Consider the following 72,089-nt stretch of genomic DNA (forward strand, 5'->3'; position numbering starts at 1 on the left):
TCGTCCCATCAGTCTTACCTCGGTCTTCAGCAAGGTCCTGGAATCTATCCTCACCCGACGCATCCACCAGCATCTCCGCCAGCACCGCCTCCTTCCCGCTAACCAGTGTGGCTTTCGGCCGTCCTTCTCTTTCGACGACTTTCTCCTTCACCTCACTCATCTTCTTTCCGACCAGCTTAATTCCCGTCGCTCCGCAATCTTCCTCTCCCTGGACCTCGAACAAGCTTATGACCGCGTATGGCATTCCGGTCTGCTCTTCAAGCTGCAAACCTTCGCCCTTCCCATTAACTACGTCCGTCTGATTTGCTCCTTTCTCTCCCACCGTCCTTCCTACGTCACCATCCATAACACCGACTCCTACACTTTCTCCCTTCCTCCGGTGTGCCCCAAGGCTCCGTCCTCTCCCCCCTTCTGTACCTTTCGTATACGGCGGACATGCGGCCGGCGTCACCCCCCGTCCACCTTCTCCAGTTTGCCGATGACACCGCCTCCCTTGCCCTTGCCCCCACCCTGCAGCGCTCCCAACACCTTCTCCAATCCCATCTTGACAGGTTCACCGCTTGGTGCAACCAGTGGTTGCTCAAGGTCAATCCCTCCAAAACCCAGGCGATCATTGTAGACAAAACCACCCCTTCCTTCCGCCTCCTTGATTTCTATCTCACCATCTATGGCCGTCCTATCGCCCTCACTCCCACCCTTAAGTACCTTGGCGTCACCCTCGACCGTCGCCTCTCCTGGACTCCCCATCTCCAGACAATCCAAGCCAAGGCACGCTCCCAACTCTGTCTCCTCAAGCTCCTTTCCGGCCGTACGTGGGGTCTGGACCCCTCCACCATCCTCCACACCTATAAATCCCTCATCTGCCCTATCCTTTGTTATGCCCATCCGGCCTGGATCTCGGCCCCCCCTATCTTTTATAAATCCCTACAAATCCTTGAACGCCATGCTCTCCGCCTCGCCTGTCGCATCCGTCTCCCCTCCCCCACGCGGATCCTGTATGCTCTCATCCCCTTCCCCCACCTCCTCCTTTTCCTTGAAAGGATACGGATCCTGTACACCTCCTGCAAACTTGATCCTCCTCATCCGCTTGTCTCACCCGTCCTCTCCCACCCCCGCCCACTGCCGCGCCTGTATTCCCATGTCCCACCCGGTCTCCATCTCTCCACCCTCCTTACCCTTTCCCAAGGTGGCTTCCGCCAGCTCCCCCTCCCTGATGATGTCCTCCCCTCCATCTACCCCTCCTATCAACTTTGATCCTCCCCCCCCCCACTTCCTGTGTCCTTTCCTTTAGGCACCCTCCCTCCCTTCTCTTTCCTTTTCCCCCGTCCCCTCTCTCCACCCCTCTTCCCTCAGGCTTCCCCTCCCCCTTCCTCCCTTCCCCCTATCTCCCCTGTCCATGGCATCTGCTCTCCCCTCTCCCTCTCCCTCTCCCTCTCCCACCCCACCCCTCCTCCTCTCTTGGCAGGTCCCCGAACTCGCACACGCTACGTGGACTTTCGCGCGCCGGAGATCATCGCCATCAGTGTCTCGTGTGTGTCGTCGTGTTTAGTGTTCAGTGTTCACCGTCGCACTCCATCGTTCACCTGTGCCATCGCCATCTTCAGTGTTTGTGCACCGTATCAACAGTTTGCAGTGTGGATTATCGTCGACTGTGAACGGCTCCGTGTTTGTCTTTATGTGTCTACTGTTTTATTGCCCACCGTTCTGTAACTTCTGTGTATGCTTCCTGTTTTTTTCTCATTGTGTATTCTCTGGCTGAAGAGCAGCGTAGAATGCTGCTGACAGCCTGCCTGTTGTACAGGTTTTAAAATAACAATAAAGTAAAAAAAAACAGTCAGAATGGTCTGTAACGCCTATATATAAGTGTCTGCCTCAGTTGCTGGATCAGTTACTGCTGCTTCTGTGGCAGGTTATCGAGATTTAAGTGTGTCTGAATGTAATGTTATAGTCGGCGCACGGGCGATAGGACACTTCATCTTCGAGGTAGCGATGAAGTGGGTATTTTTCCCGTACGACCATTTCACCAGTGTACCGTTAATGTCAGAAAATACGAAATCTCCGACATCGCTGCGACCGGAAAAAGATCCTACAAGAATGGGAGCAACGACAACTGAAGAGAATCGTTCAACGTTACAGAAGTGCAACCTTATGCAAATTGCTGCAAAACAATGCTGGACCATCAACAATTGTCATCGTGCGAACCACTTGCGGCGTGGCGGGATTTTAAATTTGTTCGCTAGCACTGAGTGAAGCAAGCTGCAAATTAAAATTCACCTACCTCAGAACGGCGTCTCCTCAGTGTCCCTTCACTCGGCAACGTAGATACTCACAAGATGATGTGAAAGCAGCGTCGATGAAAAATACCACCTAATATCTACATTTACTGAGGCCGCGCAACTCTAGTGATGAAAGAAATTTCTGTAGTAATACAGTATTAAAAATTTTATCGCGCGGTAAGAAAATGGATTGACTTCTGGAAAATAATGTCCGAAATTTCCACACAAAAATGTTTATTTTGTCCCTGATAGCCAAAGGAAAGGTACTATTCAGTCCACATTTAAACTACTGGCTATTTACTTCCAGTTCACAACTCATACACACACTTCACATGAACAGCAGCCAGAAATCTGTCCAAACCCGACCCGAATTAAACATTTTCACAGTCATTAATCTCACCACTAATATGAGTTATTACATTCGATCCTTCTTGTGGATTTCTAAAAAAGAAACTGCTCGCCAAAAAATGCTCAGTGGTTGAATACTGAAACATGCCACACAGATACTATGAAGGGCAGTATTTCACACGCGAATATCTGTCCAACAGATTCAGTCAAAATCTCTGAAATTTTGCCAAGCAGTCCTCAACAACAACTGCTATCGACTTAGCTCACCAAAAAGTCAAACACTAAGTAATTCTTCATCTTACACATTATTTATACTGGCACTAGTAACATGACCGTCCGCGTTCAAAGTTAACTAGCGACTCCCTTCTTCCCGCCTCACTCTCAGTATATCTATCCGGTAACGAGTGGGAACCGTCACAATTCTGATTGGCTGACCATACTGACTGCCAATCAGAATACTCTCTCGTGATCATATTCGCGCCAAAACTGGTCTGCACCAATCCTTATACGCAGAGGTATCTGCGTCAATGTGACACACAAATATTACAGTAATGTTTAATAAACGAAAACGAAAAGACAATAATTCTGGAAATATTCTTTAGATGCAGATTTTATTCCAGCGGACTTTCTGGTTGCTTTGTTACAATAGCAATCGCACCTAGACATACCTCATCAGCAAAATGGGTAAATCCCCTACCATCATTTTCCCACGACGGGCTTGTGTAACTCTTGCACGTTACTTAAGACGGTATATAATGCAATATTGAAATCTGACAAATGTCCCACATACACACTCTAATTTACGCACAGGCTCACACAACACATAATAAACTAAATATTGATTTTAATAGTTCTTTCTAAAGTTATTTTAGATTTCATACTACGAAAATTGTAAGGTATTTGAAAATTTTAAATTAAGTTTCAGTTAAATAATCCTTGCCCTGATACTTCAGATGAGTATTTCAATTGACAACCAAAAACAAGTCATAAATGTTCCCAAGTGAATTTCCTTTCTTAAATGCAATTTTTCTAACTTTAAAGTACATTTTTCTATGTCCGGAAATATGCCCGCTAGAAAGCTGAAATTTTCACACCACCTTTCTATTAATAACAAAGTGCAGTATACAAATTTTAAAGCGATTATACAAAAACTACTACCCTTCATTTAGATTATTACAGGTGGTTAATGTACGAGGTTCAGTAAGAGACGTTGAATAGCATTCCCACGGCAGGCAGTGACAGACGCAAGTGTGTATCTCGGGTAGGCCGCTAGATGTCAGCCCCCGAATTTACATACAGCAAGCTATCCTAAAACAAACGTTCGCTCGGAACAACTAGCGACGCTACACATTCAACGAAACATCATTGATATGAGCTTTCGGAGCCGAAGGTCTACTTGTGTACCCTTAATGACTTCACGACACAAAAGACGTACGCCTTGCTTGGGCATGTCAACACCAACATTGGACTGTTGATGACTGGAAACAAGCTGCCTGGTCGGACGAGTCTTGTTTCAAATTCTTTCGAGCGGATGGACGTGTACAGATATGGAGACAACCTCATGAATGTATGGGCCCTGCATGTCAGCAGGAGACTGTTCAAGCTGGTAGAGGTTCTGTAATGATATGGGGCGTGTGCGATTGTGGTGATATGGGATCTCCGATAAGTCTAGATACCACTCTGACAGATGACACGTACGTAAGCATCCTATCCGGTCACCTGCATCCATTTATATCCATTGTGCACCCCGACGGACTTGGTCAATTCCAGCAGGACGATGCGACACCCAACAAGTCCAGAATTCTTATAAGTGGATCCAGGAACACACTTCTGCGTTTAGACACTTCTGCTGGTCACCAGAGACATGAACATAATTGAGCATATCTAGGAAGCCTTGTAACGCACTATTCAGAAGAGATTTCCCCCACCGTCACCCCCCCGACCCAACCCCCCGTCGTACTACTTAACTTTGAGTATTATCACTGAAGAGCCAAAGAAACTGGTACACCTGCCTAATGTCGGTAGGGCCCCCGCACTAATGAGCCCTGCGGGATTCATGGCGTCATTTCCCTCCAGCACTACTTCAGACATTAGTCAAGTCCATGCCACGTCGTGTTGCGGCACTTCTGCGTGCTCGCGGGGGCCCTATGCGACATTAGGCAGGTATGCCAGTTTCTTTGGCTCTTCAGTGTTAATACTCAAAGTTAATCAGATTTACTTTTTGGAGGGATGGTTTGATATCTGCAATAATCTGTATCACTCATTGGGATATAAATGCCTGAATTAATCGAAAATAAGGAAACAAAATCTACCGCATTTCGGCCTGCGATGAAATGACAGTCTGGTAGAGCGTGACGCGTTTCGCTTTATCACTCCTTATGGACAGTTAGAGAACTAGCTGTTACTGCTGCTGGCACCTTCGGATCGCACGTGTAATTTCTCCGCTGATTTCAAGCAGTTTCTCGCAACATTCCTTCGCAGTGCTCGGTGGTCCCTGTCCGCCAGTACACGAAGTCTGTCTGGTCTTGCTTTATCTGCGTTGTTTCTTCGCGTTTCCACTTCACAACCACATCACCAGCAGCCGACTTGGCCAGGTTTAGAAGGGCTTAAATGTCCCTGATGAATCTGTTACTGATGTGACATCCAACGACTAGTCCACATTCGGAGCTCTGCTGGGCGACTCATTCTGCTGTTCTGATAACACAACATTCTCCGCCTCCTTCTATACTGGGAGGTTCACCTCTCATGATACATAGTGGTCAGTTCCGCAAGAGAAGTTGTAACACCCCCGGGAGTACAAATGGGTGGGGGTACCTTAAAGTGGACGTCGTTCCTTGATCGTGCGCCCTGTCCACACCACGTACCTGACAATCCAATGGCGGTCGTACTGTTCTGCTCCACACTGTTGCTGGCTTGCCTGAAATTATCTATCGAAATATGCAAGCGGGTTTAGGGGAGCCACTCAACGTTAAGCACAACACTGTCCTACGTCTCGTATAAAGAAATGGTTCAAATGGCTCTGAGCACTATGGCACATAACATCTATGGTCATCAGTCCCCTAAAACTTAGAACTACTTAAACCTAACTAACCTAAGGACATCACACAACACCCAGTCATCACGAGGCAGAGAAAATCCCTGACCCCGCCGGGAACCGAACCCGGGAACCCGGGCGTGGGAAGCGAGAACGCTACCGCACGACCACGAGCTGCGGACTCTCGTATAAACATCTATATTCTGAGATGATTAAAGGAAAATCGCAGGTTGCACTGTTTACATTCTAATTCAGAAGTGTTATCCCAATTAATGGATGATAACAGACCACAATATCATTCGGACGAGCTTACGCACGACGCGGGTGATTGTTGATGATGCGAAAGCCGAATGATCGCACGAAAGTTCTTACACTCATCACGCATATACAGATATTTGGTACCAGTCCTCCTTGACTCTAGTAATGTTATTTTCACACTGTTCGTAAAGTTAGTTTTTCAGTTCTGAGTTCTCACTTGTACGAGAATGCTGATTGTTGATAATGCGGAAACGCGATTATCGAACGCACGTCCTCACGCTCGCTGTACTCATTTGTGGTAACTAATTTTTGCTGATTCACATTAGTTCTTTCTGAGAGACGGATCAAGGCGCGGATGATCGATACTGTACGGTACGACACGCAACGAGAGGATACACAAATACGTTATCAGCACCACTGCTCATTTTTTAATTACTTCTTGACGCACTTTCCTCTGAATAATTTACTTATTTTATCACTTTACTGTAATAACACTTGTAGCAACACTTCAACTTCCATGTTGCCTCTCACATGCAGAACCACACACTACACAACATAACAGTTCCGTGTCCCGCGCTCGACTCTACAGACGTGGCTGCCAGCAAAAATACTCCACAACTAAGCCAGTGATATGACAATACGCTTACAAGGTGTGTCCGGATAGTTTTGATCAAATAGTCTCAATTATCTGTACTTGAAGCCTACACAACTGCTAACAGAAGTGGTAAGCTATTCTTGACAATTTTGTTATTTCACTTGTATTTTTTTCATCGTCATTTATTTGTGTAATAGGACCTTCAGGCATCTGCCATGTAAAAATGACAACATTTTATTTTAAGCTGCTGAAGATGGGCCATCCGGGATCGAAATTCTTTTTCTTTAAATAAAAATCTTGTTTGTGATGCAGGTCTGATGTTACTTCCTTCTTGATTATTGTAGGTTATCATCATTCTTCCTGACAGTAAAAGAAATATAAATACCAGCCGAAAATCATCTTTTGGCTCAGTAACTGCGTATCTTTGTTGAAACAAAAAGTTTCGGTCAAATAAAAGACTGTCTCCGTTGATCTATTGTGGACATGGGGCAGCGGCTGGTGAAGAATTTAACAATGAAATTCACCAACAGCAATCAAGTCTTCGAAGGAAACACTAGGGATCCGGTATATAATTCACGACATCCGGGAACATATGGCCCAAATATGCCAATATTGTTTGTTTTTGAAAGATGCGTTTGGGGCCTGAAGATAGCATATGGGATGCCGGAAATGATAGTCAAAATAAAATAAAATAACGTCTTAATCACACGGCTGTTGGCAAATTTCATTGTTAAAGAAAAAGCAAAAGACAGTCCTCAGGCATAAAAAGAACTGCTAACTTTAATACTGTAACATACAGCTATTGTCTCAAATAACTAATTTTTAAATACTTATTTGCTGTAAATCGTTGGCAGCTTCATAAATGTGATTTAATTTAAACAAACAATTGTGTTTCAGAATGTAAGACGACTAATAAAAACGAAGTCGTAAATGTGTGACAATGGAGTCTATACAGAAACAAAACTTAGTTGAACACTTTCTGATGGGTCTGTAAAGTGGCGAATAAATAGGTGGTATTGCAATGGTATGAATTCAACAGCAGCCTTCAGCTAGGCACATTTCCGCTGTTTTTAATCGAATATAAAGTGTATTTCAGTATGAGTTTCAGGGTGAGTTTGCTAGAGGAGAGAAAGCGCCACTTGTTAAGCGTGTTTGGAGGCTGAGCGACTTTTTGACTACTGCTAGCATGACCGTTTAATCCCAAAGCGGCTTACTTTCCCCTTCCACCCGTCGCTGGGAACTGTGAAACTGGGTCAGGGAGGGTTTTTACAGCTTCGTGATTAATAATAACGGCGCCGTCTTAAGACTCTGGCGTCAAACTTTCACTGAATAGCCGCCCCATCATAATCCTGGACCTAGCTACGGCCCTCGCGGTAAACTGACAGCGTATTGGAGGAATTAGCGACTCACCAGCATAGTGAGACCGTTATATACAGGGTGTTTCAAAAATGACAGGTATATTTGAAACGGCAATAAAAACTAAACGAGCAGCGATAGAAATACTCCGTTTGTTGCAATATGCTTGGGACAACAGTACATTTTCAGGCAGACAAACTTTCTAAATGACAGTAGTTACAATTTTCAACAACAGATGGCGCTGCGGTCTGGGAAACTCTATAGTACGATATTTTCCACATATCCACCATGCGTAGCAATAATATGGTGTGGTCTCTGAATGAAATTACCCGAAACCTTTGACAACGTGTCTGGCGGAATGGCTTCACATGCAGATGAGATGTACTGCTTCAGCTGTTCAATTGTTTCTGGATTCTGGCGGTACACCTGGTCTTTCAAGTGTCCCCACAGAAAGAAGTCACAGGGGTTCATGTCTGGCGAATAGGGAGGCCAATCCACGCCACCTCCTGTATGTTTCGGATAGCCCAAAGCAATCACACGATCATCGAAATATTCATTCAGGAAATTAAAGACGTCGGCCGTGCGATGTGGCCGGGCACCATCTTGCATAAACCACGAGGTGTTCGTAGTGTCGTCTAAGGCGGTTTGTACCGCCACAAATTCACGAAGAATGTCCAGATAGCGTGATGCAGTAATCGTTTCGGATCTGAAAAATGGGCCAATGATTCCTTTGGAAGAAATGGCGGCCCAGACTAGTACTTTTTGAGGATGCAGGGACGATGGGACTGCAACATAGGGCTTTTCGGTTCCCCATATGCACCAGTTCTGTTTATTGACGAAGCCGTCCAGGTAAAAATAAGCTTCGTCAGTAAACCAAATGCTGCCCACATGCATATCGCCGTCATCAATCCTGTGCACTATATCGTTAGCGAATATCTCTCGTGCAGCAATGGTAGTGGCGCTGAGGGGTTGCCGCGCTTGAATTTTGTATGGATAGAGGTGTAAACTCTGGCGCATGAGACGATACGTGGACGTTGGCGTCATTTGGACCGCAGCTGCAACATGGCGAACGGAAACCCGAGGCCGCTGTTAGATCACCTGCTGCACTAGCTGCGCGTTGCCCTCTGTGGTTGCCGTACGCGGTCGCCCTACCTTTCCAGCACGTTCATCCGTCACATTCCCAGTCCGTTGAAAATTTTCAAACAGATCCTTTATTGTATCGCTTTTTGGTCCTTTGGTTACATTAAACCTCCGTTGAAAACTTCGTCTTGTTGCAACAACACTGTGTTCTAGGCGGTGGAATTCCAACACCAGAAAAATCCTCTGTTCTAAGGAATAATCCATGTTGTCTACAGCACACTTGCACTTTGTGAACAGCACACGCTTACAGCAGAAAGACGACGTACAGAATGGCGCACCCACAAACTGCGTTGTCTTCTATATCTTTCACATCACTTGCAGCGCCATCTGTTGTTGAAAATTGTAACTACTGTAATTTCGAAAGTTTGTCTGCCTGAAAATGTACTGTTGTCCCAAGCATATTGCAACAAACGGTGTATTTCTATCGCTGCTCGTTTAGTTTTTATTACCGTTTCAAATATACCGGTCATTTTTGAAACACCCTGTACAATGCACGTGTTAGAGCACGATGTTTGACGCAGGTGCACACAGCAACGACAACACACAGTCGTTTATGCGCTGAGACGGTGAGCGTATAATTCTGAAGCAAATCGGACAGCGTTGTTGTAATATGATATTCTTGTGGACATGTATGTACATGAACGGTATAATTGCATAGTGTAATTAAAGCCTTAACTGAAAAAAAAATCTGCAGCCGCATTTCGTAACCTGCACAGTTTGCAGCGAACTGTTTCACTTGGCGCTGTACTACCAATTTCAATTTAGTAAGCACGGAAGCGCCAGAGAAATGATCAACAAAGTCCAGCTGCAAGGGAGGCGTTCTGCATCACGGTCTGGTTTATTGTTAAAGTTACGAGAGCGTACGTTGCCAGAAGAGTCAACAAATTTCTTAGAAGAGTCAACAAGTGTATTGCTTCCTCCTGAGGCGCCTTTCCACGGTTCACACGGCTCCCCACCCCACTCCCCCTCGGAGGTTCGAGTCCTCCCTCGGTCACAGGTGTGTGTCTGTGTGTTGTCCTTAGCATAAGTTAGTGTAGTTAGATTAAGTAGTGTGTAAGCCTAAGGACAGAAAACCTCAGCTTTTTGGTCCCGTAGGAACTTACCAAATATTTCCACTTTCCTCCTACGTATAACGAAAAGATCATGAAGATAAAATCAGAGAGATACGAGCCCACACGGAGGCTAAACGGCAACCATTCTTCCCGCGACCTGTTCTCGACTGTAACAGGAAAGAGGGAAAGTGACAGCCACACACTGCAAGTGGTCTTGCGGATTACAGATATAGATGCAGACCTGGTATGTACAAAACAGTATTACACGTGATTGTTGGTCTCAACGGAAGAGGCTGGTTGTTGAGTTAGGCATCAGACACATAGTTCTGACTATTCGGATTACATGTTCCACGTAGCATAAGGTTTTTCGTGGCTGTGCGAACACATTTTAGTTAAAACACGAAAACTGAACTACGTGATCCAAAATTAACAAATTTTCCGTGCGTGAAAGACTGATTTAAGCCTGGCTACAAGCGTCCCATACCAAACAGAAGCTAAATGTCGTATTCCTCATAAGTTTCCTAATGACATGTACCAACATGTACCACATTCTACTGCCCGTTTTACAAAGCTGGTCAAAATAGTGTGTTTTTTTACGCTATGGCTAGCATCAACAACCCGGTCAAGCTCAAAGTGAATTACTGATACAAATATAGGTCAGAATATAAAGCAACTCCATATTCACACTAGACAATCTCCGTCTATTCATCACCCATTTCATCCAGATTTATGGTGTACGCAGGGCTTGTGTCAAATTAAAGTGACTGAAGTGGGAGCTCTAGATGGCCAATCGTTCCGAAAAAAGGGCGTGTTTGCAGTGGGTCGGGCGACTGACGAACCATTTGTGTTGACGTAAGTTGAGAGCAGCGGTTGGCGCAGTGGAAGACTGCAAAACGGTAATCACAGTATCGTGGGGCCGAGTTAGATTACTTATATTGCAAATAAACCTGTATAATCCTCAATACATTGTGTTCATTAATATTTTTAAAAAAGGCAAGAAGAGGAACGACAAAGGAAAACTTGGGATTGCAAATAAATTTCTAAATAGTGGCTGTACTTACAGCGTCTACGAGGACCCGCCAAATAATTTTCCAAGAAGGGACTGTATTTAATTCATATATGACTACGGATTAGTTTCATTTTGAGCCTCCAGCAGCCCTCGGAACCTGCCACGTGAAAAGCAGGTACCCAGTGCAGGTAACATCGGGCCACTAGCCGGTGGGGACAACAATAGCTACGGCTATGGGGCTCACTCGCTTGATAGCGAATACTGTTGGAACACCGTGAGCATATTGTTTTTCTATGGAATGGAAATGAAGTGCCATGCTACTTGACAGAGCGTAGGGAAACTATGCGGGAGACCCGCACCGCGCCGGCCGTGGTGGCCGAGCGGTTCTAGGCGCTACAGTCTGGAACCGCGCGACCGCTACGGTGGCAGGTTCGAAACCTGCCTCGGGCATGAATGTGTGTGATGTCCTTAGTTAGGTTTAAGTAGTTCTAAGTTCTAGGGGACTGATGACCTCAGATGTTAAGTCCCTTAGTGCTCAGACCCATTTGAACCCGCACCGCCGTACTAGGCAAGGTCCTAATGGTGATGGTTTGCCGTTGCCTTCCTTCGACCGTAATGGGGATGAATGATGATGATGATGATGATGATGAAGGCGACACAACAACATCCAATCATCTCGGAGCAGGTGAAAATACTTGACCCCGCCAGGAATCGAACCCGGGACCCAGTTCTCGGGAAGCGAAAACGCTACCGCAAGACCACCAGTGGCGGACTTCGTTTTTCTATACAAACTTTAAAACAACTATGTAATTGTGGAAGATGACGAGAAATCATTGTTTCCCTTGTTTTCACATATGAATATCATCCCAGCACGTGTAAATCATTAGCTGTAAAATAATAAAAGGATCTAATTTTATATACCAAATTCTCGTTTACACCTCACAATCCCTTACTCGAAATTTTTTTGCAGCCCCAAATATTCCTTTGCCTTTCCTTTTCAAGTCTTTTATGAAAATATTAATAAATAAAACGTATTGTGCTTTATTCCTGTTTATTTTCTGTGGAAGTAACATAAAAATTGAAAATAAAAAAGAAGTTTACGTCTAGAGAACCGACCTACGACCCTCACATTGCTATTCTACACAGTGTGTCCCAGTTCCTTCAAGACTGCTTGTGTGAAATCCCAAAGTGCAATGCTATCTCGTGGCGAGTTACGATCTTCTAAGTTTCAAAAACAGTTGTGTAGAAAGTCAAAGCGCTAGCATTGCTGCCACAGGCATCGTGGCCTTAAATGTAACAGTACGTGTCTGACACTCGTCGTAAAATGGCAGTGGAGCAGTGACGCAACTTCAGTCCTCCAGCACTTGTGGACGAGAATTCGTTGAACTGACTAGACTACTAAACGACAGGTTCCTGGCTGCTCCCCCATGAAGACACCCCAGCCCACAAAGATAACATTGTGCAGGAGTGTTTGACAGGCAAATGAATCAAATTCCTGGGTCACTCACCGGATTTGGCCCAAGCCGACTTCTGGTTGTTCCCCAATTGAAGCTGGCAATAACGAACACTGTTATGGCGCAATTAGCAATGCATTGCTAAATGCGACTCCAAAAAAGGACCACAGTGCCAATTTCAGAACACTTTTAAAACGATTTCAGCCGTATTTTGATTCAGAGGGAGACTATTTCATACAAATACAGTGATTTTGTGGACATAATCCATGCCTTTCAATTTTGCCGGCCATTGTGGCCGAGTGGTTCTAGGCCCTTCAGTCTGGAACCGCGCGATCGCTACGATCGCAAGTTCGAATCCTACCTCGGGCATGGATGTGTATGATGTCCTTAGGTTAGATTGGTTTAAGTAGTTCTAGGTTCTAGAGGACTGATGACCTGAGATGTTACGTCCAATTGCGCTCGGAGCCATTTCTGAACCTTTCAATTTTCATAGCCACAGTCCTGACGGAACTGGTATACTCCGTTCATACACTTTCCGCTGCTCGACCCGCTAGGCGCTCTGGATTTCCCTCTTCTGTCACTTTCATTTCTGGCCGAGCTCTGCGTACATCATAAATCTGAACGAAATCGGTACTGACGAGTAGGCGCGGTCCCTTTGTGCAGCAACAATCACGCAGCTGGTTGGCAGATAATTAAATGAAAATTTAATAAAGTGTCTCACTCAAAATTTGCGTGACAATTTGTTATGAGAATGAAATCCTAAACTGGAAAAGTTGCTCACACAGTTCAACGAACTCGCTCAAACCTATTCCTCTCTGATTCATACCTGACTAGGAAAACTACAGTATTTAATCGTCCTGACAACAATCAGTGCAATTTTGAAAGAGTTTTTAACCTAGTAAGAACTTTCAAAACAGCCCACACTCCACTACAGAATGAAACATCCATTCTGGAGACCATCCCCTACACTGGTTGAGGCATTTATCCGCAGTATCCTTTTTTCCAGGAGTTCCTGCAGGGTCTGCAGGAAACCTACGGCTACGTTTGGAAAGTAAAAGGCGCACTGGTGGAAGTGGAGCTGTGGTGGTGGGTCGTCTGTCGTGTTTAGTGCTGAATCATCTCAGTCATTGCGGTATCAATTTCGTTATGAAGTAGCGATCGCAGCTGGTCCGTCATCTACAATGAGTATCATCTTACTGCCCTCTAAAGAAAAGAAGTGCCATTTGTCTTATTGGCGCATCATCATCTCAATCCGTAACACCCATCTGCAAGAAGGGTACCAGAACTGACCCACAAAACTGCTGTCAAATACCCTTGAGAGCGATTTGTTGTAGAATCTCAGAACATATTTTGAGCTCGAACATAATGAGATATCTCGATTAGAATGACCTCCTCCTTTCCATACAGCATAGATTCCGAAACCATCTATGATGTAAAACCCCTGGATCAAGGAAGTCAGATATATTCAGTATTTATCAATTTTCGAAAAGCATTTGACTGAGTGTGACACTACGCCCATAATCAAAACAGCTGTCGAATGCGCTATCAATCGAAACCTGTGAGTGGACTGAGGATAAAAAAAAAATGGTTCAAATGGCTCTGAGCACTATAGAACTTAACATCTGAGGTCATCAGTCCCCTACAACTTAGAACTACTTAAACCTTACTAACCTAAGGACATCACACACATCCATGCCCGAGGCAGGATTCGAACCTGCGACCGTAGCAGCAGCGCGGTTCCGGACTGAAGCGCCTTGAACCGCTCGGCCACAGCGGCCGGCGACTGAGGATATTTTGCTAGGGAGGACGCAACAAGTTATCAAGAATGGAGAGTCATCATCGGATCTGGAAGTAACTTCAGGTAGGCCCCAAAAAAGTGTGTTGAGACCATATGCTGTTCATGATACTTGTTAATGACCTTGTAGACAATAATAAGAGTACCCCCAGACTTTACGCAGATAATGAAGTACTATCTGAAACTAGTTGCATAAATATTGGTAAGGTTTCAAATGGAGCTAAGACTGGCAACTTGCTTTAAATGATCATGTATGTAAAAATTTACACTTCACAAAACGAAAAAATAGTAGTAGCCTATGACTGAAATATCAGTGAGTCACGGTAGGAATAGTTAAACTGATACAAATACCTGGACGGAACACTTTTTTGGGATATGAAATGGAATAGAGGTTCAGTAGTGGGTGAAGTAGGTGACAGACTTTGGTTTGTTGGTAGAACACTGGGGAAATGCAATCGCTCTATGAAGAAGATTGATAACAAATCAGTCCTCAAGTGTGTAGAACCCATACCAGGTAGGACCATCAGGGGATGTTGAACGTACAGAGAGAAGAGCGGAACGAATGGTCACTTGCAAAGTCTGAAGGGCCAAATTTAAATTATGACATTACTAATGTACACTGAGTGGACAAAAGTCGTGGAATAGCGATACGCACATAAACATGGACGGAACTAACGCATATAAAAGGTATAAAAGGGCAGTGCACTAGTGGAGCTGTCGTTTGTACTCAGGTGATTCATGTGAAAACGTTTCCGACATGAATATGGTCGCACGATGGGGATTGACAAACTTTGAATACGGAATGGTAGTTGGACCTACATGCATGGGAAATTACATTTTTGAAATCGTTAGTGAACTCAATATTCCGAGATCCACAGTGTCAAGAGCGAGACGAGAATACCAAATTTCAGGCATTACCTGTCACCACGGATAATATACTGGCCGACGGCTTCACTTAACAACCGAGAGCAGCGGCGGCTGTGTAGAGTTGTCAGTGCTAACAGACAAGCAACACTGAGTGAAATAACCACAGAAACCAATGTGGAAGGTACGACGAACGTATCCGTTACGGCAGTGCGGCGAAATTTGGCGTTAATGGGTTATGGCAGCAGACGATCGAAGCGAGTGCTCTTGCAAACGGAACACCGCCTGCCACGCCTGAGCTCCTGACCACATCGGTTGGACCCTAGATGAGTGGAAAACCGTGGCCTGGTCCGATGAGTCCCGATAATAGTTGGTAAGAGCTGATGATACAGATCGTATGTGGCACAGTCCCCACGAAGCAATGGGTCCATACTGCCTACAAGACACTGTGCAAGCTGCTGGTCATTTCATAATGGTGGGGGCTGTGTTTACATGGAATGGGCTGGGTCCTCAGGTCCTACTGAAATGATCAATGACAGGAAATGGTTGTTTCCGGCCACTTGGAGACCATTTGCACCCATTCATGGACTTCATGTTCCAAAACAACCATGGAATTTTTATGGATGACAGTGCACCATGTCACCAGGCCGCAATTGTTCACGACTGGTTTGAAGAACTTTCTGGACAGTTCGAGCGACTGGTTCGGGGATCCAGAGCCTCCAATATGAATCCCATCGAACACTTATGGGACATAATCGAGAGGTCAGTTCGTGTACAAAATCCTACACCGCTAACATTATCGCAGCTATGGACGGCTATAGAGGCAGCATGGTTCAGTATTTCCACAGGGAAAGTCCATTGACTTTTTGTTTCCATGCCATATCCAGTTGCTGGACTGCGCTGGTAAATGGACGCCTCCACACGATATTAGGAGGACTCCCATGACTTTTGTCACTTTAGTATACTGCAACCCCACGTATCGCTCCCGTACGGGTTTTGAGGAAATAATTAGATTAATTACAGCACGCACAGAGGCATTTAAACAATAATTCTTCTCGCACTACGTATGTGAATGGTACTGGAAAAAATCCCAATATCTGGTACAACAAGACGTATCCTCGGCCATGCATTTCACAGTCGTTTGCAGAGTATAGATGTAAATGCAAATGTAGATTCTTCCAAGAACTTTCACAAAACCTATAGGCAATAATGACAGCTGCCTAATCTTTCACGTCGTTTTTTTTTCCTCCATTAGGCTCAACAACAGATAAGGATACAATAATTTGAGAGTGTCGCCAAAATAGCCGCTTATAAAAATTAATCTGTATCAACGACGGACAGTTTTGGCATTTATCGCCATTGTCAAGTACTTTTAGAGTGATGTGACATGCATATTACGTCGTTACTGAAACTGCCTTTTAACTGTCAGCGTTTTGATTACGTGGTAAATGACGTAAATATATACATTACTCAACTGCGATGAACCAAAACAGAGATTACAGTTTACAAAACCAGTACGTAACCAGAACTCCGAACCCCCAACACGTGAAGAAATAGTGAAAATAATAAAATCATTGAAAAATGACGGAGCACCAGGAGAAGATGGACTGATTACAGAAATATGAAAATTAAACCATGAAAACATTACACCCAAAATACACAGAATAATCAAAAACTTCTTGGAAACAGAAAAGGTGCCAGAACAATGGAAGTCAGCCCTAATACAGCCCCTCCACAAGAAAGAAGACTAAACAGACTCTAATAACTATAGAGGAATTTCGTTACTGTCTGTGACATACAAAATTCTATCAAAAGCTCTGTTAAATGGCCTAGAACCTCAGATTGATACACATATCGGAGAGTACCCATCAGGGTTCAGGAAGGGAAGATAGTGCAATGAACAGATCTATTTCCTGAGAACAATATTAACAACGATAAAGTTCAGGAACACCACAATAACACTTGTTGATTTAAAGAAGGCCTACGATTCCATAGACAGAGAGACGCTTTTCATTACACTGGAAGAAATGAAGGAGACAAGAAGCCAGGAAACTAATCCAGGAAACATTAACAAATTCAAAATCCAAAGTGAAGTTCATGGGACAGATCTCGGAACCGTTCGAACTGAAGACAAGAATGAGACAGGGAGATGGCCTGTCACCCATTTTATTTAACGCAGTTTTAGAGAAAATAATCAGGACATGGAACAAAGGAGTCAATGGGATAATGATGGGGATACACAAAAATAGAACCATCAACATAAAATGTCTGGCCTTTGCCGATGATATAGCCATCACAACAAATAACAGAAAAGAAGCCCTAGAGTCACTACATCGAATCGCAGCCAGAACAGGACTACAAATTTCGTATGAAAAAACCCAGTACATGGACACAAAATCCACAGACAGAAAGCCATTGGTAACAAAGTATGGAAAGATAGCACAAGTAGAAAGTTTCAAATACCTGCGAGAGATTATACAGAAAACAGGACCAAATTCAACAGCTAATGAAGAAAGAGTTGCAAGGTTACAAAAAAGCTTACAGACTTACATGGAACCATTACAACAAAAGAAGTATTTCCGTTAATGCCAAATTAAGACATTACAAAACGGTAGTCTTACCAGAAACCTTGTATGCCTCAGAAACGACAATAATCAGGGGAAGAACGAAAATCAACGAAATGGAAACGCAAGAGAGGAAAATTCTGAGAAAGATCTATGAGCCAGTTCAGGGGATCTGGATAAAAAGGCCGACAAAATAACTGTACAAACAGACAGAGACAATTACGAACAACATCAGAAAAAGAAGGGCTAAATTCTATGGGCACATTTATAGGATGAACGAAAATAGGCTGATCAAGAAGATTTTTAACATAGTGATGAGTAATACGGTGAAAACTAACTGGGCAAAGGAAAGAAGACCTCAAGAAGCTAAATATCTTCACAGAAGAAATAACGAACAGAGAAAAATACAGAGAAAAAATCAGGAAACAGAAATAGGAAGAAACACCAAAAGAGAAGAAACCAGGAAAGAAATGGACAGAAGAGAGGAAGAAGAAACACAGTGAATATATGAGAGGCTTTTGGGAAGAGTAAAGAAAGAGGCAAAAAAAGTGTCATGAAAATTGATTGTGTTTTAATGCTCTCCTAAATGGGAAATTAATGATAATAATAATTGAAAATAATACGTTAATTATGGTTTGATAGTAGTTGGGCAGTCCTAATCTTACGACGTTACACAGTGTGTTCGGAAATTCCCGTTTTTGAATAGGAACCCAAGTCCGGAAGCGCACCATTTCCGTGCTACAGCCGTTTGAAAACATATTTGCTAAGTAGGTACCCAACAGCGTAGTCATTTGGGGGGGGGGGGGGGAGAGGAAGCGTAGTGAAGTAACGTCGAATCGGCTGATGTCATTTGACATTCATCCTACCTCTCTGACTTGACTCGAGCCGCATTTGCTCGTCTGTAGGAGTTAGAGCAACATGCTTGAGCACACGTTTGCAGAATACACTAAATGATTCTTCTGAATGGTGAAGCTAACGGTAATGAAAGAGCTGCTTTTGACATTTATCAAAATAGTTCTCCACAACTTCTGACTCAATCGCGTACCATCTTCGCCACAACTACACAATGGCTTCCAGGAAGGGTATCTTTACTGTCACCAGGTGGGAGTGTGGTGCTCTAGGAAGACACACGACACAAGCGAACTGGAAGAGGTCGTACTGCATCACATTGAAGAGAAACCGTCAACGAGTACACGAACAACTGATTTGGCTATTACGAGTGGAATTGTGAAACAAGTTACGTACAGGGTCACGCCTGATCAGTTTCTTGCAAAAGTGGTCGCGTTTCCAACATGTTCTCAAATGGTTGTAGCACGTAAGATATACGTACGTTTCCCGACATGGGTTATAATTCAAAATATTATCTACTCGCTCCCCTCTACATCTCCTAGAACTTTGTAACGGCAATTTCCGAGTACCCTGTGTAACGTCGTAAGGGTATAACTGTCAACCCACAATTAAAGTACAGGGTATATCGAAAAGAATAATCCGATTTAAAAAAATCATACTTATTATGTTATTTGTCATATGTTGCGTGAACAACGAACTGTTGGAAAGAGCAAACTCTCGGCCGGCCGGTGTGGCCATGCGGTTCTAGGCACTTCAGTCTGGATCCGCGTGACCGCTACGGTCGCAGGTTCGAATCCTGCCTCGGGCATGGATGTGTGTAATGTCCTCAGGTTAGTTAGGTTCAAGTAGTTCTAAGTTCTAGGGGACTGATGACCACAGATGTTAAGTCCCATAGTGCCCAGAGCCTTTTTTTTTTAACCAGAGCAAACTCTCGGGTTTTACATAGAAGCAGTGTGCACCCACATCAGTTCTTATAAAAATGGTGTCGGGACAAAGAAAGCGTTTTGTTCAAATTGTTCAAAAATGGCTCTGAGCACTATGCGACTTAACTTCTGAGGTCATCAGTCGCCTAGAACTTAGAACTACTTAAACCTAAGTAACCTAAGCACATCACACACATCCATGCCCGAGGCAGGATTCGAACCTGCGACCGTAGCGGTCGCTCGGTTCCAGACTGTAGCGCCTAGTACCGCTCGGCCACCTCGGCCGGCAATTATTATAAGCAGCTATTCTGGTGCGTTTTAAGTAGTGAGGGTCAGGAATAACTTTCGTACTAGGTACGGTGTGGATCCTCCTACAACACAGAGCATTAGACGATGGCATGAACAATTCCGAGGAACAGGTTGTCTGCGTAAAGGCAAATCGTGGGCCGTCCCTGAGTGTCTGACACAGACGTCGAACGCATCCGCCATAGTTACACCAGGAGTCCGCAGAAATCAGCTCGCCGTGCCACTCGACAGTTCAACATGCCACCGATGTCCGTCTGGCATGTTTACACATGAAACCATACAAAATTCAGCTGCTGCAATCTCTTCGTGAAGGTGACGAACTACAACATGTGGAGTTCTGTAATTTTGTTCTTAGCAAGATGGAGGATGACGGTTTTCTTCCACGCTTAGTGCTTACTGACGACACAACATTCCATTTAAATTTAAATGGAAAGGTGAACCGTCATAATATGAGAATATGGGATAGGGAACAACCACATGAAGCTGTACAACATGAGAGGGACTCTCCAAAATTTAATGTGTACTGTGCAGCTTCGCGGGGAAAGGTGTATGGTCCATTTTTCTTTGCGGAGAACACTGTTACAGGAAGCACATATCTCGATACGCTTGAGAACTACCTTTTCCCACAGTTGGAGACCGATTCGAACGACTTCGTGTACCAACAGGATGGGGCATCACCACACTGGCATCTGGAAGTGCGGGAATTTTTAAATCAAAGGATTACTGCACGATGGATGCGTCCAACTGCACCAAATGATTCAGCCCTTCATTACTGGCGTCCAAGGTCATCGGACCTGACTGTATAAGATTATTGTGGGGATATATAAAAGAATCTGTTTATGTGGCTCCAATGCCAACAACAATGAATGAACTGAAACAATGCGTAACAGCAGCTGTGAAAGCTGTAACTCAAGAAATGCTCGCTGCAGTGTGCGAACAATTTGAATATCATGTTGACATATGCCATGTATCTCAAAGGGGCATACTGAACACCAATGAAAATGTATGAAAAAAACCTTTTTGAGTTTCCCGATCATCAAAAAAGAAAATTCAATGTACTGTATACGAGGTGCGGCTAGAAAAAAACCGGACTGATGCTGGAAAAAACATTTATTTACAATTATTTACAATTTCATGTTATCTCCTTCAATGTACACTCCTCCTCGGTCTCTACACCGCTCCATACGAATTTTCCACTGTTCATAGCAATGCTGCAGATCATTTTCGGTAAGTCCATACATTACTTCCGTCGCTTTTTCTTTTACTGCTTCAACAGTCTCAAATCTAGTTCCTTTCAAAGCTGACTTGACTTTAGGGAAAAGAAAAAAGTCACAGGGGGCCAAATCAGGTGAGTAGGGTGGATGATCTAAGATGGGAATGTTGTGTTTTGCCAAAAACGTCTTCACTGACAACGCACTGTGAGCTGGGGCATTGTCTTGGTGAAGGATCCATGACTTTTTTCTCCACAAATCGTTCCGTTTTCTCCGTACTCGCTCACGTAGGGTAGCCAGGACGCTACTGTAGTAATGCTGATTCACTGTTGGTCCCTCTGGTACCCAATCAATGTGCACAATCCCTTTGATGTCAAGAAAAAACAATCATCATTGCCTTGAATTTCGATTTTGACATTCGTGCTTTTTTTTGTCGTGGAGAACCAGGACTTTTCCAATGCATCGATTGGCGTTTAGTTTCGGGATCGTAAGTAAAAAACCACGATTCATCGCAAGTAATAACATTTTGTAAGAAGGTGGGATCACTTTCAATGTTTTCCAGGATGTCAGAACAAATCATTCTTCGGCGTTCCTTCTGTTCAATTGTGAGACACTTTGGAACCATTTTTGAACACACTTTGTTCATGTTGAAACTTTCATGAAGAATCTGCCTAACACTTTCCTTGTCAACTCCTGTTAACTCAGACACTGCTCTGATTGTCAAACGGCGATCTTGTCGAACAAGTTTACCGATTTTTCAATGTTTGCATCAGTTTTTGCTGACAATGGTCTGCCAGTGCGAGTGTCATCACTGGTGTCTTCGCGGCCATCTTTAAATCGTTTAAACCACTCAAACACTTGTGTTCGCGATAAACAATCATCGCCGTACACTTCTTGTAACATTACAAACGTTTCACTTGCAGATTTTCCTAGTTTGAAACAAAATTTGATGTTAACGTGCTGTTCTTTCTGTACACTCAACATTTTCCGACGCACAGACAAAACGTCAACTACTTAAAACAGACGCCACGGGCAGACTGAGTGCAGGAGGCAGATGAAACTCGAGCAGTAGGCGGAGCGAGAGTCACGTGACAGGCCACGCGACTTTCAGCCTTATTGCATTCGTTTTATTGTTTCACCAGTACTAGTCCGGTTTTTTTCTAGCCACACCTTGTATGTTTATTAGTTTCAGAAAAACTAACACGTGCCAAACTGGATGGTTGTTTTGATACACCCTGTGAGCTGACGAGCATTGCGCTATCATTTAAAAATATGGCCGAAAGAGTCAGCCTACAGGAATTGTGAAACGAACCCTGTCGTTCAGCACCGCGAGCCACAAAGGGCGCAAATTCACCACGATAAGGGGAAACTCACAGGCGTCTATTGTGTATTGAGGCCTAAGTCATAGGGAAACCCAGTAGAAACCGTTTGTGGCCAAGGAGATGTAGCAGTGTTAAGTCTGGCGGACCTGAGATCGGGCATAAAGAGAAACATTTATGAAAAATATTTAATTCTGTAGTAATGCAGGGAATCAAAGCCTTAGTAATTTTAATCTGCCATCCTCCATAATTTTTCATGGTGAGATCTTCAAATGGCTCTGAGCACTATGTGACTTAACAGCTATGGTCATCAGTCCCCTAGAACTTAGAACTACTTAAACCTAACTAACCTAAGGACATCACACAACACCCAGTCATCACGAGGCAGAGAAAATCCCTGACCCCGCCGGGAATCGAACCCGGGAACCCGGGCGTGGGAAGCGAGAACGCTACCGCACGACCACGAGGTGCGGACGTTTCATGGTGATCCCATTAAAACTTGAATATTGATCATATCTACAATAGTTTAGGATTTACTGTTAAAGTGAAATTAACAAGTTTTGTCACAAAGACCCGAATGCTAAAATCTGAACGCTTTGGTCGATCTTAACGATAGACATTTCATAGAGAAGCGCATCATTAAAATGACAAACGTTGTAAATATCAACTCTGTAACTTTACTTGTTTAAAAGATGTAGTAAATTTAAATTATCAGTATTTTCAATTAAGAATCAGATCATCATTTCCTCCACACAACACACATTGAACGATGACAGCATGACTCCTTATTGAATCATTAGGTAATAGAATATTTGTTGTAAGGTTTAGTGCATAATAGTTACTTTTGTTCTTTGTTTATTTGTCAGAAAGCACATTGGTGCAAGGGTACTGGCCGTGGCATTCAAAGCTAAGAAGGAAACCGTATTGGTTTTATGTAAAATAATTTAACGTTCATTATGTAATGGATATTATTGTTACTATATTTAGAACGTGAAAGTGGTCAAGCTTTGATTATTTAAATATGTTAAAATGTAAAGTAATGTAGAATAAGCTGTAGCCAATCAGATGGACGGCTTCGGGAAAGGGAACTGCGCTAGTCAGTTGAGCGAAGATGTTCGGCGCGCGGGAAACGCGGTCGGAGACGGGCAGAGGGACAATTCTGGTCTAGACACCAAAGAGTACAGTTCGGATGCAGACGCGAAAACGGACGGTCGGTCTTTAGGTAGCTAGGAATTGAAACGATTTAGAAAATTTCGCGTTGTAAGGTGTCGAGGGACTTAGTCTCTGAGCGATGAGTAGTCATGAGCCTGGTGTGAACTCTTCGCGTAGTTAACGTGGTGGAGTATCGAACTTGTACTTCGCGATGAGATTGTGAATGATCGAAGTGTATCAAATGGATATGCGCTCGAGTGTAACAGTAACTCTAAATACGACCACTTTCGCCATTAGTTTGCTTTCTGAATAAACATTACTCTAACCAAATCGCAACTGTATGGCCTACCTCATTTATGGGTCGTTAATTTAAATCCCAATATTATTATTATTGTTATTATATGTTATGGTAACTTCGTATTTCGCATACTTGGCATCAGCCAGACATTTTAACCAAGGGTCACAAGTGTCTAATTTAGGGCGTGTAATGCCACAAGTGCGGTTCAACGGCTAGACGAGTTTGAGTAAAGACATTTCGACGAAGAGGAACCCCATGTGAACCCTAACATCTATGGGATGTTAGCTCGTAACCCTGTATTATTTTTAATATACTTACGTCATTTACCATATAGTCAAAACATTGACAGCTGCATGACGGTTGTGTGACAGTTTCACTAACGACACAGTGTGCACGTCACATCATTATACACGTACTTGACAATGGCGATAAATGCCGAAACAGTGTGTCGTGAATTATTATAAATGGTTCAAATGGCTCTAAGCACTATGGGACTTGACATCTGAGGTCAACAGTCCCCTAGACTTAGAACTACTTAAACCTAGGTAACCTAGGGACATCACACACATCCATGCCTGAGGCAGGATTCGAACCTGCGACCGTAGCAGCCGCGTGGTTCCGAACTGAAGCGCCTGGAACCGCTCGGCCACAACGGCCGGCAATTATTATAAGCAGCTATTCTGGTGCGTCTCTCTAATAATCTTCAGCGGGTAGTTGCCTGCTCTAGCCCAGATACAGAGGCTAACAGTCAAACTTACCATCCGCCTCGTCGGCCGCAGAGACGAGGTGTGCTGCGGTCGTGGGAGGGGGAGCAGAACCAGATGCAGAGCCGGACAACACTCGTCAAGTGGCCGGCCATGCGTGGGCGTGAGCGCGTGCTCGCCGCTATAACGGGCGCCGCTGCTCTGCTGCTGTACCACCACTGTGTTTGTAAACACGATATCCGCTCCCCAGCGGCACCGAGCTGAGCTGTGCTGTGCTGAGCTGAGCTGAGCTGTCCACCAGTTCCGGTCTCGAATATAGCACTTCCGCCGGCCGCGGTGGCCGAGCGGTTCGAGGTGCTACAGTTTGGAACCACGCGATCGCTACGGTCACAGGTTCGAATCCTGCCTCGGGCATGGATGTGTGTGATGTTCTTAGGTTGGTTAGGTTTAAGTGGTTCTAAGCCATTTGAACCATTTTTTAAATTTCATTGTTGGTATAGGGGATAGTCAAATGTAAACGAGACAGATGCAAAAAAAAAGTACAGGAGGTAGGCAAAATAATATGAACAGGTAGCAATGGGATGGTTGTGTTTGATGATCAACAACGCAGGTAGGGCACGTGTCGCGCTGGACTGTGCGTGTTCAGTACGACTAGGCATCGGTGCAAGTTGTTTACGTGTAGTGCACACTTCGTATCTGCATTCAGAGGCCGGGGTCGACGTGCAATGAAAGGCCTAACAGATCCAAAGAGGGCTGATTGGGGGGGACCCGATTAGGTGGAGCATTAGTAACCAAGACAGCCTACTTACTGAATGTTTCAAGACAAAGTGTTTCAACAGTTATGACAGCTTACACAAAACGTGGAAAGACATCATCGTGTAAACGTAATATTGGGCGCGAAACAAAACTAAATGACAGAGGTCGTCATACGCTAGCACGAATTGTGTCAAAACAACACAAAACTACGGCGGCTAAGGTGACTGCAGAGCTCAACAGCCACATTCGAGACCCCGTATCTGTTGACACTGTCCGCCGAGAACTCCACAAAGCGAGTATATATGGTCGAGCTGCTATGCCAAAACATCAATGGAAACATGTCATATGGTCCGACGAGTCAACGTTTTCGTTATTTCCAACATCGGGCCTGGTTTACGTCTGGAGAACGCCAAAAGAAGCCTACAGTCCTGATTGCTTGATTCGAACGTTTCAGCATGGAGGTGGAAGTGTGATGGTATGGGCAGGCATATCATGTTATCATGTTTGGTGATCAGGTGCACCCCATCATTCAAATGTTGTTCCCACCAATGGTGCCATACTTCAGGACGATAATGCACCTATTCACACAGTCAGGACAGTACCACCGTAGTATGAGGGGCATGCAATTGAACTGCAGCGCCTTCCCTGGACGGCACAGGAATCCTTGTTGGCAACATTGGAGTGGAGACACCGGAGCAGATTTCCGCCTCCCTCGTCACTACAGGAATTACAAGAGGTTCTGATCGAAGAGTGGCATAACATTCCACTGGAGACTATACAATCATTATATGCCAGTATTGCAAGAATCATCACAGTTGTATTACGTGCAAATGGGGGTCCAACCCCTTATTAATAAACCATTCCCAACTAAGTACAGGTTCTTTCGGACATGCCCAAAAGAACAGAAATCATCTTCATATAGATAAGCCTTACGGGCCAATGACCTTCACTGCGGATGCACTCACATTGCCCGAACTGTTACGGGAATCGGTAGATTGACTGCCGCGAGTAATGAGTACAGTGGGCAGGGACAGTAAGTTTAGTATGTGGGTCTCACGGGGAACGTGACAGAGATAAGTCCCTGCAGTCATACTATCCCTTGTGTCCTCGGTGGCTCAGACCTATAGAGCGTCTGCCATGTAAGCAGGAGATCCCAGGTTAGAGTCCCGGTCGGGGCACACATATTCAACTGTCCCCGTTGATATTTATCAACGCCTTTAAGCACCTAAAGGTCTGGATTTCATTGTAATTTCATTCTTCGAAAGCTGCAAGATCACGCTGAAGATACCGTCTACATATTCATGGAGTAAGGTTTGGTACTGCCAACTAAACCATGATTGTATCCAGGCGTACCACATCTTCGTCCGAAGCAAATCGATGGCCATGAAAGTTTTTCTTCATAGTTCCAAAAATATAGAAATCGCGTGGAGAGACATCGGACGTGTAAAAGCTTCACAGAAAAAAGGCCTTGGCATCACGTTGTCGGGAATTATCGTCCAACAGAATGATGCCGTCCGTGAACATGTATGGGCGTTTGGAACTGACGGCGCACTTCAATTTTTGCAAAGCGTCCACGTACCGCTTTGCGTTAATTGTCCCGCCGTATTCCAGAAAGTCAATGAGCAGAGGGCTCTTCTAGTCAAAGAAGAAGGTCATCATGACTTTTCGGAAACTAGCAGAAGTTTCGCTGGAAGGCTTTACACGTTCTCCATACAGTACCTACGTCTCCCCATGCGTTTTCCATATTTTTGAACCAGGGAGGAAAACGTTCGTGGCCAAAATGCTGCAGGAAAAAAAAGTGAAGATGCGGGAAAAGAAATGGTCGTTGACTCAGCGTACAGAAAACAAAACCACCTTCGCTAAAATTAAAAGCAAGGATTGTAACTTTAAGAGTTCTGTGCGAATTCCACTCTTAAGCGCAGTGCAAAGAGCAGATGGCTAGGAAGAGTACACTGAAGGCTTCCATGAAGCCCTGAACGGAAGAAGAAACTGGGGTCGATAAGGAAGATACAGAGGATTCAGTATTAGAGTTAAAATTTAAAAGAGCTCTGAGCGATTTGAGATTAAATAAGGCAGACGAGATAGACAACATTTCGTCCAATTCCTAAAATCACTGGGGGAAATAGCAAGCAAACGACTACACAAGTTGGTATGGAGAACCTAAGAGACTGGCGACATGTCACTACAGTTTCGGAAAAGTACCATCCACACAATCCAGAAAATAGTAAGTCATATAGGTGCGAAAATTATCGCACAATCAGCTTAACATCTCATTGATCCAATCTGATGGCAAGAATAATATACAGAAGAATGATAAAGAAGATCTATTAGATGACGGTCAGTTTGGATTTAGGAAATGTGAAGCACTAGAGAGGCAGTTCGACTTTGCCCTTGATAATGGAAGCAGTACGGAAGAAAAATCGAGATACGCTTATGTGATTTACAGACTTAGAGAAAGCGTTCGACGGTGTGAAATGGTGCAAATAATTCGAAAGTCTGAGGAAAACAGGCGTAAACTACAGGGAAAGAAGAATAATATACAATATGTATTAGAGAGGGAATAATAAGAGCGAACGACTAAGAGCGGATTACTCAGATTAAAAGGGGTGTAAGACAGGGATGTAGTCTTTCGCCCCTACTGTTTAGTTAATACATCGAAGAAGAAATGAAAGAAAGGTTCAAGAGTGGCATTAAAATTCAGTGATGATATTGCTATCCTTAGTGAAATTGAAGAAAAGTTGCAGGATCGGTTGGATGAAATGGATATTCTAATGAGTGCAGAATATGGATTGAGAGGAAATCGTAGATGAAAATAATGAGAGGTAGCAGAAATGAGAACAGCGAAAAACGTAACATGAGAACTGAGGATGAGGAAGTAGACGACGTTACTGAGTTCTGCCACCTAGGCAGCGAAATAACCCATGAAGGATGGAACAAAAAGGACATAAAAATCATGCTAGAACTGGTAAAGAGGGTATTCCTGGCCAAGAGAGGTCCACTGGTGTGAAACATACGCCTTACTTTTAGGAATAAATTTCTGAGGATGTATGTTCAGAGCACAGAGAAATCAAGGACAGTGGGAAAATCGGAACAGAAAAGAATCGGACCGTGCGAGATATGACGCTATAGAAGAATCTTGAAAATCAGGTGGACAGGTAAGATAAGGAATGATGAGTTTCTCCACAGAATCGGAGAAGAAAGGAAGATACGGAAAACAGAGAAGGAAAAGGGATGGGATGACAGGACATGTGTTATGGAATCAGGGGATAACCTCAAAAGTGATAGAGGGAACTGTAGAGGGTAAAAGCTTCAGGGAAGGACAGAGCTGGAAATACATCCAACAAATAGTTGTGGACGTAGGGCGCGAGTATTACTCTGAAATGAAGAGATTGGCACAGGAGGGAAATTCGTGACGGGCTCCATCTAACCAATGATTGCTGACTCAAACATAAAAAAAATGTGAAGCAGCAGTAGTTTAGAAGAAAGTGTGACTGAGTTGCAGCTCATCTACATCTAAATCTACATGTATACTCTACAAATGACATTTAAGTCCCTGGCAGAGGATTCATCGAACCACCTCCACAGTCAATCTCTATTATTCCAATCTCGTATAGCGCGTCGAAAAAAAACGAACACCTATATCTTTCCGTGCGAGCTCTGATTTCCTTTATTTTTATGAGGGTCATCGCTCCTCCCTATGTAGGTCGGCGTCAACAAAATATTTTGGCATTCGGAAGAGAAAGTTAGAAATTTCGTGAGAAGATTCCACCGCAACGAAAAACGCCTTTGTTTTGATCATGTCCACCCCAAATCTGCATCATTTCAGTGACACTCTCTCCCATATTTCGGGATAATACAAAATGCGCTGCCCTCCTTTCAACTTTTTCGATGCACTCCGTCCTATTTGGTAAGGATCCCACACCGCGCAGCAGTATTCTAAAAGAAGACGGAAAAGTGTAATGTACGCAGTCTCCTTAGTAGATCTTTTACATTTTCTAAGTGTCCTGCTAATAAAACGCAGTCTCTGGTTAGCTTTCCCCACAACGTTCTATATGTGTTCCTTCCAACTTAAATTGTTAGTAATTGTAATTTCTATGTATTTAGTTGAATTTACGACCTTTGGATTTGACCGATTTATCGTGTAACCGAGGTTTAACGGATTCCTTTTAGCAACAATGTCTATGACCTCAGCATTTTCGTCATTTAGATTCAACTGGTAATTTTCGCACCATACAGACATCTTTTCTAAATCGTTTTGCAATTTGTTTTGATATTCTGATGACTTTACTAGTCGATAAAAGACAGTGTCATCTGCAAACAACCTGAGACGGCTGCTCAGATTGTCCAGATAAGGAACAGCAAAAGACCTATAACACTACCATGGGGAACGACAGAAATCACTTCTGTGTTACTCGATGACTATCCGTCAATTACGAACTGTGACTTCTCTGACAGAAAATCACGAATCCAGTCACATAACTGAGACGATATTCCATAAGCACGCAATTTCACTACAAGCCGCTTGTGTGGTACAGTGTCAAAAGCCTTCTGGAAATCCAGTAATACGGAATCAATTTGAAATTCCTTGTCAATAGCACTCAACACTTCGTGCTGGTAAAGAGCTAGTTGTGTTTCACAAGAAAGATGCTTTCCTAATCCGTGTTGACTGTGTGTCAATAGACGGTTTTCTTCGAGGTAATTCATAACGTTCGAACACAATATATGTTCCAAAATCCTGCTGCATGTCTACGTAAATGATATGGGCCTGTATTTTAGTGGATTACTCCTACGACCTTTCTTGAATATTGGTGTGGCCTGTGCAACTTTCCAGTATTTAGGTACGGAACTTTCGTCGAGCGAACGGTTGTATATGATAGTTAAGTACGGAGCTATTGAATCAGCATACTCTGAAAGGAAACTAACGGGTATACAATCTGGACCGGAAGACTTGCTTTTGTTAAGTGATTTAAGTTTCTTCACTAATCCGAGGATATCTACTTCTGCGTTAATCATGTTGGCAGCTGTTCTTGATTCGAATTCTGGAATATTACTTCGTCTTCTTTTATGAAGGAGTTTCGGAAGGCTGTGTTAAGTAATTCTTTTTTGGCAGGACAGTCGTCTATAGTATCTCCATTGCTACCGCATTGCTTGTGTCTTACCACCAGAATACTTCACATACGACCAGAATCTCTTTGGATTTTCTACCAGGTTTGCAGATAAAGTTTCGTTGTGGAAACCATTATAATAATCACGCATTGAAGTCCACACTAAATTTAGAGCATGGGTAAAAGATCTCCAATCTTGGAGATTTTGCGTTCGTTTCAATTTGACATGTTCTTCGTTGCTTCTGCAACAGTGCTCTGACCCGTTTTTTGTACCAAGGAGCATCAATTCCGTCGTTTAATTTATTTGGTATAAATCTCTCAATTGCTGCCGGTACTATTTCTTTCAACTCAAGCCACATCTGGTCTACACTTACATTGTTAATTTGGAAGGAGTGGAGATTGTCTCTCAGGAAGGCTTCAAGTGAATTTTTAGCTGCTTTTTTGAATAGGTATATTTCTCGTTTATTTTTGTAGGATTTCGGAGTTACAATATTCAGTCTCGCTACAACAACCCTGCGGTCACTAATACCTATATCCGTTTTGACGCTCGTTATTAGCTCAGGATTATTTGTTGCTAATAGGTCAAGTGTTTCTTTACAGCCGTTTACTATTCACGTGGGCTCATGAACTAACTGCTGTAAATAATTTTCAGAGAATGCATTTAGCACAATTTCGGAATGATGTGTTATGCGTACCTCCGGATTTAAACATGTATTTTGGCCAACGTATTGGGGGTAAATTAAAGCCACCACCAACTATAATGGTGCGAATCGGGTATGTGTTTGAAATCAAACTCAAGTTTCCTTTGAAGCTTTCAGCAATTGTATCATCTCCATTGAGAGGTCGGTAAAAGGAACCAATTATTATTTAATTCCGGTTGCCAACAAGGACTCCTGCCCATACTAACTCACAGGAAGTATCTACTTCAATTTCGCGACAAGGTAACTTCTAACAGCAACAAACACGCCACCGCCAACTCTGTCTAGCCTATCCTTTCGGTACACCGTTAGGTTCTTCGCAAAAAATTCGGCTGAACTTATCTCCGGCTTTAGCTTTCAGTGCCTATAACGATTTGAGCATCAGTGCTTTCTATTAGCCCTTGGAGCTCTGGTACTTTCCCAACACAGCTACGACAATTTCCAGTTGTTATACCGATGGTTCCTGTATCCACGTTCTTCCTGTGTTCGGTCTCCACACTTTGTGAGCCCTTTTTGTGTTTTCCCGAGACCCTCTAACCTAAACAACCACCCAGTCCACGCCAAACAGCCGTTGCCAAAGGTGTAGCCGCCTCCTGCGTGTAGTGCACTTCTGACCCCTTTAGCGGAACCTTAAACCCAATCACCTTATGGTGCAAGTCGTGGAATCTGCAGCCTACACGGTCGCAGAACCGCCTGATTCAGACCCTCCACTTGGCTCTGCAACTGGTCAATTCTGCTTTCGTCTCGCAAGCAAGACTGGCAGCCTTTACTACTTCTGTTAGTCGCTTGAAACCAGAGATAATCTCTTCTGATCTAAAGTGACACACATCATTGGTACCGACGTGAGCCACCATCTGCAGTTAGCTGCACCATGTGCTCTTCATGGCATCCGGAAGTACCAGTTCCACGTCTGGAATGACTCCACCTGGTATGCACACGGAGAGCACATTGGTATTCTTCCCCTTCTTGACGGCCATGTCCCAAAGGGGTCCCATAACGCGCCTAACGTTGCTGCTGCCAACTATCAATAATCCCAGCCTCTGTGATTGCCCAGATCTCGCTGGTTTCATCTGAAACAGGAGGCGACTGCATTTGGCTGAACGACAGTGTCAGCCACAGAAAGCATCTGGAGCCTGCTTGTTAGACTAATAGGGCAGGGCTTATTTGCGGCCCTCTGGGAAGTCTTTCACCGCCAATCATGCCCCGAGGCGACGTCCCACTCGACCACAGGTGAGGAGTCAACCTCAGTGCGAGCAATTAACTGGACTGGCCACTGGTGAGGACGTGCTGGACGTCCGTTGGATCCCCACAGCCGGCCCAGAACAGTGGTGCCCACACACTGCAGCGTCAAGGTGTTTAACCAAAGCCATCACAGCCTGAAGCTGAGAGCGAAGTCTCACCAACACGGCTCGCATCCGCACACAACAATCACAGTCCCTGTCCATACTAAAGACCGTGAAAAACTACACTACCCAGATAAATGGACTATCAGCATGTGCTGCGGAATTCTACTGTAGACACTGGCGAAAACGCAGGAACTGTATCTAATAAATTAGATTAATACGTAGAGATTCAAAATCGACCTTCCGAATCACTCAGATGAGACTAAATATTTTGCTCCTGATTTGGAACTTGTAATATGTCACAAAATCGGTTTACTTTCCGAAACAAACGAAAAAGCGAGAATTGTGGCTATTAGATATTAAATTAACACGCGGAATCTCAAGAAACTAAACTATCAAAGCACACAGTTGAAATTATGCAATTCGCCCCTCGTTAGGAACTCGTAAAAGTCACAAAATTGGTTACTTCCATGTTGCTGTATCTGTCTCGGCCGATCGCCGCTGCTTGACTGATGTTATTAAATATAAACATTGAGAAAGCAGTATATGTAACCAAAGAGAAATCTGGAAAGGGAATTAAGGGTCAGGAAGACCGAATAGAAACTTCGACGTTTCGCAGTGATGTACCGGGTGACCAAAAAGTCAGTATAAATTTGAAAACTGAATAAACCACGGAATATGTAGATAGAGAGGTACAAATTGACACACATGCTTGGAATGACATAGGGTTTTATTAGAACCAAAGAAATACAAACGTTCAAAAAATGTCCGACAGATGATACTTCATCTGATCAGAATAGCAATAATTAGCATAACAAAGTAAGACAAAGTAAAGATGATGTTCTTTACAGGAAATGCTCAGTATGTCCACCATCATTCCTCAACAATAGCTGTAGTCGAGTAATAATGTTGTGAACAGGACTGTAAAGCATGTCCGGAGTTATGGTGAGGCATTGGCGTCGAATGTTGTCTTTGAGCATCCCTAGAGATGTCCGTCGATCACGATACACTTGCGACTTCAGGTAACCCCAAAGCCAATAATCACACGGACTGGGGTCTGGGGACCTGGGAGGCCAAACATGACGAAAGTGGCGGCTGAGCACACGATCATCACCAAACGACGCGCGCAAGAGATCTTTCACGCGTCTAGCAATACTTTTTTTTTTAAGTTTTCAGATTTATACTGACTTTTTGATCACCCGGTAGTTCTGTCAGAAACAGCAAGGGACTTGGAAGTTCAGTGGAATGCAGTGGGTAGCGTCTTGAAAAGAGGCTTATAAGATAAACAGAAGTAGAGTAACAGTAATGGATTGTCGTCAAAATGGATCAGGTGATGGTGCGAGAACTCGATTATAAAATGAGGCGCTAGAAGCAGTAAATGAATTTTGTTATTTTGACAGGAAAATAAGTGACAGCGGTGGAAGAGGAGAGGGCATAGGTCTACATACTGGCAATTGCTGGAAAAAAATTTCTGAGAAAGAGAAATGAGTAAACATCGAATATAAATTTAAATGCTAGTAAGGTTTCTGTGAAGGTATTTGTCGATAGCAGGCGTGCGGGTCGAGCTCGGCTTTGCTGGATACTTCTCGGAAGTTCTTGGTGCAGCGCCGCATTTCATTTAGTATGTGGTGCGGCATTTTTCGGTCGACACAACTCTCTTCAGTTTGGCAAGACTCTTGGTGTCAGAGCTGTTTACCCTCTGCTACGTGGTAAGAAGGATGTTCACAGGTCCGTTGGCTGTTTGCACAAAAAGAGGCAGTCTAACGATCGTCACAAGGCTTTAAAAACGGATGAGAATAACAGAAGATCTATTATAGAGACGCTTCATCAACGGACGCTACAAATGTGCTCTGAAACGACATTACAGTAACATTCAGAAATAATTTTAAAGATATTTGACAATGAAAGAGCAAAAAATTACAACAATCGAGGGAGGATTCGTTATTCTGTTCATCATGAAGCACTTTTTGCTCAATTTTCAGGCATGGAGCATTTGAAGAAATCGATGATAGGAATGATAAAATTTTTGAAGTAACACGCATTATTCCATTGCCAGTCCCAACAGCTTTCGATGGAACTGAACGAAGAGTATGTAGACTTTATATATTATTTGCAAAGTACATAGGCTAAGTCATGGAAAACGCCTGGAACGATTTTTCGATTTAAAACACGCTATTGTTGAATGTATCAACAAAGGAAATTAGAACATCCGGAATGGACTGCGAACCTTGCATTGTACAGGGAGTTGGCTGCACACTGCCCACAGTAAGACATTGCAAGTGGAGACTCAACTCTTAACTTTTAAGGGATGCATTTGAGAAGAAAATCGGATTGTAGAAGGGACAAATTCTGACACACACAATCCAGTTCCCTAAGCTCATTGGCTTTACGGGAAACGCGAGGTTTGAAGAATTCATTGTGGCCTTGAAAGAATTACAAAGATAGTTTTCTAAGCGTATTGGGGACATTGCCACTCTTACATATGTTTTCGAGCTGTTTTCTAGACCGTTTGCCATTTCAGTTGAAAACGGCGCTGTGCATATCCGAAGGGAAATGATTGAACTGCATTGTAATACCCGTTTTAAAGACAATTTCTTTTACGTTAAAACTGTCCAGAACGACTGTACTATTTTCCTCTGCTAGAGTTTCCACGGCTTCATAATGAGGTTGTAGAAGTGTTGCAGTATTTCTATTAACATATGTGTGTGAACACATCTTTTCGATTGTAAAACTAAATAAGTCACTATTACGTGGAAACCTGAGTGCGAAAATCTGTGAAATTGTCTCTCTCTGTCTGTATGCCGACTGTTTGTACTAGATAAAAATTATATCTTGAGCACTCCAAAAATAATTAATTAATACCAAAGGTTTATCTGGTTTGTGATCGTAGCTGTTGATACACATTAAGTATGGAACTAAGTCGTATGCAGTGCGACTGCATTGCCATTTAAATTAAGCAGTCCACCCTCTTCCCCCTCAGAATGCGAGGCAGAGAGGTAAGTGTGCAACTGACTCAGGACACAGCTCGCAAGCCAAATTATTGGCCACCCTTGGTACACAACATAGTCTTGTATGGAAGTGAAAACGATAATGGAATAGAAACTTTTTAAATGTACTGCTACAGGAAAAGCTAAAGATCAGTTGGGTGTATCGGATAACTAATGAGGAGCTAATGAATCTAATAGAGGAACGGAGGATTTTATGCCACAACACGATTAAAAGAAGCGTCTAGTTGATCAGACACATCCGTTGTCATCAACAATTTCTCAGTTTCTTAATATGAATAAGTGTGAGGCATAAATACACTATGTCATCAAACGTATGCGGACATCTGGCTGAAAATGATTCACAAATTTGTGGCGCCCTCCCTCGGTATTGCTGGAATTCAATATGGTGTTGGCCCACCTTTAACGTTGATGACAGCTTCCACTCTCGCAGGCATACGTTCAATCAGGCGCTGGAAGGTTTCTTAGGGAATGGCAGCCCATTCTTCACGGAGTGCTGCGCTGAGGAGAGGTATGGATGTCGGTCGGTGAGGCTTGGCACGAAATCGGCATTCCAAAACAGCCCAAAGGTGTTCTATTGGCTTCAGGTCAGGACTCTGTGCAGGCCAGACCATTACAGGGATGTTATTGTCGTGTAACCACTTCGCCACAGGCTGTGCATTATGAATATGAATTATCGTGTTGAAAGAGGCAATCGCCAACCCCCAATGGTTCTTCAACAGTGGGAAGCACGAATGTGCTTAAAACACCAATGTAGGCCTGTGCTGTGATAGTGTCACGTAAAACACCAAGAGTGCAAGCCCCCTCCATGGAAAACACACCACCGCCTCTGAATTTTACTATTGGCACTACACATGCTGGCGGATGACGTTCACTGGGCATTCGCCATATCCACACCCTGCCATCGGATCGCCACATTGTGCACCATGATTCGTCACTCCACACAACGTTTTTCCACTGCTCAATCTTCCAATGTTTACGTTCCTTACACTAAGCAAGGCGTCGTTTGGCATTTACCGGCTTGATGTGTGGCTTATAAGCAGCCGCTCGATCATGAAATCCAAGTTTTATCACCTCCCGCCTAATTGTCATAGTACTTGCAGTGGATCCTGATGCAGTTTGGAGTTCCTGTGTGATGGTCTGGATAGATGTCTGCCTATTACACATTACGATCCTCTTCAATTGTCGGCGGTCTCTGTCAGTCAACAGACGAGGTCGGCCTGTACGATTTTGTGCTGTACGTGTCCCTTCACGTTTCTACTTCACTATCACATCGCAAACAGTGGACCTAGGAATGTCTAGGAGCGTGGAAGTCTCCCGTACGGACGTATGACACAAGTGACACCCAATCCACCTGACCACGTTCGAAGTCCGTGAGTTTCGCAGAGCGCCCCACTTTGCTCTCTCACTATGTCTGATGACTACTGAGGTCGCTGATATGGAGTATCTGACAGTAGGTGGCAGCAGAATGCTCCTAATATGAAAAACGTATGTTTTGGGGGGTGTCCGGATACTTTTGATCACGTAGTGTAGTTCGTCTGTAATAAACAGTTAAAATCTGTTCTGTTGATCACATAGTGTGTTGCAGTGGGGCAACAAGTCTTGATCACAGTAAGCAGATTAAAAATGTTGACAGCAGTGATTATGGAAAGATGAAGGGGCTTGACAGGAGCAGTCTAGAGTGGCGAGTTCATCAAACTAGTCTCCAGACAGAAGACCACAACAAGAACATATCAGTTTCTGTCTCCCCCTATAGTTTTTTTCCCTGTACGACCCTCTCTTGTGCATAGAAATTATTCCCTGATGTCTTAAAAAATATCGTATCATACTCTCCCTACTTGGTGGCGCAGTGGATAGCACACTGGACTCGCATTCGGGACGGCAGTGGTTCAAACCTGCATCTGGCCACCCAGGTCTTTCGTGATTTTCCTAAACCGTTCCAAGCAAATATCGGGATGGTTTCTTTGAGAAGGCGCTGCCGATTTCTTTCCCCATCCCTCCCTAATCCGAGCTTGTGCTCCGTCTCTAATAACCTCGCTGTCGACGGAATGTTAAATACTAATCTCTCCTCCTCTCCGTTCTTCTAATGAGCCTTTACCACATTTCCTTTACTTGAGGATCTTGCGGAGGACCAGTTCATTTTTATTAAATTTCAGCATCTCTCGATAACACCACATCTCATACGTTTAGAGTCTCAATTTTTGCAGCGAGCGAGGTGGTCCAATGGTCAGCACACACTGGACCCGCATTCGGGAGGACGACGGTTCAATCCCGCGTCCGGCTACCCTGATTTAGGTTTTCCTTGATTTTCCTAAATCGCTTTAGGCAAATGTCGGGATGGTTCCTTTGAAAGGGTACGGCCGACTTCCTTTCCCATCCTTCCCTAATTCGATGAGACCGATCACCTCGCTGTTTGGTCTCTTTCCCCAAAATCAACCCAACCCAATCTCCATTTGTACAATTTTCGCTCTGTCCACTGTGTCAGTGTTGATTCTCGGATTTATCTTCCTCAAAATGAGAGCAATGCTTTACACAACTAGATTTCTTTTAACGAGAAGTGATACATTTTCCTTTGCTGGTCAGCTTCTTGTGTTCTTTCCTTCTCATCTCTTCCTCCCTTCCCCTCCCCCCCCCCCCCCCTCACTTCGTCCATCCCGAATTATTATTTCCAGATAGTCACATTCGTACCACGTTTGGGTGAGAATTCTTCAGGCGTTCCAGAGTCACATGTCACCACTTACTCTCCTCCAACTCCGCAAATGTTTATCAAAGTAGTACCTTACTCCCACGTTGTCCCCTGGTATGAAGTCGCAAAACACACACACACACACACACACACACACACACACACACACACAGAAATCTAGCTTTCCTTGTAGCACCTTCTTACAGATAAGTACCACATCCACCCTTTAGTGTAGGTCAGTTGGAACAGCCGTGACCAGCGTGATCGGGGCAGAGTGCTGATTTCTCCAACTGCCTCGTTTGCGACTGAAGGCTCATGATCCGTCTTGGAAGAGTAACTTGGGAATGGACGGCTGACCGAACGCGCCCGAGCTCCCGAAGCCAGAGTCCAATTTCCTGTTCCCTGCTCCCCGCGTGCTGCGTAATTAACTGCGCCTCCAGTTTCGGGGCGCTTCTGTAATGAAGCCCGCCATTCTGCGTCTGTTTTTCTTAGGTCGCCAGGGGTCACCTTTCATAGCTTCACAATGCTCACAACTACTAACTTTCTGCCATACTAAAGGGCTACAAAACGTATGGAACTTATGTACCAGGAAATGAAACACAGGAAGTCCTCTTACAGCGAACAAACGTTCGTTTATTGTCAGAGGCTGTTGGGCGAGAAATATTTCCACACAACCCCGCACCGTCGAATGGAAAAAATAAAAATTAAAAAAAATATATGCTAACGTGTAGCGTTGCTCTTGGGGGACGAAAATAAAAAGAATTGTTACTTTTTTTTTTAAATATCGAAAAAGTGAATATTTTGGTGGGCCACTTGGCAACAGAATCAGGGATTTATTACGCTATTATAATAACATACGTTGACCATTAAATACCTGAATAAGAGAAGCATATTGATATATATATTTGAGATCGTTCGGAAGAAACATTATCATTTCTGTGCATTTTTATAGTCGCGATGTAGTCATACCCGGATCAACACTAAGGGACCAGAAGATTTATAGACTTTAAAAGAAAAGCAACACTACACAAAAAAGTTGGTTCAGAAATAATAGGAAAGCGATAATGTTCCTTCTGCCTCATGCTGCGTTCGGCCCATCAGCGTGATCGTAATTTCTGGTGATGAAGTAACACAAAATAATTATAATTCAAGTAAATGAGGAGATGGAAATCATCGAGGTTAATTTACTAAAAGAAGCACATCTGTAACACACCTTTGTTTTTAATGCTACGTACCTTTTCATATTAAATTACAATAGATGACCATTGTGGTTAAATACTTTATACATAACAGTCAAAATGTCCTCTTGATGCTGTCTGTTCGTAATCAGTTACAAGAAAGTACATGTTTTCTGATTGAAAAAAAATAACATTTAGCATATTCACTCAATATTTTCACACAGAATATAAAATACAGTTGCGGAACGCAGCAAGTCCGCGTCCGCCTCTCATGGAATACAAACAGTAAAAGGTGAGGCGCCAAAAGCCTCATTTGTCTTGAAAACAACAGAATTCTTTTTTATACCATTAATCGATACATGTACATAGAGATTAACTGGCACCGCGCAAGAACGGCAAAGACAAAGAATAATAGATTCTGTCGCTGTTATGCGATGGTTCATTTCTTTTACTTTACAATTGTTCGATAACTTTAGGCCATCAGGCGTTTACTATTGAGCGAATATTAATGTTTGTGAGGCGAAAATTACTAATATTACACTGCCTCCCATGAGGAGGGAAGGAATACCGAAGGTATTACTTTCATCCTCATGCCCATTTGAATATTTGTAATTTTCGGGTGTAACATACAGGTTATTAAAAGTTTCATTTCATATTCATTCTATAATAAAAGAATTAACGTTTCAATTTGTAATTACTGACGGTGGATCATTGTGAATTTGTTCTGTGTTTCTATCAGTGTTTGTATGGATTCAGTCTATCTTGATGATTCTTAAAATTAAGGCTATAAGTACACATATTTACAAAATTTATAAGGAAATAGAGTCACACTTCATTTTTCATCGTTGCAAAAGTAATTTGACTATCACAACTGGTACACAACTTTCTGTTTTGACTGTATTCATTATACTGTCATCGTCTTGTCGATTGACTGCCTTGTTCATTGTCGCACTTAATTATACATTTATTTTCGTCGCACATACACTATTTATGATAAGACTTTAATTGTAGAGCGGCCACTGGTGATGGCTTCGACAAGGAAGTCCATATGTTTCACTTTCAGGGCTCGAGTGTGGCTCTCCGAATTATTTCACATATGAAACAGATAAAATATCTTATATTAGAATAGCTTACAAAACTAATTTTATATACATGTGGAATGGGATATAGGAAGGATCGGATCCTTTGACGTATTTTCGTGTGCTTATTTTCATTCGTATCGTGACCTCTCGTTAAAGTTTACATTTCAACAGTGTTCAGAGGTGACCTTGTGACTTGTCTCTGTGTACGATCAGTCATTATACTAATTATGTTAACTTCTCTATCTTAGAGTCTCTCGGAAGGTTTATGATACATACAAAATGTTTTCAGTACTGGGTGTGAATGTTTTTGCTACAGAATGTAGCGCACAGCAACTGTGTTGGCGGTTGAACGTTTACATTATTTCGTCACGTGGTGGCTGTCCGCCTCCACTGTTGCGAGCAATCTTGAAATTCAGTCTGTGCGCGCGCACGTGACCGGAGCTTTCTTGCAGAGCGTTGATTTCGCGCTTGAGGTGCCGTGCGTCGCTTTTGTTCGGCGGATCGTGGCTTTGTGCTTTTTTAGATTGCTGGAGGGAGCTTCTGCCACCGAAACTGCCTCACATCACTTCCTGTCCACTATCCAGTTACGGATTCACAGGTAAGTGGTAGCTACCGCTGCAATTGCACGTGTGGAATGACACTGATTATTACACACTGCACACATCAATGATTTTTTTTTTTTTTTTTTTTTACACATATGGTGCAGTAGAATACTGCCACTGAAAATCGTCGAACTTTAAAACTTCACTCCCGTCTCCTGTTGTCACCTGTCTCTGTTTACTATCTGCCACTTTCGTCAGTAAATCACGTGCTACGCAAGGCTTTCGTCGTTTGTCAGTGACATGGTGAGTCCGCTAAGAGCACCGCTCTCGCGTGAGCAACAAATGAAATTCTATCTGGCGAGAAGGCAAGATGGAACCTAAACGTTTCAGACAAATGAATGAAGATGCTCTTCACTGCAAATTGTACACAATATCCACCATGTTGAAAATGTAATACAGCTATTCTAACAATAAAAAAAATTCTATTATCAGACTACGAAGAATTTTACTTTGAAAGATAAAATGAAGCACATTTGCTATAGCGGGAAGGAGATAGAAGGGATGTGGATCGACTTGGAAAAGCAACGTTGCTACTGAAGCACTACACTGCGTATCCAAAATTCTGACTTACTTTTTGATGGCTTGATTAACGCTATGTTCTCTCAGCAAATTCACGTCTCTTTCCTTTTCTTTTCTCTCGGTAATTAAACTGCTTTATTGACCAGCATATTTTTCGTTAGTCTCACAGAGAGATGATGTGTACATGAAACGACAGAACATTTATTAACACAAGCACGTAGAAAATTTTCCAAGAATTTGAACTAATTTTTGGTCACGTCCCTGTTCGGGCGCCAAGTGCGATGTTATGAGGTGTATGGTGCAGAAATTTTCAATGAGAAGCATGGAAGTCTCCGGCGATACTTCGAGAAGTATCTAGCAAAAATTAAATTCTGGGATTCTCCGATTTCTTCCAAGGACGTAATTATGATTCTCAAAAGCAAACTCCCTGTGTCTATTAGAGAGAAACTAGTAAATGTGTCCGAAGAAGACACGAATGTATTCCTTTCTGTGCTGGATTCCTTAGATTTAATTAGCGAGGATGTGCGCTCCAAGGTTGGCAGCGGCAAATTCTTCCCTGGCAGCCAGCAGAATGCATCGCACGCGGACAACAATGCGCCGAAGGAGAGAGCGAGCTACTGCGACCGCTGTTGCCAACCTGCCAGCCGTTATGAAAACGCAAACGGCAATAACTTTAAACGGAAGCAGAAAACCAATTACAGTAATCAGCAGAGATACCACCCAATTTACAACCACCAGGTACAACATCAGTACGGAAACCCACCCTTTAATTCTGCGCCTGAGCAGCATGGAAATTCTCCACAAACTAGTAGTAATTTTTCAAATGGGCCAGTGTACAATCAAAGTTATAGGTCGAAAAATAGTAAGTGGCATGGGCAAGGCGGAGGCCACCCAGCATATCAGAACAACTTTTCACAGAATAGAGGACCGCGGAACAATTTTCAAACGGTACCAAGTGCGAACTTTCCTTCACAAGGAAATGGTTCTGCCGGCAACCAAAAGATCGGGCGACAGCAGTCGTATCAAGTATTTTATTCACAAGTGAATGCACCCAGTGGATTTTACCCCTTTACACCGGCATTTGTACCACATAACCAGCACCAATATGAAACGGAACAAACACTTAAGGCCATGAATGACAAACAGGTTAAACATTCTGCGGAAAATTAGAGGCAGCGCCTTTCAGCCTCCTAGAGGTCGCTGCCGGTTCCAGTGGGGGTACTAACGAATACTCTGATTCTGAGTATGTTAATGCGATACGGTACGACCATGAGACCGACTTACGAGATGACCTTGCACGTGACAAAGAAGCTCAAGACATTAACAACATTTATGATGAACAGGTCCAGGCTTCGATTAAGATTTCTATTGCCAACATTCCTTTCACAGCCGTTGTTGATACAGGACCAAACATCAATGTCATGTCACCATGTCTCTTCAGACAGGTGTCTTCTGTTTCAAAAGTTTTATCATTGCCGATTCAGGGCTGCTCCATATCGGGAGCGATTGGTCCATTGAAACAGAGAGTTAGTTTACAGACGCAGCTTCAACTGCAGATAGAATCTGTTTTGGTTTCTTACCTCTTGCGTACTGGAAATTTCCTTGTGTGAACTGTTAATGATAAGTATTGTGTTGAACAGCGCATTGCTACATGGTAACGGCTACTACATGTAAACTTTAAGTATTAAATGCTATGTATGGAAAAATTGTTTATAATGATGGACATGAACTGATATTTCTTCAACAAGCTGAAGCAGGAAATTGGGGTTGCACCAAGAATTTCAATTTAATTTTAAGTTAGTATTAAAAAAAAAAGTGCTTGCGGGGCGATTGCCCGGAGCTATATAAATATGTAAAGGTGAGAAATGGAGGAGGATGCGTAAATAAGCACTTCTCTCAAGGTACAAGAAGATTTATAGATTTATTTTTAGTAATGTAAGTACTTGAAGTTCTGTTGTAAAAGCCCAAATTAGCTGCTTAAAAAAAAGGTACATGTTCAAACAGTCCAGACAGTGGACAGGAGTAGAAGAAATAGCTTAAAGTTCAGTTAAAGCGTGCTGTTAAATGGAACAACAAGTGGTAACCCACATGTGTTCACGCAAGGAGACAATAAGCTGTAGTAAACTAAGTTAGGTGAAATACAGTACAAATAGAGGCAAACCATGAAGCATCAATAATGTAGCGTAAGTACTCCACGAGGCCATTAATTGCTATGAAAGTAAACTATTTCCCTGTGATCTGAGCCCAATGTAAAGAGTATATGAGGAATGTTAGCTGACGACTTGATTTCAGTAGAATCAAGGTACTAAATAACCACACAGCAAGCCCCCTGTATCATAAATAAGTCCAAGTAAAGATATTCAGAAGATTTGTAGTGCAATCTAGCGACCATTCAATACCCTAATTGAAGGCTAATCTAAAGAACAAGCAATGCAGTGATATTTAAACTTAATACTGACTATAACCAGAGTAAGACGTAGAAGTAGCAAAGCATGCTATAATGAAAGAGGTTGAAATTTATATATGTGCCTATGTTTATTATGATAATTTTATTTACATGCAGATTTTATTGCAAAAATGTCTCCTAAGACACTCCTCTTATGAAATCCATTTTCCTTGTGCCCGTTCCTTTTGATACTGGTTCATTAACCCAGACCAAGGGTCGACTTGTAAAAGGCACGTGTGCTTCGAGGCAAAGCAGTGCTTATGAGAAATGAGACACGTAGCGTGATGAAATTCGCTAGCTTTGGTAATGTTTGTTATGGACCGGTTGCGTAAACCCAGTGATCTGTCGGTAATTCCATTCATGCGAAAAATAGTAGACACGCGTTACCCTTTTTTTTTTTTTTAACAGAGAACGATTGCTGAGTACATGAAGCGAAGAGGGAGACCTATTGTTATCCAGTCTGCCCTCAAATATAAAAAAAAAAAATTTGGCAAGCACAAAGGAAAGCACAAAAAAAAAGAAAAGATTCAACGTTAAATGCGTACTCGTTAAGTAGTAGATATGCTGCGTGGCAGTAGAAAATGATCTTGGGTGCACTAAAGAATAAATGCAACGAGTGTTGCGAAACCTGTAGTTTTCATAATGAGGAGATGAGCCCTTAAAAGAAAGTTTGAAAGAGTATTTTTAGGTTCACTAGTGAAAGTAAACCTTGAGATATAAAGAGTCCATTCATAAAGCAGTTGTTCACTGGACTTAACAAAAGGAGTGACCATTAATTGTAAATATTAGCTCGTAAGTGATCTTTTGTAAATAGTAGAATATAAGTCTTTCTGTACCAATGGAGGAAACCTGCAAAATTGGTTGTTTTGTAAATGAACTCTATCGGCGAAGGAACTAAGTACGAATGCTGTGTGAAGATGCACACTAAAGTGCGACGTGCATAATAAAAATAACTGTTCACTGTATACTAGTGGTAGAGTTGTACTGCAAGTGTAAAAAGAAGTCAAGGTTACGACAACAGGTGCAACGCAAAGTTCAGTGTTGTTCTAAAGTGCAGCGACAGCTAAAACATTCGTCGTCACTTACCTGTGAGCCTCATGGGAGGCAGTTGACAGAGATGTATGGAGGCAGCTTCAGTGTCCGGCTCCTCCGATGGAAAACGCGCGCGAGGTGTTTGTATCGATGCACTCGTGTGATACGAAGTTCACAAAAAAAAAAGGAGCAATCGACGATCAGCAGCTCTGTTACAGCCTGAGCGCGAACGGATACTGAGTATTGGAGCTCACGCAACACTGTGCAGCCGCTGTGAGTGGCTGACGTGTGGGTGACGAAACAATCCAAACTTTAAACTGCTAACCGCCATGACGTCCATCGTACATACTGGAGGAAAGACATTTGTACACTTGTGTGACTACATCTTCATATGTAAATTAAGCGATTTTCTTGAGCTGAAGTTAAGATGAGTGAGAAGTAGATTGTTAGATTACTCAGACCTTAAAGCCATTAATACCGGCACTCCTGAACACTGCTAAAATGAATTATAATCCTGTCTCTTGATGGACAAAGAAAATGAATGTGCACTATAGGAAGACCCTAAACTCCAGACCAGTCCCGATCCTTAACAAATGTATCCAATAGGTTGTAAGTTATACTAATAATTTTCCACTTCTTCTGTTTCATATTGTTAATAAAAACCCGGGAAGCCACTTGAATTCCTGGCACCACAGTGGAAAGGACAGATGTACTGCATGATGAACGCCGTAGACAGCTAACACAGAAAGTGAAAGCATCACGAAGTGTAGCGCTACGTTATTAAACTGTAATTGAACCACAATGAGTCAACAGATGCTCGAACATTGTCCACTCTAGTTTAGTGGAAATAAGCACTCACTGTACTCTTGTATTAGTCGTTAAGCTCAAGAGAAAGTAATTTCTGAATTCTATCCCCTGAAGTGCGAAATGAACGTTCACTTATTGTTATAAGCAAATATGGACCAAACTTAAATATGCACATAAATGTTAATCTTGGTATTATGGAATGAAGTGACTGATGAACAAAGAATGAAAAACTTTATTTTGAAAAATGATAAATATATGATATATGTTTATAAATGTAATTTCCATTTATGTACATAGTACGCCAGTAACATTATGTAAATGTCACACCAAAAATCACGAATATCTCATGAGGACATGAGGATCGAGGTAATCCTTCGGCATTCCCTCTCTCCTCATGGGAGGCAATGTGATATTCGCTATTTTTGACTTCATTAAAACAGCAAATACGAGTAGTTAATACTTTCAGCCAGAAGGCAAATACTTGTTTGTAAATAATGATTAATGTATAATGAGGCGTCGCATGGCGACGGTGGAATTTTCTAAATAATGTAATTCGTCGTCTTTGGGCGGCAATATAAACAGAAAAATACGGATAGATATGCTATCCTTCACTATTTTGTTCGCTGGAGAACAAATGAAGCCTTGAGCGCTAAAGACTTGTACTGTTTTTTTCAAGTAAGACGGACGCAGATTTGTGGCAGTCTGATCTAATTTTTTACTAAATGTATAAAAACGTGTTATGTCTAAGTTTGAGTGAAGTGTAAAGAACTGTTATAACTTACCGTGACGACGCACGAGCGACTCAAAGAAGACAATGGCTATATAAAAGAGCGCTCAATGGACATGATACGGACATAAAAATCTACCGTCATTGTAGTACTAAGCTTAAGGTACGATATATGTTTTAGTTTATAATAAATATTTGTTCTGGGAATACTGAATCATTTAGCAGTGCTCATTCCTATCATCTCCTCAGTATTATTTTCATTTTAATTATGCATTTTGCTAAGATTACAGACACGGAGATCATCAGTCCAATGTGCGTGTTACATTGATAAAAAGAAAACTGTTTTGTCGTCTTCTTGCATCAGCTTTAATATTGAATTTCCCTTTTGTGTGATGTTACAGTTGTTTTTGCGCCCTTAAGAACTTTCTGGTCCCTTAGGAAATTGTTTTGTCATAACAATAACTTCACAACCGGGTATGATCGTATCTACGATCATGAAGTAATTAGAAAGACGATAATGCGATTTCTTAATCAATAGCACGCTAGTTGTGACTGCCTCAAGCCATGCGAAACTGCAAGTAAAAACTAATCACATCTCATAATGCAATATTTTATGACAATGGTCAATCCATGATTCTTACGCCAATTGTGATTGATAAAACAGTAAGCTAAATCTCAATTTCCAACTTTCCATTGAATAACAACATCACTTTTATTTTGTAACATCACAAGGGCTACAAAACGTACGGAACTTATGTACCAGGAAATGAAACACAGGAAGTCCTCTTACAGCGAATAAACGTTCGTTTATTGTCAGAGTCTGTGGGGCGAGAAATATTTCGACACAACCGCGCACCGTCGAATGGAAAAAATAAAAATTAAAAAAATAAATGCTAACTTCCGGAATATCAGAGCAGCTATGCTACTTATTCAAAACTAACAAGAAAAAATTATAAAAAATTGAATTAAAATTTTATCAGGTTTGGTTTCATAGGGAAAACTGTTCATTGCAAGTGCTAAAGGGCACAGAAATCAGTCGTAAATTACACTTTTTGCATATTTCTATCGCTGTGTGGCCATCTTCAGTGCTGAAAACATGTCAAGAACTCGATACAGTAAAGTAACATGCATGTCTTATTAAACACACGGTTGCAGGATTTCTATTGGAGAATTTCTCTGTGGTAGAGGAGGAGTTGTTGAGGATGCAACTTAAAAACATTTGTGCTATCTGTCACACATTTTATTTCGATGGGTAGAGTGTCAATGTTTTATAGCTCCATATTTTACTCCTTTCTGTGTCGAAGTTATACTCATTAAAAGCTACTGCTGAAAGTTTTTCTCTACAATGTTGTACTCGTGATTATCGCCCTTAATCTCAAACTCAGACGGATTGTTGATAACAAATTTCAGAAGCAAAAGAATATGCTGTGATGCTGTGATTAAAATTCCCTGGTGCTCAGAGTAATGCCTGCAAGATGTACTCGTGTAAATCCTAAACGTACTTCTAATCGCTTTCCGTTGTGAAATGAATACTTTTTGCTTAACTCATGAATTACCCATGAGTAGTGTCTTGTAGGACATTAGTGAATTGAAATACGCGTAATACCTTAACTTACTGTGTTATATATCGCCACAGTTGGCAGTTATTATTATGGAAAATGTGACCGAACTTGTTCGTTTTAGAAGGTCTGCTGTATAGTTTCCCACTTCAAATTGTTATCAATGCGCACACCTAAGAGTGAGAACTTTTTATCGTATTTATTATCCCTTGTTTATATAATAGGTTAATGAAATGTGGAATATTTTTAACAGAAAAAGGTCGATGAGCTGTGCCTTTTTTAAGTTTAAAGCTAACTCGATCTGTGCAAAATCAGTGAGCGACTTTCATAAAAAATTAGTTTACTGTTTGTATTCTCTGTTGACAATATTTCTTTGCTTGGCTTCAGTGTAATGCTTATCGCCTGAAAATAGAACAAATTCTGCCTCCTGATTTAAATGAAATGACAGGCCTTTAACATAAAGCAAGAATATTAGAGGGCCAGTGGGAGTGGTCTGTTAAATAATCCCAACGGGTATATTTCTCATGAATTACACGTTATTGAGTTAACATCTAAAGAGGTATGAATTCAGTGATCATTCAGATAAAATGCGACATTAGTAAACTGCTATGGCCTATCAATGTTTTATGAGTTCGCGAAATGAGAACTATCGTAATGTCGATGATGGCTCCGTTCTTATTTTAAGGACTGTAACTGTGAAGAATTCATTTGAAGAAAGAACGGAGAGTATGAATGAGAGTAAATTGCGGTTCTTAGAACTGGAAAGTAGGCAATGAACGAAATGAAGACCTGTCAGCGTGTTGGCACCAGTTCCTTCTTCATACTGCTAATCCTATTTTAGTGACTCACGCTGTTGTCATGAAACAGGAATAATGTGGGAGCCAGTAATGTTTGGTAGGAGGACCAAGACATAAATGTGAAACGTGTTTAGCCAGACGGCATTAATTTTGTGCAATAACATAAATCTACAGGTTAGATTTATACTATTTGGCTAATTTCATATTATTACGAGAATGGGTTAATAAGTCTGGCACTAAAGCAAGAAAAATATTTCTTTCGGAAACGTCTCACGTCACTTTGAGGGATTTACACTTGGTCTAGTTATCCTTAAGCTTTTTCATCCCATCAGAGAAACAGGTTCTGTCAAGCTCTACAAAGTACTCGCCGACTGCAACTATCGCTTTCGCATTTGATGAAAATTTCTTCCCAACATGCCAAATTTTCAAGTTAACCAGTTAGAGAAAAGGAAGACGTCACCTGGGGCTACATCTGGTGAGTAGGATGGTTGAGGAACCAATTCAAAGATCAATTCATGCACTTTCGCCATTGTTGCCGCTGATGTGTGAGTTAGTTCATATTTGGGGAAATAGTTTTGCATGCTAACCTTGGTCTTTTTTCAGTTAACGCAAGTTTCAGACGATCCAACAATGAGGCATATTAGAGTTCAGTTACGTTTCTGCATTTGTCCAAGTAATCTGTGAGGACTGGTCCTTGGAATCCCAAAAGACAGTATCCATCATCCTACCACCTGACAAAATGGTCTTTGCTTTCTTCGGTGCACTTTCACCAGCCATTCTCGAGTGTTTTGACTGCCGTTTTGACTCTGATGTCTAATGATGGATCTATATTTCAAAAACAGTCACAAGTCGGCGAAAGAATGGTTCAAATGGCTCTGAGGTCATCAATCCTCTAGAACTTAGAACTACTTGAACCTAACTAACCTAAGGGCATCACACACATCCATGCCCGAGGCAGGATTCGAACCTGCGACCGTAGCAGTCACACTGTTCCGGACTGAAGCGCCTAGAACCGCTCGGCTACCGCGGCCGGCTTGGCGCAAAAGGTCTTGCAGATTACTATTAAACATCGCCAGATATTCTGTTGAAATGTTGTGCTGGATGCGCTTTTGGTCGACTGTGAGCACACATCTCGCACGCGTGAGCGTCCTCACTGATTCTTATTCTGCGGTCTTGCGTTACCATATCATGGAATTTGTCAATGGATACTTTTCTGACGACCTCAATTGGATTGCTGCGGTTCTCTTCGTCTCCGATGCTTGTCCGACTCTTCTAAATTTATTAATCCAAACGTAAATGCTCTTCGAAGATAGTGCAGAGACCGCGTGGACTTGAATACGACAGGCATCATGCCAACTTAAAGACAAGAGGAGTGACTCTTCTAATAGTCTGTTTCGCTTTGTGCGGCTGTCAAACTCTTCTAATGAAACTGTTTGACAACAGCGCGAAACTCAGTTGTCTCCATATTCAGTCGCAGTAGCACACTGACCAATTAAGGCGGCTGTAAACAATGAACTTCACGGTGAACACTGTTGAAATCCGGTATACGATCCTTGGAATAACCAAGCTTACCATCTATGAAGGTGCAACAAAAATGTCCATTTTTTCACGGAAATATACCAGAATTATCAAACGACCTTCTTATCTGTGAATTTCTATGCCGGCAGAGATTTCTTCGTTTCCGACGGCCTTTGGTCAACGAAAACCCATCCACCGTTCTCGCAACCTTCATTATCAAAATTCAAAGAATGGACAGCCGAACTCAAATGTGACCGAAGTATTCTCCCATATCATACACGTCAAGGACGTCCCCTCTGCTACCACAAGTGAAAATGTTGATAAAAGGCCCAGTATCATTAAGAAGTTCGGGTATTTAAGGTGTATGAAATAGCTGACGACGTAGACATAGTAGAGAAAGAGAACGACATACTTCTAATGAGGGATTAGCTACAGGATACTTTTGTGGAAGATTCATTCCGCATTTGTTGAACTCTGAGTAAAATGAGTGTCCTGAACGCTCTAAGGTAATCCATCTGATGTGCGCTTATTTCTTTCGGTGGGCGGTAAGGCTGCTCCAGGAGCAAAACAGATCATTGCAGTCTAAGCAGTGGGTAGAAGTCTGTAGTGATACATCTTTAAAGGCACATGGCTGCTAAATCAATCGACTGTGGAAAATAGAGATCAAATCAAACAGCGTATACGTAGCAGATATAGTGTGCAAGCCCACTTTACGCGTGTGTAAGGAAAGGAGCCATTAACAGTATAAATTCATATTTTCGTACTGACTTCTTGATTCACATACTTCATAACACTGTTTCTTTGTCAGATACGCTTATGTAACTGCACGTCGAAATATCTGTTGGTAGTGTCTTCTTTACATGTACACACGTAAATTAGATTTTGATAAAGTAATTTCTACGTGTACGATGTTTGATTTACTCGCAGTTCTCCACAATCAAAGAGAGTATTATGGACGTCGAAATATGGAGATGTACAGCTCTGAAATCGATAAAGTATTGTAGAAACAAACAGCAATAATAAACACAGCTGATGGGAATATGGCCAGCATGTATTATTAGGTCCTTCAGTACAGTTAGTGATGTCCGCATACACTCACATCTGGAAACCAAATAATGTATGCAAACCATTTTTAAGCTCAATGGAGAGATTGTGATAGGTCTGTGTATGTCTCTAAAATCACACATGAGCGATACAATTTACTCACTGGAAGGGTATTGGACGTACTATGCAAAATCTCTGTTATTCTCTTCTGCCTCCAACATAGAAAGATACGTGATATTAAACAAATTTGATTACCTACTATAGAGAAGTGTAAATATTTACGTTACTCTCTGTTCGTTCTTTTGTCTGTGTCTTTTCGAAGATGGAGGCAGCGCCAGAGAAATTCAGTCCTATTTCATCATATTTATTAGAAAGATCTTTTTGTGATCTACTCCGCCATTATCTACGATCGCCATTAGAAGTGGCATAATTTTTACGAAAAATCACGTTGCGTAATTACCTGTAATGTAATTGAAGAAATATGTAGGGGTGCGTATTCGAAATGTTATTGATGCTCAGATGTGATTAAACGAGGAAAAACGGTAATTAAAAGTTAATCTTTGTGTGTTCTGTGCTTTATTAATCAAGAATGTTGTTTTCTGCTACCAGAATCCTATGAACAGGGAACAGAAGTAATAATATAAAATGTACGATATCGCGTCCCGTAATTAGGCGACACTGTTAATGATTAATACACAGTGATGACAAAAGCCATGAGATTTCTCTTAATATCATTTCACATCTCCATTTTGCCGGCGTAGTGCAGCAGTGCGACGTGGCATGGACTCAACAAGCAGTTGCAAGTCCTCTGCAGAAATACTGAACCATGCTGCCTCTGCAGCAGTCATAACTATGAAAGTGTTGCTGGTGCAAGATTTTGCGCACTAACTTATCTCTCTATTATGTCCCATATCGGCCAATTTGGGTGGTCAAATAATTCTCTCGAATTTTCCAGAGTGTTCTTGAAACAAATAGCGGACTGGTGACATGGTGCACTGTTATCCATAAAAATTTCATCGTTGTTAGCGAACGTGAAGTCCATAAATGGCTTCAAATTGTCACCAAATAGCCTAACATTACCATTTCCTGTCACTCATCGGTTCAGTTTGACTAGACGACCCAGTCCATTCCTTGTAAACACAGCCCACACTATTATGAAGCCACCAGTGGCTTCCACTGTGTCTTTTTGGCTCCTTGGGTTCATGGCTTCGTGGGGTCTGCGCCACACTCAACCCTACAATCAGCTCTTAACAACCGAAACCAGGCCACGGTTTTCCAGTCATCTATGGTCCAACCGACGTGGTCGGGAGCCCAGGGAAGGCGCTCCAGGCGACACAGTGCTCTTAGCAAACAGACTAGAAATGGTTCAAATGGCTCTGAGCACTATGGGACTTAACATCTATGGTCATCAGTCCCCTAGAACTTAGAACTACTTAAACCTAACTAACCTAAGGACAGCACACAACACCCAGTCATCACAAGGCAGAGAAAATCCCTGACCCCGCCGGGTTCAAATGGCTCTGAGCACTATGGGACTTAACATCTTAGGTCACCAGTCCACTAGAACTTAGAACTACTTAAACCTAACTAACCTAAGGACATCACACACATCCATGCCCGAGGCAGGATTCGAACCTGCGACCGTAGCAGTCCCGCGGTTCCGGACTGCAGCGCCTAGAACCGCACGGTCACCGCGGCCGGCTCACCCCGCCGGGAATCGAACCCGGGAACCCGGGCGTGTGAAGCGAGAACGCTACCGCACGACCACGAGCTGCGGACAAACAGACTAGCATCGGTCGTTTGCTGCCATAGCTCATTAACGCCAAACTTCGCCACACAGTCCTAACGCACTCATTCGTCGTACGCTCCACATTGATTTCTGCAGTTATTTAACTCAATTGTTGCTTGTCTGTCAGTACCGACAAATCTACGCAAAAACCACTGTTTTCGGTCGTTATGTGAAGGCCGTCGGCCACTGCATTGTCTATGGTGAGAGGTAATGCGTAAAATTTGGTAATCTCGGCACACCTTCGACACTTGTCCCATGCGTCTAGCTCCAACTACCACACAGCGTTGAAAGTCCGCTAATTCCAGTTGTAAGACCGTAATAACATCGGAAACCTTTTCACGTGACTCACCTGAGTACAAATGACTGCTCCGCCAATGCACTGCCCTTTTATACCTTGTGTACGCGATATACGCGATACTACCGCTATCAGTATATAAGCATATCGCTGTCACATGATTTTTGTCACCTCATCGTAATTTTAAATGGGACAAATGCAAAAGACAAACAATAAACATTTTATTAATTGGAGAACTAGAGGAATAATATTATAAGTGGATTCATACAATCGAAAGATGTCGAAGGAATGGAACTTTTGCCAAAAGCAGTCTTTCAGTCATAAGTCATGCTAAGTGTGGCTATTTCTCCAACCAGCTCTCAATTTCTGTAGAACAACAGTCATCATCGGGAACGAAGGCATTAGAGATGGAGCACAAGCTCGGACTGGGAGTGCTCCACCTTCCTCGGTGTCTATAGAACACTAAGTGTGCAGAAGCGAGTCATTTTCTGCAATAGGATCTTTCAACGACGCAATTTGGTAAATATTTCTACTTTTATAAACAAAATAGTTTTCCGCTTCACTCACGTTTTATAGAAATATTTAGTGTAGGGGAATGTATTTTGACATCATATTGCGATCTTCAGCTGAGCACCCATAAATTAAACACTATTTGCATGCCTAATACGCGACAGGTACAATGTTTTTGTCGTGGTGTGTGCCAGCGCTTTTAGGTGGCGAAGTTTTGCCGAGAAATTTACAGTGGACTGCGCTGGAACAACCTTTTGATTGAACAGGGCATATATTTATCGAAATAACCTAGTACTTAGATTTCCTCTGAGGGGGGAGGGAGGATTCGTCAGTCTTCCGTTTTGATCAGCACGCCACAAATTCCTCTCCTGCGTCAATTTCTTCGTCTCGGAGTTGCACTCAACGTACTCAGTTATTTGCTGGATATATTCCAGTCTCCGTCTTCTCCTAGAGTTTTTTTATCCTCTAGTGCTCCCTCTAGAACAGGGTCTCCCAAACTGTGTTCCGCGGAACACTGGTGATCCGCAGGGAGTGATAAAATTTTATCATGATTTCTACACTATAAGTTCTGATTTAAAATTCACGTTATCACTGAATAAATCAAATTTTTCTCATTTTAAAAGTTGCATTAATGTTATTAGCCTTCAGAATAAACAAGATGTTCCATCAAAGTACCAGGATTCTCAAAGTTTGGGAGCCACTGGTGCAGTACCATAAAACTTGTTTCCTGATGTCTTACTACATGTCCTATTATCCTGTCGCTTCTTCTTGTCAATGTATTTCACCTGTTCCTCTCTTAACCGATTCTGCCGAAAACCTCATTTTTTATCAGTTCTCCTGATTCTCAACATCGTCTTATAGCATCGAATTTCAAATACTTCTATTCTCCTCTTTCCTGGTTGTTCACCAGTGCATGATTCGCTTTCACACTGTTCTGTACTCCGAACGCACATTCTCTGAAATTTCTCCCTCAAATTAACAACACTGCTTTATATTAACCCTTCAATGGTTAAAATTTATTCTGCATGTATCTGAAAAGTATAAAGTGAAAAACCGTCTTCCTGTTGATGAATAATACACTTTCCCTAATCTTTTTAAGATAACCTATTTCGAAAATCAGTGAAGTACGTCAGATGTGTCCCACGAATGTAGCTAGATCCATGTTTTCATGTGAACACAGGATTTTCAGAGCTAAAGTTTTAATTTTGTAATGATTTATCAGGTTAAAAAACGTGGAAAAAAGTGTAACAAATCAGTACCGAAACACATTTATGCACAAGACAATGAAAAACATGAAATATCGCACAGAAATTTTCAACATAACACTTGAAGATGGCTTTGACATGTCACATTCGAAAGTTTCTGGAGCATATCCGTCCCAAATTATGTACAAACCATCAGGATTACTGAGGTGTGTAGTAATGTTTCAAAATAATGTCTATGACATAAAAGAAAACGCAGTTAGTTACCTCAGGCATTATTGGAATGGAGGAGATGGTGATTTGATCTGATTTTCGTGGAATGTGCCACCTCTAAACACACGCCTTCTCATTTGATCCCTCACGGCTTTCTATATATCCATCCCTCGGTTCATACTACACTCCTGGAAATTGAAATAAGAACACCGTGAATTCATTGTCCCAGGAAGGGGAAACTTTATTGACACATTCCTGGGGTCAGATACATCACGTGATCACACTGACAGAACCACAGGCACATAGACACAGGCAACAGAGCATGCACAATGTCGGCACTAGTACAGTGTATATCCACCTTTCGCAGCAATTCAGGCTGCTATTCTCCCATGGAGACGATCGTAGAGATGCTGGATGTAGTCCTGTGGAACGGCTTGCCATGCCATTTCCACCTGGCACCTCAGTTGGACCAGCGTTCGTGCTGGACGTGCAGACCGCGTGAGACGACGCTTCATCCAGTCCCAAACATGCTCAATGGGGGACAGATCCGGAGATGTTTCTGGCCAGGGTAGTTGACGTACACCTTCTAGAGCACGTTGGGTGGCACGGGATACATGCGGACGTGCATTGTCCTGTTGGAACAGCAAGTTCCCTTGCCGGTCTAGGAATGGTAGAACGATGGGTTCGATGACGGTTTGGATGTACCGTGCACTATTCAGTGTCCCCTCGACGATCACCAGTGGTGTACGGCCAGTGTAGGAGATCGCTCCCCACACCATGATGCCGGGTGTTGGCCCTGTGTATCTCGGTCGTATGCAGTCCTGATTGTGGCGCTCACCTGCACGGCGCCAAACACGCATACGACCATCATTGGCACCAAGGCAGAAGCGACTCTCATCGTTGAAGACGACACGTCTCCATTCGTCCCTCCATTCACGCCTGTCGCGACACCACTGGAGGCGGGCTGCACGATGTTGGGGCGCGAACGGAAGACGGCCTAACGGTGGGCGGGACCGTAGCCCAGCTTCATGGAGACGGTTGCGAATGGTCCTCGCCGATACCCCAGGAGCAACAGTGTCCCTAATTTGCTGGGAAGTGGCGGTGCGGTCCCCTACGGCACTGCGTAGGATCCTACGGTCTTGGCGTGCATCCGTGCGTCGCTGCGGTCCGGTCCCAGGTCGACGGGCACGTGCACCTTCCGCCGACCACTGGCGACAACATCGATGTACTGTGGAGACCTCACGCCCCACGTGTTGAGCAATTCGGCGGTACGTCCACCCGGCCTCCCGCATGCCCACTATACGCCCTCGCTCAAAGTCCGTCAACTGCACATACGGTTCACGTCCACGCTGTCGCGGCATGCTACCAGTGTTAAAGATTGCGATGGAGCTCCGTATGCCACGGCAAACTGGCTGACACCGACGGCGGCGGTGCACAAATGCTGCGCAGCTAGCGCCATTCGACGGCCAACACCGCGGTTCCTGGTGTGTCCGCTGTGCCGTGCGTGTGATCATTGCTTGTACAGCCCTCTCGCAGTGTCCGGAGCAAGTATGGTGGGTCTGACACACCGGTGTCAATGTGTTCTTTTTTCAGTTTCCAGGAGTGTATTTTTCTGCAATGTACGAAAGCATGTCGCTACAGGTTAGCAGTAGACGTACATGAGACAGACGTATCAACGGTCAAAACTGCGTGTTACTCTATGGGACATGTGTATCCCATAACCCACGAAATGGTTAATAGTGGTTTTTGATTAGGAATGCTCTCTTTTTCCTGTGCTCGTCTGCATCGTACGTGTTGTATTGTTTTGCTTCAGAGGTTGCGCAGGTCCCTCAGATCTTCGTCTTTATTGTCCCCAGTTTAGATATTAAATTTATCGGTTGTCGCTAATCTCGTTTCTGCTTCTCGTCATTGCTTTTGTCTTCCTCTGGCTTACTCACAGCCCACTGTGTGCGCTAATTAGCCTGTTCACTCCATTCAGCACGTCCTGCACTTCTTCCTCACTTTCACTGAGAATAGCAATGTCGTCAGCGAATCTCTGCATTCATATCCTTTTACTCTGCATTTTCATCGTAACCTTGTATTTCTCATTGCTTCTTCGAAGTATGGAGTGAACAGTAGGAGCAAAAGATTACATCGTTCTGTTACACCCCTTCGAATACTTCCTGCCATTCTTATTGCACTTACTTACGTATGGAGTGAATTTACTGTACCTTCGTATTTCTGGAACATAGGTCACTAAAGGATTTAAAAAAATATATGTCGCTCATATTTCAACATGGCTAACTTTATAGTGGAGCCAAAGATGGTTGGTGTTGAACGCAGACAATATTATTCTTCAATTACACTAAGACAACTATTAATACTGAATGAACGTGCAGCTGATGGCAGCATCCTGCCGAAAGTCGTTGTGTTCAACAAAATATTACTATTAAATGTGAGTCAAGTAGCAGATTACGTTGTTTACAGAATTCATGTCACAGCTGCAGATCTCACCTGAAGCATATGCCACGGATACTTACTCATCCTTGCTGCTGCCCTGGTAGCCGTGCATGACAAAAGGCCAGTTTTGCGGAGAGAAGGTGTCCCGGCCACGGATCGAATCCGTCTGGTGGATTAAAGACCAGGGTCGATGAGCTGGTCAACGTGAATATGGATTTTATGCGGTTTCCCACATCCCACTAAGTGAATATCGCACTGGCACACCAGTCTCGCATCAGTTACACAATTCTAAAGCGTTTAGGAATCTTTTGCTAAGTTTGACACGAGTGACATTACACGCAGACAGTTAGAGTGCACATATACCGTCCTGGTGGGAGGAGGGGCGTGTAACGGCGTGACGACAGAAAGGGCATCCGGCCACTTCTTAAACTGACCATGCCAAATCCGTAAAATACGTATAACTACCCTACGCCGATTCAGGATAAAGGTACAAGGACAAGAAGACTCTCTTCCTCGACGTTTCCCTTTTCTTAAAGGATTCAACATTGTTTTACGCTTTTTGCCATTGTTAGTTGGCGATCGCCATCACTCCCCCCGGGAAGAAAATTCTATACCCCATTTAAGGGGTTCATTAGGGGTTTGTTACTATTCGCTAGCGCACTTGAGCAGATGTAATTTCGATGGATTTGTCACGCACTGCCTGCGATATGGAATATCTATGCTACCGTAGAATCGCAGGTCAGAGCAGTGTTGGCAGTAAGTCGAGTTCAGTAGCTCGCAGAGAGCAGTCGTGTTTTGTGTCTCGCACAGAGCACTTGAGTTCGGACAGGTCTGTCCAGTAGTTGACTTTCGTTGGACCGGTCGTGCAGGACGATGGAAGGCCTCATCTATGTAATATAAGGTAATAAAAAAACTATTATTGATCTTTGTTGCCGCGCGCATATGTTAATTGCCACAACTGATTTAACCACAATTGTAATCACGTAAGTCATCGCAGAAATTTTTCAATAATAACTTTTGTTCTGAAGAAAACTTTTGCCAGTCATTTATCTGAGTTTAAAGATTTTACGAATTTTTCCTGTGCATACTCATGTTGATTAAGCAAAAGAAAATCAGTTGTTTTCCTACAAACGAAAATCTAGTGGCCAACATTGGACTTGGCTGTGTCAAAAAATTTCTTACAGGAGCAGATATGTAGATAGCATTATCCGGCGACATCATTGTGAGTTAAGAATTTTTCAGTTTATTCGGGATGATTTCACAGGGCCATGGCGCAGCGCTGCTGACGCCAAAACTTATTAATCTTGATATGCAGTCGGTCTTTAATGGAAGGTCACATTAAAACTTGAAAGTTTATTGTTGGAAAGAAATTTTTCTCTGGGGAACTTAAACGAGATTTTTCTGTTGGGAGGTTACACTAAATGTGAATATTACAATTATTTTACTTTTGGGAGGTTACACCCATCTGTCTGTGTATAGCGTAAATCTCACGTTCAAGACTGAGGACATTTTCTAAATAATCTCTTAGCGTGCATCTGAGACGGGACGCGGGTACCAGACTACATTTACCTAGTTGCATGCCGGCACCTGTGGCCGAATGGTTCTAGGCGCTGCAGTCCGGAACCGCGCTGCTGCTACGGTCGCAGGTTCGAATCCTGCCTCGGGCATGGATGTGTGTGATGTCCTTAGGTAAGTTAGGTTTACGTAGTTCTAAGCTCTAGGGGACTGATGACCTCAGCTGTTAAGTCCCATAGTGCTTAGAGCCATTTGAACCATTTGAACGTAGTTGCATGTGTGAAACCGCCAGAAAACCACATACTGGTTGACCTGTTCAACGCAGGCTGGTGTGCCCGAGCGGTTCTAGGCGCCTCAGTCTGGAACCGTGCGACCGATACGGTCGCAGGTTCGAATCCTGCCTCGGGCATGAAAATGTGTGTGATGTCCTTAGGTTAGTTAGGTTTAAGTAGTTCTAAGTCTAGGGGACTTTTTTGACCCGCTCAACAGCCGTCATCGTTAGGTCGCGAGGCGAATTCGATCCAGGACACACCCGCTTCATAGAATCTAGGGGCGTTGACGCGCTTGGCTATCCGTGTGGATTCTGATACCACGGATACGTTTCAGTTTAAATATTTCCAAACCTAAGCTGTGTGGACGGCCTGCCTCGTTGGCAGGCGGTCTAACGCACGGCTTTCCGGGCGGGAAGGAACACCTGGTCCCCGGCACGAATGCGCCCGGCGAATTTGTGTCGAGCTCCGGTGAACCGGCCAGTCTGTGGATGGTTTTTAGACGGTTTTCCATCTGCCTCGGCGAATGCGGGCTGGTTCCCTTTATTCCGCCTCAGTTAGACTATGTCGGCGATTGCGGCGCAAACAAGTTCTCCACGTACGCGTACACCACCATTACTCTACCACGCAAACATAGGGGTTACACTCGTCTGTTGTGAGATGTTCCCTGGGTGTCCACCGGGTGCCAAACCGCACAATAACCTTGGGTTCGGTGTGGGGTGGCGGAGGGGTGAAGTGGACTGCGGTAGTCGTAGTGGGGTTGTGGACCACTGCGGCTGCGGCGGGGATGGAGCCTCTCCGTCGTTTCTAGGTCCCCGGTTAACATGCAATACAACATACAATATATACAAGCTGTGTGGATGGTGGAGCAGGTCCATTTTTCACAAAAAAAGCGAGTTTATGTACCACCAGCGCAGGTACTTACAGTATTCTTCCTTCCTTTCCCGATTTTATCTTATAAATTTTTACCCCCGTAGTTCAGCATGTCCCTATTTAGTTTGTCCTTCACGTCAAGGAGTTTGTTTCTCCGGAAGTTGTTCGGTACTAAATTTTCTTTTTTTCCTCCGGGAAGTTGTTGCGCACTTTTTCGACACCGACCTCACGAGTCTGTGTGCGCACCCAGCTGGGGAACGACGTCGTAAAGTGCGGCGCATAAAAGACCCCGGGGCTGTAAGGGGGGCGGGGCTGTGGGGACGCCGGATCTTAATTTGGGCGGTGTGCGAGCAGGGAGGGGGGGGGGGGGGGGAGGGAGGGGCGAGCAGGAACAGGACAAAACGGCGCACGGCGCAAACCCTCTAGGCCGGGGGCGCGATTGGAGTGCTATGCAGATTCGTAGCTACCACCCTACAGTGAGATACAAATGTGAATGTCTCTTCTGGGCATGTTACACAAGTGTCCTAGTTTCCACTTCTCGGCGGGAGATTTGCATTCCGCAAAAAAAGCTCTCTCCGTTGTTCATTTACTTCCATTTTCAGCACTAAAATTCTGCAAAATTTGTCCCGTACTCTACTTTTTTCTTACATAAGGCAGCTGAGTAAACGTAGTGGGCAGCTACGAAAGTCGTTTCGAGGTTCATTACGTCACTGCTCTTGTCATGACGCTGACTGGGTCCATTACCGGCTGATAGTATCACGACGGAAGACATGCTCCAAGGACGGGAGTGTTAGGTTGATCTCATCAATTACATAGCGGGTTAGCGAGTTAGTCACCTCCTCCATAGATCACATTCACGACAAACGTAGTGGTATGGAATCTGTTAAAGAACAAATATACAACATGTATGTATCAACAAGTATTTATATGTCGACAAGCTTGACATTCAGTTTTTTTCTGTAGAAATGACTAATTATTTCTATTCAAGAATTAGTCTTTGGTATAGAAAAAAGTTGTTCACGAAAAGAGTCGTTTTTGATAAACACTGACACTAAACTCGAAAAAACCGTAGCAGAACAGCAATTTATATTAAATTAACACATCAATTTGATTGGGACTGCTAATTTAAATTGAATCGTTACATGGGCACTATGTTTTCGAGTTCAGTGTTGTTTTGCTGGTTTCTTCTTTTACGTTTCTATACTGCTTAAATTTAATATTTTTCACTGCGTTGTCATTGAAATATCAAAGATGACATTTACGTTGTGTTCTCACCTCACTCTTTTTCAGTATTGTTCACGAATACTGTATCTCCTTTGATGACGATGGTCAGTTAAAGTCTGATGATGGCCTCGTAAGCCAAAAAATGGCTAACAAAATAAATTAATTCAGAATAACATACACAATATTGCGCTTTACGTTTATAATTGTAACGTTAGTAATTCATTATTACCAAGTACAAAAAATCAGTCTCGATCGCGTAATCATGTATTAGAAATACAACCGGTTTCGGCCTCTAGTAGTAGGCCATCTTCAGATAATGGACCATCCAGCTGACAATGATAACTCTTCGAATAGCTGTGTGCACCCAAGTTTTGCGACTGGGGTCAACACAACTGTTTCAGGGGTCATCAGCGTAAGCCGGATGGTGGATTACCTGAAGACTGCCCACTATTCGAGACAGAAACCTATTTTAACAAATGAGTGTGCAATCGAGGCTGCTTTTTACTAATTTGACTTAACTGACAAATCGATGTTTGGCAATAACGTTATCCAAAATGATGAATTACCAAAGAATCTGTTGCTGAGATGAATTTCCATCTCGAGAGTGAGTCTCCTGTTCCTACAGCACAAACTTGCTCACAGCAATCAAATCTAGCTAAAATATTTCGCATTTCGTTTTGAGACTGGCGTTCTGGGACAGAATAGGCGTGACTGATATCCAGCCGAGTCCTCGCCATGTCTGGGAACAGCCTTGCCCCAATGTTACGCTGCTACGCTTAGGGTAGTGGGTACGAATATTATTGAAGTAGTGCTCTCTGGACATGAGCGAGCAGCAGAGTACGGACAGTTATACTCTGTTCATCATAAGAATAAACCTGATGTAATTATGCAAAGTATTTTTACACGTTTGCTTGAATTTCATTGAATTTCATTCCACGTGGAGCGGAAGTCGAACTGTGTCCAGTACAGTAAAGTACGGCATTAAGGATACATTTTATGCTGTGTTACACGCACATAGATTGAGCGATACTGCGGGACAACAGCTTTACCGACGCCTTAAACTTGGACAGCACTGGCCAGCCAGCTGGTCCTACTATCCTGCAATAATGTGAGCAGTTGCAGTTCAGACGTAAAAAGAGACGGGCAAAGAAACAATATAGCTTCGAATCTCATTTAATTCTTAAAGAGAATGAAATAGTATTCGTCAAAACTCCAGCACCTCGCGCTTCTTAGGAGACCAGACGGACAGCATAAAATGATCTCGTCCTCACCTAACGCAGTATTCTACTCACAAAAAAGAGTAATGAAAAATCCTAACTTAAACACAGGGTAACGTAAAGGCATACTACAGGGATTTCAACGTACTGTTGAATACTGAAATTACTAAAGGTATTAATTACACTCAGTCGTCTGGTAATCTCTTAGCTCTTTCCTTATCCGAGTCCGAAAAATATATTTCAGTTCTGGAACTATCACCTGGTACGTTGATAACTAGTCGATCAACAACAGAATCCACGAAGCCACTTCTGCGCCGCATTTTCTCCTCTTTTCTTATGACGTGCCGTTCTATATCCAGCCAGCGTTCAGCAGTAACATGTGAAAAAGCTGCGTGCGTTAGTTCCGGTGACTCTGACAGCTTAACAGTCTTGTTATTTCTCACGACAAATCCCTTAACTTGGCTCCAGATCAGTTCTATTGGGTTCATATAGAAATGGTACAGTGGCAAATGTAAAAATGCAACATTTGTATGGTGTGCTCGATGCTGTGAAAATTATTGTTTTTCATGTTTCTGCGACAGTTATCACTCTGGTTCGTGTGAGGCTACATCTGTGGTATAAAATAGTGGACATAGTCTAAATAAAGAATATTTGGTTTTTCATTTTTGCCGTAAAAGATTAGATTGTTATGTTTGATTAGTTTAAACAACCTTTCTTAACAATCTTTCATAAAATATCGATAGTTAAGAATTTATATTTGAAATGAAAAGAGGAATTTCGCGTGCAATATTTAATTAGAAACAAAAAGACGTGCATTATGATGAATTTTACAATTACGAGATGCAGGTATTTCAAATTGAACGAAAAAAAAAGATTGAATCTCATATGTTTTAAATACAGTCCTTTGGAAAAATTCAAAGCCGATTTTTTCTGTAAATTTATGAAAAAACATTGAGAAGAACCTATTTCTTGGCACTTTTTAACCGTGCTCCACACGCCTGTTTCACTACGAAACAGGAAACAGCCTCAGCCATTTTCATACTACGTATTAACAGCGCGACAATCAGAGTACGACAGTACAGAGACTGTGACTATATACGATTTTTGAAATAAAAACTGCATAGCTATACCGTGATTAAGAAAACCGTTGATGGGCGTTAACACATTAGAATATCTTAAAGTTTCATGAAACGTAACTTAGTAATAATATATCTAATACATAAGTAGGACCTGCTTTCAACAGCGTAACAATACCAATGTACGTGTGCTACGGTTCCTGACTAATCACCGCATTTCTGTTTGATTACTGATGAGCAGAGCAAAGAATTGACTAGGGAATTACAGGCACGGCCGCCCCTGTGTTGCAGGCAACCGGCGGGACGAGAGTGTCTGGCTTTCGTTGTACTCCGCTCTGCTGCGAACAGGCCGCTGCTCAGAGGCAAGGCGATCCTAACCAGTGGCCGCCACTGCCGAACACCCGCTGAACACAACTGCAGGTAGGTACGTGTAAATAACTTTCTTGGGTAATTAACTTGCGAATCACATCAATCGTTTATCACATAGATATTTCAATAAAAGCTGGTGTTGCTAGAAACTGAACCGTCTAGTTAGCTTTGATTATTTTTGAAAGCGATGTTATGAGGGCAAAGAAGAAACCTCATTCTACGAAGACGATGGTGTCCACGTCAGTCAGATTTCCTTCATGTTGGCGCGTATGGCGCAGCTGAGCTATTACGCAAATCAAGTGAAAATATCATCTGCGGAATATTTTAATTAGTATAAAACAGTCGTTCTATGGTGGCCCTTCCTAATAGATATCAGAAGAAAACAAAAGCCACTACATATTTTACGTGAAGAAATGGAGTACGAGAAAGCTACGCACAATATGGCTGCCACATTTATTGAGTACCGCCTGCAGACCAAACTGAAAATGAATTTATGTGCAGTATTCGAATCCTACTGTTTCTGCGTTCCGTTTTGTTGCCGTGGATGTGACGTAGGTTTATAATTTAAAGCCAGGAGGGGGTTCATTTTCTTCTGATGATCGAGTGCTTGCAGTAAGTGCAAGGTTTATGCCTCCATCGTTTCCTAGAGATCTTCCAAGCGATGGTATCTGGAACGGTCTGTTGTCTCTCTATTCTGTCAGTTGATTCTTGAGGTTTCTGGTTCGTGTAGGAAGGTCTCACGCATGTAGCCCATCGTTCACATCGGCGGACGCATTACAGCATCCCTTCAAAAGTCACCCTGTCTCCGTAAACTGTACTTTCCATCGCAGAATGAAGCTCACATTCTGTGCGTCTTTGTGGAATCTCTTTCAGAACTGCTGTTCCATTGTTCTGACTCGGCTCATGCGAACGATGTTTTCTCAGCGCTGGTTTCATTTTTTGACAACTGTTGCGATCTGGCAGTAGAAAGAGAAAACTGAGGTCTGTCTTTCCTAAGACTCGTCAGATCATTTTCTCTTCCGTTGCGGCAGGTATTTGCGATGTGATTTTTGGTATGTGTAGATGTTGTTAGCTAAAATAAACACTGTTCATAGAGGTTTTCAGGTCTCTACGCTGTCAACAGAAAATTTCGAATTCGTTTCTTCTTACAATGAAAAATATACACTGAAGAGCCAAAGAAACTGGTACACCTGCCTAATATCGTGTAGGGCCCCCGCGACAAGCAGAAGTGCCGCAACACGACGTGGCATGGACTCAAATAATGTCTGAAGTAGTGCTAGAGGGATATGATACCACGAATGCTGCAGGGCTGGTCATAAATCCATGAAAGTACCAGGGGTGGAGATCTCTTCTGAACAGCACGTTGCAAGGCATCCCAGATATGCTCAATAAGGTTAATGTGTGGGGGAGTTTGGTGGCCAGCGGAAGTGGTTAAACTCTGAATAGTGTTCCTGGGGCCACCCTGTAGCAATTATGGACGTGTGTGGTGTCGCATTGTCCTGCTGGAATTACCCAAGTTCCGTCGGAATACGCAATGGACAGCATCACAGGATGCTTACGTACGAGTCGCCTGTCAGAGTCGTATTTAGACGTATCAGGGGTCCCATATCACTCGAATTGCACATGCCCCACACCATTACAGAGCCTTCACCAACTTGAATAGTACACTGCTGATATGCAGGGCGCATGGATTAATGAGGTTGTCTCCACACCCGTAAGAGTCCAACCGCTCGAAATTCACAGTATCACAGTATCCAATTTGAAACGAGATTCGTCCGATCAGGCAACATGTTTTCAGTCGTCAACAGTCCCATCCCGGTGTTGATTGGCCCAGGTGAGGCGTAAAGCTTTGTGTCGTGCAGTTATCAAGGGTATACGAGTGAGCCTTCAGTTCCGAAAGCCCATATCGATGATGTTTTGTTGAATGGTTCGCAAGCTGACACTTGGTGATGGCCCGGCATTGAAATCTGCAGCAATTTGCGGAAGTCTTGCATTTCTGTCACGTTGAACGATTCTCTTCAGTCGTCGTTGGTCCCGTTCTTGCAGGATGTTTTTCCGGCATCAGCGATGTCAGAGATCTGATGTTTTATCGGATTCCTAATATTCACGTTATACTAGTGAAATGGTCGTACGGGAAAATCCCCACTTCATCGTTACCTCGGAGGTGCTTGTCCCATCGCCCGTGCGCCGACTAAAGCACCGCGTTCAAACTCACTTAAATCTTGATATCCTGCCGTTGTATCAGCAGTAACCGACGTAAACTGCGCCAGACACTTGTTGTGTTATGTAAGCGTCGCCGACCGCAGCGCCGCATTCTGCCTTTTTTATATCACTGCATTTGAATACGCTTGCCTATACCAGCTTCTTTGGTGCTTCAGTGTATTTTGTAGTGGGATTTTATGTACCTATTCATTGTTACACGGTCTGGTAAGTTGACAAACGGCCGAATGAGCGGTGTGATGATCATATACCCTACATATATGCATTCGGTGACACCTGAGGGCTGAGGATGACATGGTGGCCGGTCGCTACCGTTGGGCCTTCATGGCCTGTCGGCCGAAGTTTAGTTTACTTTAGCTTATTCTTTATTACAGTCCCAAATTTGTGCATTACGAAATTACAATTAATGATACATGTCAACAGGGACGCAAAATAGTCGAATAACCAGTATTCTAGTAGCAACTGAGTAGCACTGCTGCAATGCGGAAGCAGACAGCGCGGGGCAGAGCGGCTCACGAAATGAGAAAAGGCCAAACAAGTGTTAACCGACTTCTCCGTGTATGTTTATATCAATTCTATTACCAAACACTACTGCACTCCAGTAAACTATCACTTTCAATACAGAGAACAGTCTGGTGTTTCATTTACCTTATTGCTATCACCATAATCTAGTGGCTTTCAGTGAACTCTTTTCACAAGTCCGCTCTCTCCTCTGCGTTGAACAGTTTAGTTCCATTTGCACTCTTCACGGCTGGTCCTGGGGGAGGTACGAGTCCTCCCTCTGGCATGGGTGTGTGTGTTAGTCCTTAGGATAATTTAGGTTAAGTAGTGTGTAAGCTTAGGGACTGATGACCTTCGCAGTTAAGTCCCATAAGATTTCACACACATTGCACTCTTGATGTTGACGCCCTTGCTTGTAATTTTTGACTTTTTTTCGTACTGAATCACTTCTTCCGAACACCACATCTTTCTCGATGTCTTCACATATTTTTTTTCTGGAACCATTTCGCTTTAGGTTCCATGCACTTGCTACTTATTTCATTCCTAAGTGGTTTATACAGCTGTATTGTTGTATTTTTCTGGACGTCTGTGTATTTTCCTCTTTAGTCGACCAATTGAAGTATTTCTTCTGTTACCCAATGTTTGACGAAGTCACTTTCTTTCTATCATTATTAGTCCAACTTCTGTGATTACCCTGGACCGCATACTGTGATATTCCTTATCACAGTATCTGCTGCCGTAAAGAACTCGAAATGCACATTTAGTAGCACAGTATCCCTCTTCTTTACATACTGATTCTACCGTACGATTCTATTAAACTTCAGTCTACTGATCATCATTACTAAATTGTGATCCGAAGCTGTCTCTCTTCCTGGGTTCGCCTTAGAATCCAGTATCTCATATGCAAATCTCTTTCCGTGTCTCCAGGTCGTATCCAAATATACCCGCCCCTCTTGAGATTTCTGAGCATTGTATCAGCTATTACTAACTGGATTTATTCTTCTCTTTGTCGCTTCTCATTCATACTGGCGAGCCCATATTCTCCTGTAACATTTTTCTTTCATTTGCTCCTCTACTACAGCGTTCCAGACACACATGATTATTACATTTTCATCTTCGTTTACATACTGAATTATCCGTTCAGTATCCTCATATTCTTTATCCACCTCTTCATGTTCTGCTTGTAATGTCGGCAAGTGTACCTGTTCTATTCTCTCCGTCGATCCTGCTGAGAACAATCCTATCACCTACTGTTGACAATAACTCACTCTCTGCCTTACAGTCCTACTAATGACGAATTCTACTCCCGTTACACTATTTTATGCAGTTGTCGATATGACATTATACTCATCTGACGATAAATCCTTATCTTCTTTCCATTTCACTTCACTGTCCCACTACTGAACCCCTATTGCATCTAGACTGTGCCTCTGCATCGGCCAACATCATCTACAGCGCTCCAAATAACCAGCCTATTATTTCTAAGGATCACTATTATTTTTTGGGTGAGATTATATTTAGTTTATTTAACTGCCATCTACAGATTATACGAAACCTTACATCAGATAACGGATCTTGCACTTTGAAACAGCTATGAGATAAATAGTGAAAGAAGTAAATGCTACAGCAGAAATTTGCGGTAGGTAGAACAATTAAGATAAATTACAGCAGGTAGATTTATACTGTTCACTCCGGCAGTAATACAAATGAGAGACAAGAAGGGGAAACAGGTTGTATATAGTTAATTGTTCAGTAGGATACCTTAGTGCTTTCTGTATATTTCTTATCATTTATTTAATTCTGTAGGTAAAAGAGGGCTCCTAATAGCCGAAACCGGTAATCTTTATGTACAAAAATTCTTTCTGCGTATGGTTGTGCTCGCAAAATTCGAGAAGTAGTCGGTCGATCGACTTAAGACAATTTACACATACGAATACGTGCATGTCTTACATATATTTTTAAAATATATGTAATACATAAATGAATACTTAATTTATAAATATACAATATATGAATTTCGAAAAGCTGTTGACCGATTTACTTGAAATTTTTGCACTCTACTCTAAGGGGCATTCAGACCGACAACAGGCAATTTATTATTATTATTATTGCTATTATTACATATTTTTGACTCAAGGAATGTGGTTAGCGTGAATGTTACATGCTTCTTTATTTTTTCTTGTATTCATCTTCTTTTTCTCTTCCCAAAACCTTTTCAATCTTTGGCTGTCTTCCTGTTTCCTTTGCTCTGTCCATATTTTGCCTGTTTCATACTTTATTTTTACTTAAAATTACGTGTTCATAATTTTGTTTCTGAATTTTTCACTTTCATTTCTCACTTCGATACTGATCGCTGCTTGTTGTAGGTTTCTTCTATTTTTTGAAACAAATTGGCCTTTTTTTTTTTTTGATTGAACTGTTTACTACAACAAAAATTCTCTTTGTGCGTCCATAGCATGTTAGTCGGCGTTTCCTGATCATGTCTGTGAACCTCTCTATACGTTCGTATAATTCTTGGTTGGACTCTTCTTCCGTATTCTATCTCCGTGTACCGCTCCAAAAGGTTTTCTGAGAATTTTACGTACTATTTTTTTTTTGTCTCAGTGATGCCTGATGCTTCGACTGTGGTCGTTTATGATCCGTTGAGTGCCTCTAGCAGCACAACTGTACTGTGTCTGAGTTTGGCCTGTCTTGAAATATATCTTTTATTGTGTGCGTCCATGTTAATTTGTACGCTTTCTAAAGTTTTTCTGCTCTTTCTGTATTGGATGACTTGTTTGATATTCCTATTTGTATACATGTATTCCCCAAAATATTTGAATTTTTCTACTCTGCTAACCTTTCGTATTTTGTAGACATGGCTTGGTTGTTGTTGTTCTTTCTTTCCACGTGTTGCGTTTTCTCATATGATATATGTAGATCTGATTTGGCAGAGACTTCATGAAATATTCCAGTGCTTCTTGTCTATCGTGGCTGAGCGTTTCCTGGACGTCTTCAAATGTCACGCATTTTCTGATCGTCTTGTGTGTACACGTTTTTCCTAACTAAATTCCTTTTACCTTTTATTCCCATTGCTTGATAATTTTGTCCAATACCATGTTGCCAAAAAGGTGTGAGAGATCATCTGCTTTTCTGACCCCTGTATGTATATCTAATGGGTCTGAGATTTCTCCCATAAATTTTATTTGGGATGTGGTGCCTGTAAGTGTCTGTTGTATGAGTGTCTTAGTTTTTCTGTCTATTCAATGTTATTCTAGTGTGTCAAAGAGACTCTAACCGCCTATGGGGTCGTAAGCCTTCTTAAAGTCGATGAATGTGACTTCAGCGTTTTCAGCACCCTGAAATTCAGGAGCGTTCGCAGGTTCCAAATCTGTATGATTCTGTTCTGATGTCCGCCTGCTTAGCTGGGTGGCTACGTGCTTGCCTCCCATGCAGCGGGCCCGGGTTCGATTCCCGACCGGGTTGGGGATTTTCCCCGCTCGTGGACTGGGCGTTGTGTTGTCCTCATCATCATTTCATCCTCCTCACCAGCACGCAAGTCGCCCAGTGTGGCGTCGCGGAAATAAGTCGGTAATATTGAGATACCTGTGTAGTAATTATGTTCTGTCTTGTCGCCCTTTTTTGTGAAGAGGGTGAATTAACGCACATTTTCATTCCTGTGGAATTTTCTCTGTAGTCTATATTGCTGTGAGAATTTTATGGATTTTTTTAATGTTGGTTTGGTCTTTGGATTTCCAGATCTCGGAGATAATGCCGTCTTCTGATGGGGCTCTGTTGTTTTTTAGTTGTTTTGTAATCTCCTATACCTCTGTTACTGAAAGCGGTTTTGAATCTCGGTTTCATGCTGTTTTCGTAAAGTGTAATTTTTCTTTAGGATTCTCGCAATTGGGGAGTTTATCAAAATAGTTTTTAAGAATTTTGCCGTTTTCTTCATTATCTATTTCCAGAGATCCGTCTGTTCATTTGAAGTAAATACGTGGAAGAATAGCCCTTCATATTTTCCCTGAATATTCTGTAGAAATTTCTCGTGTTATTTCTCTCGAAGTCTTTCTCGATTTCATTTAGTCTATTTTTGTCGTATGTCCTCTTCACTGTTCTACTGTCTTTCGAGTAGTCTATTTTTGTCGTATGTCCTCTTCACTGTTCTACTGTCTTTCGAGTAGTCTATTTTTGTCGTATGTCCTTTTCACTGTTATACTATCTTTCGAGGATTGCCTGACACACATTCCTGACTTTTTGTGGAAATCCTGTCTTGTCTCTTTTGTTCTGTTACTGCTAAACTTCTTCCCAGTCTGGATTCCACGTTACGTGGCCTGATCATAAGTTGCATCCCACCATCCACATTTCCGTTTCCTAGGAGCTTGAGCCCAACGCATTGCGTTCTGAATTGCCTTCGCGAGGTCTATCTAATTTTGTTTTGAACTTTGATTAATTTCCTCAGTAATTTATTGTTCACCTTCAAGTATTCTGGGTCACGTCTTATAAATTTTTTTCTGTATTGTCTTTATGTTTCTTGGAACTGGCCTAATTTGTATTTGTAGCAAGTGATGGTCTGACTCGAAGAATCCTTTGCGTGTTCTTACATTCAGAATTTCGCTTATATTCTTATTTGTTATGGCTTTATATTTTAATGTATATAAATTTATATTTACTATATAAAGGTGAAACATATTACCAAGAGATGGTTCAAATGGCTCTGAGAACTATGGGACTTAACATCTGAGGTCATCAGTCCCCTAGAAGTTAGAACTACTTAAACCTAAGTAACCTAAGGCCATCACACGCATCTATGCCCGAGGCAGGATCGAACCTGCGACCGTAGCACTGGCGCGGTTCCGGACTGAAGCGCATAGAACTGCTCGGTCACCACGGCCGACTACCAAGAGATATCAAGAAGTCCTTGACAGACGTACTTCATATTTTTACACCTAACCGTAATAAAAGTTTGGACGCTTATGAGATGGAC

This window comes from Schistocerca serialis, chromosome 7 (assembly GCF_023864345.2).
Source record: "Schistocerca serialis cubense isolate TAMUIC-IGC-003099 chromosome 7, iqSchSeri2.2, whole genome shotgun sequence".
Classification (NCBI taxonomy): Eukaryota; Metazoa; Arthropoda; class Insecta; order Orthoptera; family Acrididae; genus Schistocerca; species Schistocerca serialis.